General features: G+C 33.0%; 1 protein-coding gene and 1 long non-coding RNA gene across 2 annotated transcripts; both read right to left on the reverse strand.

The window, feature by feature from the left end:
• Positions 1–20035: 20035 nt before the first annotated feature.
• On the reverse strand, positions 20036–22347 carry LOC143081711 (uncharacterized). Its single transcript, XR_012980045.1, has 2 exons — positions 22198–22347; positions 20036–21407 (listed from the first exon to the last, which is right to left on the reverse strand). It is a non-coding gene; the product is annotated as an uncharacterized LOC143081711 (long non-coding RNA).
• A 2363-nt stretch (positions 22348–24710) lies between these two features.
• Positions 24711–35160, reverse strand: LOC143083089 (L-fucose dehydrogenase-like). Its single transcript, XM_076259299.1, has 9 exons — positions 35019–35160; positions 30372–30410; positions 29947–30047; positions 29567–29633; positions 28584–28675; positions 26767–26871; positions 25988–26055; positions 25478–25574; positions 24711–24981 (listed from the first exon to the last, which is right to left on the reverse strand). The coding sequence occupies exons 1-9, from the start codon at positions 35140–35142 to the stop codon at positions 24820–24822; spliced, it is 855 nt and encodes a 284-aa protein (XP_076115414.1). The 5' UTR covers positions 35143–35160; the 3' UTR covers positions 24711–24819.
• Positions 35161–72089: the final 36929 nt, after the last annotated feature.

A 72089-nucleotide genomic window follows, 5' to 3' on the forward strand; every position in this document is an offset into this window, starting at 1 on the left:
ACTAGCTGTCAAATTCATGGTCACCGATTTGACTCAAATTCTCATATTTGATTTATAACAATGTAAAACATTTATCCAAACCATCAAAAGTCTAAAATAAACAGTTTACAGAGCATGGGGTAGATAGTATATAGGTTCGTTTCGTTTGTATTTTAGTCCAGACGCCATCTAATTACCTACCGATTTTACCTCAGATGACCATATAAGCGATGTTAACATAAATAAAGATATGAATAGATTAAACCGACACGTGCAATTGGATTTTTATAGGTCTGTTTGATTTTATTTTATAGATTAAAAATAGATGTTTCTCATTGTTTTTAACCGTAAAAAAATGATTTTATGTGCATCGAATTAGTAATCAAATTATTTACCGTAGTTTCACTTTCATTGTTGACATTCTTTTTCTTTAAATAACCAGTACACGTATAATGCATGCGTTGTCAATCTCTAGCTAGGGGTTAATGAATACGGATTTAAAGAGGTCGACTCATTCACTTGCAAGTGAATTACTAATTATCAATGTTTCTTAGCGTAATTTGACAAAATTGAACCTTTTTTGCTGCAAAAGGCGAATTGTTATTTCACTAAATTTCACTTTCATCATTGATTGAGCAGAAAAAAAGATTTTTTATGTATCTCGTAGCTAGTGCCCCTTTAAAGCAAAAACAAACAATATTATTTAACAACAACCAAAACCAACGAAATCATCCTACCTGCAACAATAACAACAAAACAAAACCACAAAAATTAAAAACAAGAATATGTCCCAAGTACAAGGATGCCCCACTCGCACTATCATTTTCTATGACCAGTGGACCGTGAAATTGGGGTAAAAAAATTTAATTTGACATTTAAATTAGAAAGGTCATATCATATGGAACATGTGCAATAAGTTTCAAGGTGATTGAAAACTACCTTGACCAAAAACTTCAACCTGAAGAGGGACGAACGGACGGACGAACCAACGGATCCACAGACCAGAGAACATAATACCCCTCTACTATCGTAGTTGGGGCATAAAAAAAATATTACATTTATCAGCAACAAAACCCAATATACACAATTACTTACAACTACATAAAACTAATTACATGCACAACATTTCGAGAACAGTTACAATAGATAAAAACCAATAAAAACATTTAACAATTATGAAGCATTTACCTTCAATAAAAAACCCAAAAAACCTTATTCCACCAACAACAACCAACAAATGTCAATGACATTTGACACAATGACATTTAACACATTCATCATTTCCATTCACTATGTTATTAACAATTAAACCCAACAAAACATTTACCAAAAACAAAAACTCAACAAACTCATTCTCACCAACAACAACCACCAAAAACCAAATGATGATATTACAACAAAAAAAACACAAAAAGGTGTGTACACAACATATGTCAAAACTTGATGTTCAGTAGTTGTCGTTTGCTGTTGTGGTTCATAATTGTTTCTCGTTTTTCGTTTTTGGTATAGATTAAGCCGGTGTTTTTTCTGTTTGAATGGTTTTGCACTAGTTATTTTGGGGACCCTTATAGCTTGTTGTTCGGTGTGAGCCAAGGCTCCGTGTTGAAGGCCGTACCTTGACCTTTAATGGTTTGTTTTTACAAATTTTGACTTGGATGAGAGAGTTTTCTCATGAACACTCATACCACAACTTCTTAAATCTATCTACTAACATAAATCAATTAAGATTTTACCAACCACGCACACACACACACACACAAAACCCAAACACAAACATTTTCCACCAACAAAAAAAAAACAATGAGAAACTTAACAAATCAAACGACGACAAACGCCCACACGATGTTTTAGAAGTGTTGTCATCGAATCAGAACATTTCTGCAATTTCTATGCCTTTTACGTATAAAATGATTGAAGTTTTTTAAAAAAAAATTTTGAATAATAAATATAATTTCACTAATACAGATTTCCAAACAGCATAACATTAAGTAAAAAAGTAAAAACAATCTCCACATAAAAATGTAAAACTTATCGATTAATATCAAGCTAGCTTTTATATAATCATACATGCAATGTGTTCTTAAAACAACGATACACATGTCGGTTAAAGTACATTAAAATCAATTATTTTGTCTACGTGAAGAATTAAGTTAGACACTATCTCATTTATTAAGTCTTTTTTGATCAATTGCCACGAAATATGACAGCCGTCTGCATATAAATAACATTTATGACAAGAGATGGATTACACTAAAAAACCAATATGCACTAAGATATAAACATAATCACACTCACAACACAACACAAACTCAGAAACATGGATCGAAGCTCGTACACACGACAATCGTTGAACGCATAATTTTGAGGTGAATGTTTGGCGGACCGCCAACTTTGCTTCGAAAGAAACCAAAGATACCTCTACAAATTGTACTTCATGTTTCAACTGTGATGCTAGATGAAGATTATGTATAATAATCCAATTAATGTTCCCGAATTTTTAAAAGTGGTGCATATAATTCGAGAAACAATTACTGGTCAGCGCACACTGTACTTTTTTGAGTTTTCGTGTTACCCAATCTTTGATTTTCTTTGGTGTAAATATGTTTTGTGGACCATCGTTTGTCTTTCGTCTTTTCTCCTTTTTTCCTTCGACTTAAAGTTTTGGTTGTCCTTGCTATCGTCTCCATTTTCAGTGTTCATACTTAACCATTATTTGTTGAAAAGAATATTCTATAAGTTATATGGTTTGCTACTGAACCCCTACTGATCCACAGAGGGTTAGTATAACCCATAGTGGATGAGGCTCCTATGGATTTATTTACCAACCCTCTATGGATTCGTAGGGGATTAGTAGTGAATCGTATAACAAATTTATCGCATGCAGGACTTTTCCTGCTGCGATTTATAAAAATTACCCGCGGTGCGATAAACTCTTTTATCTTCCCTCCTATACATTTTTAGGAATATGATTGGTTAAAAGAGTCCGCGTGGAGACTGTGTATATTTCATATTAGGTTAGAAGGGAGGTGGGGCTTATTTCATACATGGTTAGTAGTGGTGTTACGTCCCTTTATATTCCATATTAGGTTAGAAGAGAGGCGGGGCTTATTTCATACACGGTAAGTAGTGGTGTTACTTCCCTTTATACAAATAAAACGGTACTGAGAAAAAATCTTAATGGTTTCAACAGACGAAGAAATTGATGATTAGGATTGAAATAAATTCATAAAACACATTTAAACCTAACAAATTGTTATTGTTGGCATCTGTTTTTGTAGGATCAATGGAAGAAGTTTCTTAATGCTACCAGTATTGAAGACTTGCTCATTTTGATAGGTCACTAGTCTAAATTTATTTCACACGTTAAGATAGTCGGTAAGACACATTCGTTGCATAGTGTGCTAGTGACGTAATACGGTATATATGGGGTCCGTAAATTCCATATGGGTATTCGAGCTTCGCTCTCAACCCATATATACCGTATTAGGTCACTAGCACACAAATGGCTTCATTATCATTTAGTAACATAATCATTATAAACACGACGAAGTTCTTGTATGTATAAGGGTTTAGTTCTATCTGTTTTTCTAAGTAAAGACATAAATATATTCGTTATAAGATATATATTCATATCATTTCCCCTAACTGCTTTAGTAAAATGTTTTATCAGCATTTTTGATATTTATGTAAAGATGTTGCGTTGGGATATATGTGTATATTTACAATGGCATCCATGACTGCAGTTTCTCCATATCCCTAGTAAATCATATCAAAACGATATATGTGTATATATTTGAATCACTGTTCTAAATTTAAGTATGATCAATAAAGAAAACATAATATCATAGTTATGTTTATTTCATATAAAATTGAGAATGTCTAGGAGAACTGGTTTTGTTAGTGGTACATGTATTTCAAATCAATAACATAGTCATCCACCCCAACCCCCACCCCAACACGAACAGAAATGTTGATTTCGGTACTTTTATATCCCCTGTCATTATTTATTGAACGTTAAAGAAAGTCTGTAACATAACTTAGTCCCGAAGATTTTGCATTGTAATACGTAGACTGATTGATCGATTGTTGCTCAGTTAACGTTCATGATGAGTAACTGTAGATGAGTAGATGATATAGAAATAAGGAAATAAGGCAATTATTCGCCATAGAATAAATAACCCAGGCAATTGTCAATTATTCGCCATAGAATAAATAACCCAGGCAATTATCAATTATTCGCCATAGAATAAATAACCCAGGCAATTATCAACTATTCGCCATAGAATGAATAACCCAGGCAATTATTCGCAATAGAATAAATACCGAGGAGGCAAACAATTAAAACTAAATGCCACCACACAAGCGTCAAGAGTAAGCAAAGCCCATACCGAAGTTAAAGTTTTCAATGAAAGACTAATGTAGAGACAAAATTACAGACACAGTTGAAAATGCTTGATTCAAGAGCTCTAATGTTTTTGGTGTTTAAAGCTTTTTTGAAAAGCATGTATTACGTGTTGCATGACTTTTTTTGTGTAGTTTAATTGAAAAGCCTCGATAGAGCCAACGTTTTGATCTCTTGAATTCGGATATCAAAACGGACTTCAAATTTGTAAATTGAGAACTTTTTGGTGCTTGCAGATATTCCACCTTGTATACAATAGTAAGTTGCTTTAACAACGACGATGATGGGTCAATTTTCATTTTTGGCATCAATTTAAAAAAAAAGATGTGGTATGATTACCAATGAGACAACTCTCAACAAGAGACTAAAATGACAGAAATTAACAATTTTAGGTCACCCTACGGCCTTCAACAATGAGCAAAGTCCATACCGCATAGTCAGCTATAAAAGGCCCCAAAATGACAATGTAAAACAATTCAAACGAGAAAACTAACGGCCCAATTTATGTAAAATTTTCCATATGAAGAAAATACAACACTAATGTACGTAAACTGCCATATTAAAAAAAAATGTGTGACAGTTTGCAACAGTGACATCATCATTGATATTTCTGTACTAACAAACGTGATCAAAGTATTGCATTCTATGCATTTAACATACATATCGTATATCGAGTTACATAAAACTGAGAATGGAAATGGGAACATATTAAATGTTACTTAGTTTGTGAACCTTACTTAAATAAGGGCGAGCAAACGGAACGTATCATCACTTTTATAACAAAGGCAAAACATTCACCGGACACATTCTTTTCAGCTTAATTTTTTTTTATAAATTTCTTATCTAAATATTTTCTAAATATATTGTTCAGGCTTTGGGTCATATGTAAAAATGTGTTTTTTTTTGTGTGTACCAAATTCATGAAAGCATTTTATGTTCTGCATAACATGTGATTTTAAAAGTCTTGAATGATAATTAAATTATTCTAGGTTTGAAAAAGCATTTTTAGACCTGAATGTAGACGTCTCAGAGAGCACTCCTTCCGCTATGAAAAGATAGATTGCAAATGTGAAGCGAATTAGTTATGTCCGCGTCACACTGTCCCGATTTTTATATACGATGGACACCCGAATGCGAAAATTGTAAGTTCGTACGAAGTTGGTCCCGATCTCGTTAAAATACAAAAAAGTGACCGAAGCAAGTACGATGAATAACGAAGTCTATACGTTGGTGCCGAAATTATATACGATAGCAAAAGATGGACATACGAAGGTTAACCGAAGACGGGTATTTAAGCTTCATATCTCAGCCGAAGGCTACACGATGGGTTACGAAGGCTACACGATGGATTACGATGTCTAAAAGACGTCGTGTACAGCTTACGATGCATTTAAATTATATGCCGAAGGCATCACGCGTTTTAAATTGTTTGATCAATATTGAATATATATTATATTGTACATTTAATTTCTGTTTAAATCATAAGACGGAAGATCGTGGGCTTGAAGGGTAAAACAGAATTTCGACAACATATCGTTTCTGTACAAGTCTGCCATGCATGGCGGGAAATCGATCTTTTTGTCTAATTCTTATAAAACTTAGTTTATTATCCCCTCGCCTACTACATGTAAGTTGCGTGTAGATAAAATTGTTATGGACACTCCTGAACCAAAATGCTCAAAACTTGGTATGCTGCTACTCGTTAATAATGTTTTAAGAGCTATTGACTTTAAAGTTCAAAGGTCAAGGTCACAGTGGCAGTTGTAATACAAGGCAATATCACTCTTGTGGACACTCTAAAACCAATATGCTTCAAAAGATTTTAACCACATTTGGTATATTGTTCCTCCTTGTAATGATCTGACCTTTTTTACGTTCAAGGCCAAAGGTCAAGGTCATGCAGATGGACTTGTTTTTTCTCCTTGAAATAGCATAATACACAGGAAATTGGTTGCTCATTTTTTTACCTGCTTGTTCTAAAGACAATATTAAAGGTATTTCCAGTTACTGAATGTTTTTGTTGATTTCTAAAAAAATAGTTTATGTATCAAATATGCATATTCAATTTACCATTTTCTGCATGTGTCATGCATATACCAATGTAGTGTCCATATTTGTCCCCAATATATTACATACGAGGGGATGCCACGCTCGGCATTGCCTTGTTTGAACTGTAAAAATGTATGCACTAGTCTGAATAATCACCCATAATTATGCCCATATTTACTGATCTATCTTAAAGGTAAGGTAATAGGTTCGTTGATCCCTTTTATTCAAAAAGAGCTCTTTCCAGGAGAATATCATAATAATATAGACAAAAGGAAGGATGTTGGGGAAAGCAACAAATGCGTCAAAATATGACATATAGAAAACAAAACGGTTATGGAGTAAACATTCGTGTGACGACAACTCAGACGATACATAAAAAATCAGAATAATGAAGAAAAAGTTGGTTTCCCTATATACGTGTACCTGTAGTGTTGGTGTACGATGCGCGTTTATGATTTTCATTATGTTACTTGATATGAAAAATTGACAAAAAATAATATTTTACTTGTAAAAGTAAATCCTGAGCCTGTAATAGCTGCTCTTCTTGTTCCATTTGAATAAATAGAAACAACGCTGTCGCCTTTCTTGTTCTCATAGAATCATATGATATGAGCTCCATGTTTTGTGAACGTCTTTCTTAACTGTCGTATTAGACTGACCAGTGCATATCGTGCATGGCACTTTAAATGTATTTTAGTGCGAAAATTAACTTACATTTAGCTGAAATCATTGCCGTCGTAGTTCCATCTTGTCGCCTTCGTACTTTTATTCGATGGCAACACGACGGGATTACGAGGTCTTTACGAAGTCGTGTTGCCATTGTAAGACCTTCGGGTAGCTTCGTGATTCATTCGTGTAGACATCGTAATGTCAAAACTGCCCGATGGAAACGATGGAAACACGAATGCAATACGATGTTCAAAGATGCATTCCCGGTGACATTACGATGGTGAGGATGGTGATACGAACTGAATACGAACCCTCAACATCGGACGCACCTTCGGGAATTTTTTAACATGTTAAAAAATTTAGAACCCTTCCCGAAGTTGTCCCCGAAGGCTAGAAAAAGTGGCCGATGGTTCTACGATGGTTAAAGATGGCACTACGAATAGCCCGATCTGGATACGATCAGTCCCGATTTTGAAAATTTCCATAATCGTGTTGCCATCGGCGTAAAAATCGGGACAGTGTGACGGGGGCATTAAGGAATGAAACGATTTCTAACCAAAGTGGTCGGATATATATCTAATAAAAAAAATCACCGAATAATTATTTTAAGCATTTAACCAATGTTTTCAAGTTCATTCATACTAGTTTTGAAGTTAGGAAATGCCGAAAAGATAACAACATTTAAAAAAAAAACGATGTGAAAGTTGCCATCATTGGAGACTTGTATATATTTATTATTAAAAGTCGTACCGTTACATTACACTTAAGACAGCAATTTTGCCAGAATATTCATATATAATTGAACACACAACCTTGAATGTTATGACCAGACAGATATAAAGTATATTTGTGCATTATTAAATGGATTGATAACTTATCTTTTATCTTGCGTCACACTTATCGTATGTCTTTTCTTTTTATTAGAAAAAAAATCAATCTTGGCTTAAATTAGAAAGACACATTAGTGGGATCCCGCTAACATGGTTAACCCCGCCACATTATTTATGTATGTGCCTGTCCCAAGTCAGGAGCCTGTAATTCAGTGGTTGTCGTTTGTTTATGTGTTACATATTTGTTTTTCGTTCTTTTTTTACATAAATAAGGCCGTTAGTTTTCTCGTTTGAATTGTTTTACATTGTCTTATCGGGGCCGTTTATAGCTGACTATGCGGTATGGGCTTTGCTCATTGTTGAAGGCCGTACGGTGACCTATAGTTGTTAATGTCTGTGTCATTTTGGTCTTTTGTGGATAGTTGTCTCATTGGCAATAATACCACATCTTCTTTTTTATATTACTTTTTTTTATAAATTTGGGCAAATGTCCTTTATTGTTGTAGATTATTTTTAATGCTGGCTTGTCTCAATTCTTACCAAAATAAAATACAGACTTATAGATCGTTCTTATGTTGTACTGTTACACCACTGTCCCAGGTTAGGAGAAATGGTATCCCGCTAACATATTTGACCCCGCCACATTCTGTTTGGATGTGCATGTCCCAAGTAAAGAGCCTGTAATTCAGTGGTTGTCGTTTGTTGCGGTGTTACATATTTGTTTTTTGTACATTAAATGCTACGTTCGTTTTCTCGTTTGACTTGTTTTACATTTGTACGTCTATAAATCGAGGACATTTGACCAAACTAGTTTGGATTGTTACTTGATCATTTTATTTTATTTACAGCAGATTGTATTGAGTGTGTAGGCAAAGGTAATATCTTTGGTTAGCTTGCTTGCTAGCTGAACCGTGAAGTCATTATTATGTTATGTATACTACCCTCCTTTCGAAGTAGACTTGTATAATCTTAAAGGAGGGTAGTTTACCGTAACTAATAATGGCTTCACAGTTAAGCTTACAAGCAAGCTTACAGTGGGGATCACTTCTTACCTCTCATTAAATCTGTCAAAATCTGTCAGGAGAACTGTTTTAGGACAGTACGTAGAACTGCCAGCCTGACACCTTTTAGTCAGTTCTAGCTACAACAGTCCTAACCTAGAACTGATTTGGTCAGTTCTCACCTAGAACTGATTTGGACAGTTCTACCTAGAACTGATTTGGTCAGTTCTACGTAGAACTGATGTGAACAGTTCTACCTAGAACTGATCCTGACAGTTCTACCCTAGAACAGTTTTAGACAGTTCTAGCTAGAAATGACCATATATATACTTATAGAACAGTTCTACGGTAGGAATTGATTTAAAATTCTACGGCTAGAATTGATTTATAAATTCTACGGCTAGAATTGATTTATAAGTTTTAAGAACTCTTTGTCTAAATATAAAGGCTTCGGCAAAATAGCTATTAATATTATATAGAGTTTTGCTATTTTACCGGTTTTATTTCAAAAGTTAATAATCGGCAAGAGAACATGTTTCACCCCGCCATATTCTGCATGCATGTCATGGCCTGTTCCAAGTCAGGAGCCTGTAATTCAGTAATTTTCTTTTGTTGATGTGTTACATAAATTATTTGTTTTTCTTTCATTTTTAGGCCGTTGGTATTTAGGGTGGGGGTGGGGTGGGGTATTATTATTTGAATTGTTTTACACTTGTCATTCCGGGAGTCAGGATGGCTCGTTATCACATAACAAAATTATCTAACCTCATTAACCAAATGTAATAACTTGTTTCCCAATCCACAAATGTGATATATATCTGTTTACGAGTAGTTTTCATACCTCGGACGGACCTGTTAACAAAAATCTTTTGACGCCTCAATCTAAACTGACATTATTTGCTCTTTCTTTCTGCAAATCTATATAGCTGCGCAGTACTTCAGTTATAATTTTAGGTCAAGAGGGACTGTAAAATACAAGTTACAGCAATGTTTGAAATTGTGTTCGCATCAATTTATAGAGGGTGGATCCAGCCATTTTAAAAAGGGGGGTTCCAACTATACGCTCCCATTCAAATGCATTGATCATCCCCCAAAAAAGGGGGGTTTCACCCCTGGAACCCCCTCCCTTTGGATACGCCAATGAGCATGTCCTCTTTTTATTCAAAATATTGAATCGTAAACAATTTACAAATATCAGTAGTTTTCATACTTCAGACTGAGTCGTGTAATAAAATCTTTTGACCGCATCAACCAAAACTTACCATATTTGCTTTTTTTTTATGTAAATCTATATAACTGCACAGTAATTCAGTTATAATTTTAGGTCAAGAGGGACTGTAGTATATAAATAACTGCAATATTGGAAATCAATGACCACACATTTTTTTTTCGCATCACTTGAGAGTGCCAGCATTTCCTATTTTTATTCAAAATATCGCATTAGAAACATATATCTGTAGTTTTCATACCTCAGACTGACTCATGTAACAAAACTATTTGTCTGCATCAATCAAAAATGACCATATTTGACAGCATCAACCAAAACTTACCATATTTGACCGAATCAACCAACACTGACCATATTTGTTCTTTTTTATGTAACTCTTATAGTCGCAGAGTAAATCTGGAATACTTTTATGTAAGGATGGATTGTATAATCATTATAATACAAATGATAGAAATATTATAATACAAATGATAGAAATATTGGAACACAATGCTACCTAATTTCGTTTGCATCAACTTAGAGTGCCAGGATGCCCTCTTTTTATTTAAAATATTGCATCATAAACAACTTTCAGTAGTTTTCATACCTCAGACTGACTGGTATAACAAAATTACTTGTCCGCATCAACCAAAACTGACCATATTTGCACTTTATTATGTACATGATGCAGATCTTAATTACCACAAAGTAAATTACTTATATTTTTATATCAGGATGGATTGTTTAATATAAATGAAAGCAATATTGGAAAACAAAATTATGCTGCATCAGTTTATTATTCATAGTGCCAGCATGTCCTCTTGTTAATCAAAATTTTGAATGGTAAACTAATTTCAGTAGTTTTGATATCACAGACTGACTCATATATCAAAATTATTTGTCCGCATCAACCAAAACTGACCATATTTGACAGTATCAACCAAAACTGACCATATGCATGATATGTGACAGCATCAACCAAAACTGACCATATGTGAGAGCATCAACCAAAACTGACCATATTTACACTTTATTATGTAAATCTTAATATATATATAGCCGCATAGAAAATCACTTATAGTTACATATCATGATGGATTGTATAATTCAAATGACAGCAATATTGGAACACATTGGCTACAAAAAAATTTCCACATCAATTAAGAGTACCAGCAAGTCCTCTTTTTTTTCAAAATATTGAATTGTAAACAAATTTCAGTAGTTTCCATATATCAGACTGAGTCGTTTTAACAAAATTATATATATGGCCTCATTGTAAACCAATAATATTTCTATGTCAGGACGGATCGTATGATAAAAATGACACCAACTTTGGAACACAATACACCTTATCCCTAATCCCAGCTGACCGGCCGCTTGAAGTTTTGAAGCATACATGCACAACAATCACTTTTCCATTGTGGCGTCAGATATTTTGTTTTATGATGTCAAAATTTTACGGGAACCTGTGTGATATCCAGTAATGGCGGACAAATAGCGATAAGGTGTATTTATACCATATCTAAAATTTTAGCGTGCCGTTGTTTCCTCTCTGTATCCATAATTATGAACCATCACTAAAGTGACTTTTTAAGTTTGTGATGTTTTTTTTTTAAAACAAAACTAATTAACGACATCATCCAACACTCACATGACTGATTCATATACTTTATTTTAAAATAAAAAGTACATGACTGTATGGGAAGTTCTCTTCTTCGAATAGTATACTGTTAATATAATTCGAAGAAGGCAAATACAAATGCATGATTTTGTTTGTAGCCGAACGTCCAGGGGCACGTGTTTCATTCATGTTCAGATCGAGTTTATTTTCCTGACGTTCCAGACTCCCAGATATCATTTATAATCGTTATGGATAAGTCTGGCTAAATTGACGAGATGGTGCAAATGTATATATTTTTTTACGTTATACAACACGGTTTTGATTTATATCCCATACTTCATCCACTGTACAATTTTCGTCGGAACATTTTTCAAAACAGAATCTTAAATCATGATTGTAAATCCAAGGCAAACAATGTAAATTATGATTAAAGTTCCATGAAATAAATGCAGAGTTATATTTTGGAAGAGACTGTTAAAAACGGAGAACGAAGAAACGTAAACATTGATGTTTCATATGCAATCTTATAAAAATACTAGAACACACCCGTGATATCACGGGTCTGTGACTGAATTAAAGTATATAACTATGCGCAAGCCTTATTTTAGTATTAGTATTGTCATCTGATAAAGTCATGTCGATTATAAGATACACAGTTTTTCTCTGCTTTCAAGTCTTTCTGTTTGAACCCGTTGAACTGGAACTTATCAGTTATTGGTAATATTAATTATTTGGAAAACAAAAGGTCCTGGAATGGAGTATTTTTTAATCAACAGCATTGTCCTATATAAGTTATAAATAAAGTTGAATTCTTTGCTTTGCTGTTTTACGTCATGCCCACTAACAAATTGAAAACTGTACCTATATAAGTATACGTCTTATTTTTAGTCCAGAATTTTAGTATTCGTATTGTTATCTTAGAAAGTCTTACTGATTAAAATACTACAATAGGTAACAATTTGACAATTTAGTAGTGTCAACCCTGTGGTTATGACCCGTGTATATAGCATATTAGTCCTGAATACAACGTTTGGTGGTGCGCCTGTTAGATGTGGAACGTACAGATAAGGTAATGGCCACAGACCACAATTAATTCCTCTATCAGTTCTTTATAACCTTTTGCATCATTAAAAAAATTGCACCATGCACTTTTGTCCAATTTTTTGTGTGTGTAATGTTTTGTCCTAGTCCAAATATATATCCAAAATTCAGAAAGATTGAAGCAATCACTTTTACAAATTTAGCCAATACACATCCATACCCCTATTGACAAGTCAAGAGATGTTCCGAAAACTGTAAATATCACCTTTTTGCACTTGACCTAATCACTCATTCCATATCAAAATCAGTTAAAATACAACCTCCAAAAATTTATTTGACCTCTCTTCTTTCATTTCCACCCAAAAAGATTTAAGGAATGAGTGAGGAAAGGAAAGAAAAAAAATTAAGGAAAAATACACTCTAATTAAAAGGAACTATATTCGTGGACAACGAAAAGCGGGGTCATTAATTGTGGTCTTGGGCCTAATAGGTAACAGGTGAATACACTATTGGTATCGGTAGCGGACTCGACCCGGAACTTCTTAATTATTGGCAATATTAATTACGTGGAAAACAAAAGGGCCTGGAGTGGTGTAATTTTTAATCTACACCTTTGTACTATATTAGTTATATATAAAGTTGAATTCTGTGATTCGTCGTTTTTACGTGATGACGGCTGACAAATTGGACCTCGTAATTTTAGTATTATAGATTTCTCCGATGAGTTGGATAACCTCTCTATCCGCTTCGATATTTGTAGATGTAACGTTTGATCAGTAAAAAATGTAGAATATCTGCTATTATATAGCAAAGTAATTGGAAGTGATTTTTTTCTTCTAAATTTTAAAGTGCCCTTTCTGCAGTGACGTCATTTAGAACTGTTCTACAGTCCTGACTGATTTAGTCAGTTCTGCTGACAGTTCTACGGTAAGAAATAATTTGGACAGTTCTGTCTAGAACAGTTTTAGACACTTCTACCATAGAACTGATCCTGACAGTTCTACCATAGAACTGATCCTGACAGTTCTACCTAGAACTGATTCTGACAGTTCTACTTAGAACAGTTCTAGGGTAGAACAGTTCTAGGGTAGAACTGTTCTAGGTAGAACTGTTCTAGGACAGCTTAGAACAGTTCTATAACAGATTGTTCTGACAGTTCTAATGAGAGGTCAGAAGTGATCTCCGCTGTAGTATAGTATAAACATATTTTATTATAGTGGATTGGGAAACAAGTTTTGCAACTTATATTAATCCCTTTCCACTTTGCGGGTGCGAGTGCTGCCTTGTAGCGGCATTAGCCTGCTCTTTTTCGAAATCTACAAGGGTGTCTTTAACGTGCAAGAGATATGGCTCTCTCTTAACACGGGTCAGACATTTATCGTCCCCTTCCGACGGACTATCATCGTTTCCTCAAGACCATACTCGGAAATGGTGTCACGGGAGCGCCGAAAATTCAGTCCCTGACATTTTCATCCCAGACGGGAACTTACCAAAGATATTACCTTCACATACACACTCAATGCAATCGGCTGTTAAGGTTCATATTTTTATAGATTGTTCACGGTCGGCCGAATCAAATCAAACACTTGACAATATGTATTTGCTCCTACTCCTCTAACTATACAGCATATATAAGAGTAAAGATTGTTAGATTCGGAGTCAGAAGAATAATGTGCACGGGTGCGGTGTGTAAGCACATGTGTTCATATTAATATTACATTGATCGTGCTATCATTGTTACTAGATCACACCCGCGAAATCGTGGGCATATACAGCTTGTGAACTGTTGTAGGATATTTTTTTGTAAAAGATATTATATATGGAGAATTTCATAAAAGGTATCAAAAGCCCTCTCCCTTTTTTCAAAGTCCAATATTTGTTTCCTTTTTGTTAAATTCAATTATTTTCGTGTTTTTGGCCTCAGACCACAATTATTCTTCTCCTTTGCTACAATGCTTCTTTTGGTAAAAGTCAAATCAAATTAAAAATTTGCACCGTTTCAAACATGAAATAAATGTAACTGCTTATATATAGACCATTTTTAGTCTAATAAAATCTGCTTCTAGCACAATCCATCAGTGCTTTTCTTTTGAGAGCCTTATTAACATGCCAATGGTAGGATTTGAATCATGTATAAATGACTAAGACCGACTAAGGCTAATTTGAGGGGTGGTCGGAGGGGACCTGATCCCGAATTCCCGGATTTAAAACCATAAAATCCTGAGAAGCAGAATTTAAAGAAATTCATATCCCGAAATCCCGAAATCGAAAAATATATTTCCAAATCCCGTAAGGATCAATCCCAAAATCCCGATCCCGACGCCCCGAAAAAGGTCCTGCCTCCTTCTTATCTCAACCTTACTTTCATTTTTGCCAAATCACTATTTTCCCTTTCAACAATTAATTTGTATGCCCCATTTATGGACATCATGTTTTCTAGAGTTGTTGGAAGAATTTTGTAAAATATTGAATGACTGGAAAATTTCAGCAAAAGTATCATAAGTCATAGGTTATTGGGGACAGGAAAATGTTGTTTTTTTTATCCCTCCTCCTTTATTTCCAAAATTCCCAATTTTTGGTTTTCTATCAATTTCAATACGAACATACATTTAGTATGTTATGAACATTTAAGTAAAGAGCCTGTAATTCAGTGGTTGTCGTTTGTTTATGTGTTACATACTTGTTTTTCGTTCATTTTTTTAACATAGATAAGGCCGCTAGTTTTCACGTTTGAATTGTTTTACATTATAATTTCGGGGCCTTTTAAAGCTGAGTATGCAGTATGGGCTTTGCTCGTTGTTGAAGGCCGTACGGTGACCTATAGTTGTTAATTTCTGTGTCATTTTGGTCTCTTGTTGAGAGTTGTCAACATGGCAACCGGATTAACATAAATAAGCATTTATAACTAGACACAAAACCCCCAAAAATATTGAAATTTTGATAATAAATAAAATTCTTACCGTCATTTTTAAATATCAAAAGTAAAAGGTTCACAACAAGCACAAGACTTTTCATCTCTTTTTTTGATTATTTTTTCCTTTTCACTTGCATTGTTAAATTGACGATTTAAACATCTTACATCATTGTAGCATAATTGGTGTAATTAGTTTACTAAAATTCTTGTTTGTATAATAAGTACGAAACTATAAAGCGGCTTCCGTTTAAATTAGGTACTTTCCACTATCAAGAGGTTGGAGTCTTGACCTGTTTAGCATGTTAAAGGTCTAAGAGAACACGAAATGCATAAATATTGCCAATCGGATGTCATTTATTTGTTTCCACTTTAAAGTTAAGTATGAAATGCAACACGTCAGAAAATATAAATAATTTTTCACTATATGAATTGATTTTGTGTAAGGTATAACATATGTCTCCAAAGTAATTTGAATAACAAGAATAAGTAAATATTGAATTTGATCAGAACGATTGACTCATCTATTAGTATCTATTAGTCTTTTTTATTGTTCGATACTTTATAGTTTAAATACTAATTGGCTATAATTTACGAAGTGAATAATATGTGCGCTGACCATCAACGATAAAAACTATGGACAGGATGCCCTCAAACGTCAATTTGGCTTTCCGGCTTTTTTATTATTATTTGTCACGTTTGTTTACCCCCTTCCTTTTTGCACATGTAAGTTATTTCATGTCGGAGCGTATCTGGTGATGGTAACAATCCAGTCGTCGAATAGTCTTCCCCTGTCTGGGGTCCGTACAAAAAGCAACACATCACTCAGGTTGAGCAGGTACAGCGTAAAACAGTCAGGTTTGTCTTCAATGATTATAAAGACAGATCACCTGGAGCAGTTTTAAATTTAATTAAGTCATTGGAATGGGAAAATTTAGAAATAAGAAGGAAAAAGCTAGATTAACTATGCTATATAAAATAAATTGGGGGTTAGTTGAAGTTCCTAAGGACGATTTAACAATATCTGATAGACGTACTAGGGGGAAACATGAAATTCGGCAAATATCAACAAATAAAGATTTCTATAAATTTTCTTTTTATCCTCGCACTATTTCGGACTGGAACTCACTACCTGAAGTAATAGGTATGTCTGACACTCTGGAATCCTTCAAAAGTGGCATATCTATCCACTCTAACATTTGAAGGATCCACAACAACTTATTAAACTACAAAGCCACTGTACATAATGTATATATGTTATTGTTAATGATTTTTCTTTGTCATATTATTTTAAATTAAGTCCAGATGTACGTTCCTGGGAGTTTTACACTCCTACCTAGGAGTCTACTCCCGTATTCGGAAGAAGAAGAAGAAACAAAATATTCGGGATAAAACTGTTTTCATATGAGCACTAGGCAGTTCTAGGAATCTTATAAAATACAATAAGGAACTTTTCATAATCAAAAGTAAGCATGCATCTTTTGTTTGCGTCTCGTATTTGATTGAAAGAAGGGACAAACTCATTGCTGGTATACTATAAGGAAGCAACCACTGACAATTAAAGAAATATTCTGCTGGTAATTAAGCACGAGACATATATTATCGATCAGTCCCTTTGGAGAAATCCGTCTGCGCCTGAAATGCGTCCTTATGGGGTCACCACTCATTCTCGCCCGTGCTACACTTCAGCACCCGAGCTTATTCATGTAATGTGTTGTTTAGCAATTCCAAGAATTGTAAAACGCCTTTAACAAAAACAGAAAAAATAGTTATGCAACTGTTACAGTGAAATAAAAAACAAATAAATAAATGTAATCTAAAAAAAACATTGTTGCAGATAAGATTATCTTTTGTAATAATATGTTCTTTTTATCAATAATTAATTGTATTGTTGCAGATAACTACAAGCCGATGTTTCTTTTCAATCTTCATTGTGATTCATACATGTAATACATTGACCTGCGTATGTAACGACAAGGTGTTACGTTTGCCTAATAAGCAAAATATTCATATAATGACCGATAAATGGATCAGTGATATTCACCAATAAAGTATCGGAAAAGAAGGAGTAAAAAGTGTATACTAGTTATATGTATAGTTCCAAATAAATAACATATTAACATTACAATTACAGAGTGAGAACAACTGAAAGTAAATGTGACCTTGTCAGATGTGTTTAAGAGTACTACAGCAGAATGCAATGAGTGTGTAGCTAGGTAAAGGTAGAATCTTTGATTGCCTGCATGCTAGCTGAACCGTGAAGTCATTATTAGGTGAAGTATACTACTCTCCTATCGGAGTTGTCTATTCCTACAGACAGATAAATTGGTTATCTGTCGGACTAGTCTACTCTTAAAGAAGGATGGTTTAATAATGACTTCACGATTCAGCTCGCAAGCAAGCTAACGAAAGATATTACCTTTACCTACACACTCACTGCAATCAGCTGTTAAATGTTCTGTATAAATAATATAACTAGCAACATTACCGAATGAAACTTAAAGACGATTTTGTACTTAACACGATCAGCACGACGGGTGCTAGATGTGGAGCAGAATATGTCTACCCTTCGGAGACACATGATATAACACACGGATATTTTTTTGTGATGTGAGGGGAATTCTTGTTGATCAGTTTTAAGTTTTTGTATTTATTATTCTGCGAATTGGTATTTTTCGGATTGTGTCGCCAAGATATTGCCGGTCATTTCTTTATTTGTGAGTTTAGATGCTCTCGCTAGTATCTTCAGACTCTCTCCTATAGAAGGAAATAAGTTCAAAATTTACAAATTACTGCAACGCACTCTAATTTTACTGAAGCAATGTCGGCCATTCATTGTTTCCGTATTTTGCTAATAGTGTTGTCAGGTTGTTTTGGCTTTAACTCGAATAATTCAAGCCCTTACCGTTTCCGATTCTCTCCACCTTTCGAGGTAGTGATCGATAGGAAGCGTTATATAACGACTGGATTATTCGGGTTATTTTGGCTTATGAGTTTGAACATGCCTTTGGCATTGTTTTTTTTTCATTTTTTGGGATTTATCTATAATTATACAAAACATGAAATAATCAAATTAAACAAGATATGGCTGATCTTGTGTCTTATTATGACTGTTTTCAGGAGCATATTTAGAAGACTGAACACTTAAAACAAATGTGCTAATGAAAATGAGAAAACAGTAGTTTTGAACATGATTACACCTTTGGAAGTAAAGAACTTTTTTTATATTTTCTGAAAAAGTACAAATTTTACATAGACATAATTGTGATATAACTTTTGACAAAAATAACTGCTTTTCGGCACATCTCATTCTAAATACAAGGAGCCTTGACTTTGCATCATTTGAGTGGTATAGTCAGTTTTGGTACAAATTCACAATATTTCTTAACAGTTGTTAGTTTAACTTAGCAGCTCCTGTCTGAACCAGGAAATCAATATTGAATATGGAAACATTTTGTTACAGAACATTCTGGAACGTAGGTTTCGGACTACGCATTTTTACAAATTTTCTGTTCCAAAAATTCACAAACTCATCGTAGTTGACAATATCTCCAAAATGTGCTGACTTTGCAGCTTATAAAGGTACTCAAATGAAGATATTTGTTTTACCCTTAATTAAGGCCTTTGAAACAGATCAATTTAATAGTCAAAATGCGACCTTTTAGATATTTTTTAATAAAGTTGAAATGCACGGAAATATTTAGCCAAAAGTGACCTGTATCCTTCAATCATTCTTTGTATTCCAAAATACATGTTCCTAATTTTGAAAACAAATTTGCTCCCACATGTTAATTGATAAATATCGGGCCTAATTATTCTCAACTATTTTGTATTATAGAAATACTTTTTTTATGAAATCATATTTTGTCCAGTGATATAGGATGAAATGTGACAGCAGTGTATACATATATGATATTTAATGTTCTTAATATAGTATGCATGAAAAGTATAAATCATGTGCTTGACCGGCTTCATAAATATCAAGTTATACAAGTTGATATTAGTCAATGAGAAAATCTGTCGCCAGTCGTCATTTTTCACAAATACACTATTATACATTCATTGGTAAAAACAAATTGTGAAAGGTGGAATCCTTTAAAATCTAACTACACAGGATCGTAAAAATGATACATGTATGTTTTTGGTAAAAAGAATGAAATGGGTATTTTTCCTGTAAACGCTCTCTTTTAAACATACGAACTTCATCCACCACAAAACAGATATATGCGTATTTTCCTGTAAACGCTTTTTTTTATAATTAAATACGAACTTCATCCACCAAAAAAAGATATACTGACAACAACAAAAAACAAGCAACATAGACATTCAAATTTTAAAATAATTTTATTATAAAACAATAAAAAAGATTTACATTAAATATGGCTCACTATCAATATTTTGAAAAGTCTGGATTTCTGTAAGAACTAAGCACTACTTTATCATTTTTGGTAAAATTTACAGGTTACACGCCACCAACTGAGTTTACAGCTTTGGTGTTTAAAGCTTCGGGTGTATTCGCATCATATACTTTACTGTTTAAACTGTCGATGGTTTGAACGAATGGTAATTCATTATATAGTGGATTGGTAAATCCAAGATTTTCGCTAGTTTTTATGAGAACAGGAGCTGATTCAACTAATTTCCCAATTTGATCACTTTCTTTTCGAATCGGGACCGATTTCACGTCTTTTCCTGTAAGTTGAATAGGTAGACCAGATATCGGTGTCCCTATCTGTTGATTGTTTCTGAAAACAGGCAAAGAACTACCTGACGGGTTCTGATTGAACTGTGGGATAGCTTGATTTGGTGATTGGAAAGATCCACGTACCAATGGAGTGTTTTGAGACGGTCCACCTTGTGCTAAAGTTCCTAGTACAGTAAGTGTGTTGGGTTGCTGTCTAAAAACAGGTGCACTTTGCCATTGATTATTAACAGGAAATTGCATGTTATTTTGATTGATCGGCAATGTGTTCTGCAATTGACCATTCGATTGAGTGTTTTGCCATTGTGTATTCACTGTTCCTGTATTTTGCCAGAGACTGTTGCCAGCTCCATTGTTTTGCAATACACTGTTTCCAGCTCCATTATTTTGCCATAAACTGTTACCAGCTCCATTATTCTGCCACTGGTTGTTCATTGGTTTTATATTTTGCCATTGAGAGTTGATTGGTACATTGTCTTGCCATTGGGTATTTGCTGGAACATTATTCTGCCATTGTGGATTCAGGGGCCCATTATTTGTCCACTGTGTGTTCAAATTATTTTGCCAGACCGGAACATTATTTGTCACTGGGATGTTGTTATTGTTTTGGAATTGATTATTTGGTATATAAACAGGCTTTGGATTAAGATTTGCATCGAGCCAATTTCCGGTAAGTTTACCGGTCATTTGATTTACAAACTTTGGAACTTTTGGAATGTCACCTCTACTTGGTCCACTGTCCGGTTGAATTTTTGTAATGTCTGAAACTATTTTATTATTTACGCATATATTTTTGTTACATCCTCTGCAAAGTACTCCATACACATTAGTATATATTTCCTTTCGACATTCGTTTGGAATATCAATCAATGGACAAACAAGCGGTGGACATATATTTACAGGAGGATTTACCGGAAGTCGCAACCCTTCCGGTTTAATAGGTCGATGTTTCACGTGATGCCTCCCATATCTGCGGTAGTTGTGATATTTATGACCTAAAATTAAAATGAAAAATGAATTAAACAAATTAAAAAGTTTTTGAGATAAAATTTTATATTTCATGAAAATAAAAAGAGATATGGAGATCAACATTAAAGGGTCAAATTGGTCATCAAAACAAGTTAACAAGTTCTGCACTACATCCCCCTTTCAAGATGTTGCATTTTGTTTTATAGAATAAAATTGACTTATATCGAACCAATTAAAAATTTCGTCTTTAAATGAATATAGTTTTAGTTATTTCCCTTTCTGTAAAATCGCTGTACCTGACTCTTTTGATCATATAGACCTTTAAATTGTTCTATATATTGCTGATGTAGATTTTGAACTAATTATTGAACCACAAAGTGCTCGTCGAAAGTTTTGTGACTGACACATTCTTCCATGGTTTATTGCCATCTTATATGTTAAATCCACTGCGACCGGACTCGAAGCACCCGCGCCAGAGAACATATTTTTTGTAAAAAGTTACTGTATTCAAAGTTTTGGCAATGTTTATGTTTGAAATTATCCAGCAATCGAAGCAAAATCACAACGTAACATGTGTGTTTTCATTATTTTTTAAAAATTCATATAAGTAAGAGGTAGTTCAATTTAGATAAGCTGTCCTATTAACAATATATTTAATTTTTTTTTAAGGCATGAACGTTCCTGATGAAGGAGAATCCAGAAAAGCGCAACAAATAGATAAATGTTATTTTCATTAGAACTTTAAATTACTTTTTTTTTAGAGAATAATCAAATTATAACTAACGTGATACTAATTAACTTTAAATGTTAACTTACCATTTGCGCAATATAGAAATAACACTCCAAATACGAATGAAAGAATTCTTGTCTTCATTGCTGTTATCGTTCCAAAATCTTTAAACAGTTGTCTTATTCTCAAAGAAATTTCCTTTAATATATATACATTTTTTTCTCAATTACGCACGCTAAAACTACGTTTTTACAAATTTTGCACGCGTCATTTTACTACAAGACATTTGATTGGTTGATATAATGAAGGTGTCACGTTATATAATGGCCGAATGATGACTGTCATTTGTTTACCTTGTTAGTAACAGGATAGATGTCATTTTGACAGTTTAGTCACTAGACTTCTTGACGCAGATTTTATTGGAAATTGCGATGTTCTTAGTACCACCTACAAGATATATTCATCTGAACATGACGGTTATCATTGAACTTGATTGAATCCAGGGTAGATATGAAAAGCAGGATCAAACGAATGTGATATACCATATATTTTGATAAAAAAATATTCATTCTATTTTCCACATACGTTACACAGTCATTATTTAAAAAAGATATTTTAATAGAATTTCGTTTCATATTATTAAAAAGATTTGTTAATTGATACATCATTTTTTTTTATTAAAGACAATGCCACACTGTATTAAAATAAGTAGGCGTCATTCATAAAAGAAATATTTTTCAAACAACATAATACAGGGTCTTAATGTATTGATGACATTATGATTTTAAGGACATTTTTCTCCATTCTCTTTTTCTTTTTTTTTATCTCTTTTTTTTTCTCCATTCTCTAAAAAGAATGCTACACTCATCATGAAAATGAAAATATTATGCTATTTTTTATCCTTAAACGGCATTTAGATCCTTTATCATTTGTATTTTTCACGTTTTCTGAAGTTATTGAGCTTAAAAAAAGTACTAATAAAAATAACGTTTGTGACAGAGGGTATAAATATATTCACATGTTAGTGACGAAATAAACAAAATTATAGGTAATATCTATCAGAACTTTATTCAACTTTTGACTACTTATTTATCTTTTATTGATGTTGCAATTCTTACTGTTTATTTACCTTAAACTGTGCACTATAAAACAAGATCTTTATTCGAGCGATTAGTGATCGATTAGAAATTGATTAAGTAGGTGATTAACAACATTAAGTTTACTTTTAAGCATTATCATCATTTATTTTCCATTATTTTTTCTTCACATAAATGGACACCTGAGAACAACAACATTTGTCATTTCACAAGTATTTCGTTATGTATGTTTTGAAAGGATTGTAACAGTGTAATATATGTCGATAAACCATGATTGATCTCATCAATGAAGTAATACACAATTTGACCACAGGCGATTCCATATATTAACATGTGAAAAAAAGCTGGAATGTTCATTGACTTGGAAATGAATTGATCATCATATACATCTGTTGTTGTTTGTAGAGAAGACACAGAATAAATGATGACTTCTTTAGAATGCATCAGTAAATAAATGAAAGAGGTAGGGTTATTTCCCCTTGATTTATTTCACAGTAGGTGGATTTTCGAAAAGTGCATCATATCAATCTTTGCTAAAATTCACATCACATCACCATATATTATTATATAGACATCAAAACGCTTTACCAATATATTTGGCGTATATCAGAATAATTTATCAAATCATAATACATAGAGATTCATTTTGCCCAAAACCAGCAAATTGATTTTTTGAAAGTTTGATTATGCATTTGAAAAGAGGTGTAGGAATATTATTAAACATAAACAAAGTTTTATTTGAAGTAATTCGATTTGTTAACTTTCAGATACACAATAATAGTGTACGGTTAAAAGAAGTCCTCAAATGGAAAGTTATGTTGTATGTATAACCCGAACCCAAAATAACTCAAACTTTATATGATTATTGTTTTTCCAAAAATAAAAATGCATTAGCATTTCGATTTGATGTAAGTGTTTTTTCTGATGATTTTTTTTATTTTTGAATACTCAAATTCAAGATAGTTTACTACGAATTATGAGAAAATACAAACAAAACAAGAAAATTGAAATTTACCCTTAATTCTTATTTCCAAGAGTTAATTTGTCATGTTCAAATAATATCAACAAACAGGAACTATATTAGTGACGACAATAAAAAAAATCAATGAAGGATAAAGAATTTAATTCAAATAGTTTGGGGTGGGGGTTCAAAATTGCTGAAAGTTTTTTTAATTGACATCGAATTTATATATATCCTTATTGGTCAATCAATTTTTCCCAAATTAAGTTAAGAGGGGGGTAAGGGGGTCAGTGAAAAAAACTATATAAAAAAAGTTTTTTTTTATCCTTCATTGAACTTTTGATGTCGTCCCTTAAATATATAAATAAAGACATTTGTTTTCCTTTTTATTCCTTTGTACTTCTTATAGTGTTATATGTCCACGTTTGATAAAAATTGAATTTGTAATCTTATACTATATACTTGACACCAAGTACAACGGCATATCTCATTATACAACTATAAATAGTACGAATTCAAATGAAGTAGAAGAAAACGTATGATTTGATCATATATTCATTTTTATTTTTTATTTTTTTTTACATTATCTTAAAAGTGCAAAACTCGTTAGACTTATCAATCAATCGTTAATCGTTTGTCTAACAAAACAATTAAATAAACAGTGTCTTATCCTTCCTCATATTTTTATCAGCATAGTTCAATGGTGTTCCTCCGGACACTTGAATGTCAATTCCAGTACAAAAAGTGGCATCAGCAGACAAATATAAAGCTGTCATTCCCATCTCTTCAGGCTGTCCAATCCTTCCTAGCACCTTTAAAATATATATTATTGCAAGTTGCAAGATAAATGGCTACACAGTCTGACAAAAAATATGAGGTGTTTTCATAAGACCTATTTCATATAAAGAAAAATAATTTGAAGGAGGAAACATTTTACGAACCAAATTTTATTATATCTACCAAAACATTTCAATGACCTTTTTATTATTTTTTTCATGTTTTGTCTTGTTGTTCATTATTTTCATTTTTTATGAACTTTATTTATCGTCTTATCCGTTTTCAGATTCATAATTTGATGCAAAATCGTATAGTTGACCTTGTTCCAAGTAAATTATTTTAAAATTTGGTATTTATGATTCATTTGTAAAAGTCATCCAATGTAGTCAATGAAAATACTATTTGTGCTTTGAATTGATGTATAAGAAAAAACCGAAAGACGAAGTGAACTTTTGGAACTTCACTTTTTGTGTTACATGAATTTAAAATTTTCCAATTTTATTAAATATAGAATGTATAAAATATATATACAGAAACATCCTTGTACCGCTGCATTTGTTGTTCAGGATCTGGAGATATATCGACCATTTTTAAGAGGAGAGGAGAACTTGTTGCTCCTGGTGAAATTCTACAACAAACATTGAAAAACAAAATGAAACCATGGAAATTTAAAAGTTATGAAATAATAACATAAATGTAGTAGTTTGAACTGAGTCATGATATCAGAATTGCATTGAATAAAAACTTGAAAAAAATGAGTGTATATTCTTGGCATTGCTATTCCTCTAATTGATGTTTGCTTCAAAAACTGACGGAGGTTTAGTTTATCAAATCAGCATGAATTTTTCGATGTTAAATATCGCTGATTTTGAAAATTGCACAGAAAGAAACTCGAGCTTTTGTATCATACTGTTACGCAGAGATACTATACCGATATATGTACATTTTTTTCCAACTTGATAAATGGGAAAGTTGTCTTGATAAGGGAACACTTGTACAAGAAAACGAACAAATAATTATCTGACATATATAATAACTTACGAGTTTACTCTTACATTGTACTTCGCTTCGTCAATGGCTAGTGCTCTTGTCATGGCTAGGACAGCACCCTTTCAACAAAAAAGAGTTAAAGAGTTGACAAATATTCACCTTTATCGATATTTCACAAAGAAAATACAATACCACTATTTATACACTTTCAGAAACACAATGGCAAATGCTATTGACATCACAAAAACACGACAGCAAGAGATAAACAAAAAAAAAACGAATAAGAAAAATATGTATATAGATAAAGGAAGAAGTGGTATAAGTGCCAATGATACAACTCTCCATCCAAGTCAAAATTTATAAAAGTAAACCATTATAGGTAAAGATACGATCTTAAACACGGAGTCACGAAGCTCACACCGAACAGCATGCTATCTATAAAAGGCCTCAAGAATTAATAGTTTAAAACCATTCAAATGCATCTTTCAAATTATTTATTAATTGAATGATTTTGGCTTATAAGATATATATATATATATATATAGGAAACGATACAATTTAAGATTAATAGTAATTCGAAAAGGAAAAATAAAAAAATAAATATCTATGAAACTAAAGCTTTCGGTGTATATCGTGCAAAATTCCAAATTCAACCTGTATGACTCGAATTACGGAATTTCTTTTGTGCAATCTTTAGTAAGTCTTCTTATAGTCTGAGATTGCTCTGCAATCCGTCAACACTTGTACCTCACCATGAAATTACAACAACAAGTATTCAGTTTTAAGATGTTCTATCGTGTCACTACTCCAGAATCCTCAAATCTACTCACTTTCGTGGCAACATAACTAGTTGATCCTCCAGCAGCATGATGACCGTCCATACTTGCAATGTTTATAATATTGCCTTCTGTTTTACGTAGATGTGGTAACGCATACTACAATGAGATACACAGCTTAAAATTATCCAATGTAAGTTTGTTAGATGCTAACTATGTCACTATAGCATAATAACACAGAGGGGTACACGTGACTTTTAACCTATCATAAAACAAAAGATAAAGAAACTAGAGGCTCTAAAGAGCCTGTGTCGCTCACCTTGGTCATTGTGCATATTAAACAAAGGACACAGATGGATTAATGACTAAATTGTGTTTTGGTGATGATGATGTGTTTTTAGATCTTATTTTACTGAACATTCTTGCTGCTTATAATTATCTCTATCTATAATGAACTCGGCCCAGTAGTTACAGTGGAAAATATTTTGTAAAAATTTACAAAAATTTACAAAATTTATGAAAATTGTTAAATGTTTACTATAAAGGGCAATAACTCCTTAAGGGGTCAATTGACCATTTTGACCATTCTGACTTATTTGTAGGTCTTACTTTGCTGTACATTATTGCTGTTTACAGTTTATCTCTATCTATAATAATATTCAAGATAATAACCAAAAGCTGCCAAATTTTCTTTAAATTACCAATTCAGGGGCAGCAACCCAACAACGGGTTGCCTGGTTGGTCTGAAAATTTCAGGGCAGATAGATCTTGACCTAATAAACAATGTTATCCTATAAGATTTGCTCTAAATGCTTTGGTTTCAGAAATATGAGCCAAAAACTGCATTTTACCCTATGTACTATTTTAAGCCATGTCGGCCATCTTGGTCTGTGGGCAGGGTCATCGGACACATTTTTAAAACAAAATACCCTAATGATGATTGTGGACAAGTTTGGTTAAATTTGTCTTTATAGTTTCAAAGGAGAAGATTTTTGTAAAAGTTAACGAAAATTTACGAAAAATTGTTAAAGGACAATAACTCCTTAAGGGGCAACTGACCATTTTGTTAATGTTGACTTATTTGTAGATCTTACTTTGCTGAACATAATTGCTGTTTACAGTTTATCTCTATCTATTTTAATATTCAAGATAATAACCAAAAACGGCAAAATTTCCTTAAAATTACCAATTCAGGGGCAGCAACACAACAACGGGTTGTTCGATTCATCTGAAAATTTTAGGGCAGATAGATCTTGACATGATAAACATTTTTACCCCCATGTCAGATTTGCTCTAAATGCTTTGGTTTCAGAGATATAATCCAAAATCTACATTTTACCCCTATGTTCTATTTTAAGCCATGGCGGCCATCTTGGTTGGTTGGCCGGGTCCCCGGACACATTTTTTAAACTAGATATCCTAATGATGATTGTGGCTAGTTTCAGAGAAGAAGATTTTTGTAAAAGTTAACAGACGACGACGACGACGACGGACGACGGACGACGGACGCAAAGTGATGAGAAAAGCTCACTTGGACTTTTAAGGTCGTAATGTTTGTATGCAAACTCCGAAACTGGTGATATCTGGCTACGATTCTTTGTAGAGAAAGAGAAGTATAACCCGAACGATAACGCTGTATGGAGTTTGGTTTGTATGCTCTTAAAGTTATCCTTCATTTATACTAAAAATATTAATTTGATAAGAAACTAATTGTTGAAGCATCTTTAGACTGTGATAACAAGCTGGTTGTGCTTGTTTTTAGTTGTAAGATTGTATAGGTTTAGAAAAAGACGGCAGTAAAATGTTACTCCGGAAAAAAACCCAATCTGTTTTGGTTTGTATCATATAGCAGACAAAATCACAAAACTAACCTTAGAGATCAGAAAATATCCAACAACATTTAAATCAAATAGTTTGGTAAAATCCTCCTTGGTTATATCATCTATTGTTTGATATTGCGGATCTGCAACAACAAAAATTAAAATGCTTAAGTCGAAAACGGAATTCTCAAATTTTGATAGCAGCATATCCATATTCGTCTTTTTCTACGAATAAACCAAAAGAGAAAGTTAGGTGAACATAATATTTCCATAGAATTCTTCTTCGAATAAACAAGTAGAGAAAGTTTGGCGAACATAATATTTTAATACATCGAAACGAATAAATGACAAAATTTCTACCCAAAATCTTTTTTTCTAATCTAATGGATGATGAATAAAAAGATAATTCTTTTGCAATTTGGTTAATTTCTGGTGTATGAAGTATCGTAAGACAAAGCTCTTTGCAGATTGACCACAGTCTTTAAAAAAAAAAGGTAGAAATTGTTTATTTTGAATTCTGTGACATTATTAGACTTTTTCATTTCATTTCTAAAGGAGCAACCGGAAATATGTGGATTGTTGGTTGCTTAACGTCCAGTGGCAAATATTTCATAAAAAATGAAAGAAAAATGCTATACTACATTTATTTACTTGTATCACAATTTGTTCTATTTGTGTTTATCATAAAACTAACATATAAAAAAGAAATATTTGCACAAGGGTTTTTAAATTGATAAGATCATTATAAGATGTCGTATGCTTGTCAAGTACAAAGATGTAAATATTTATGATAAAAAAAAAACGGTTTTATATCGAACTTAACCTGTATTTTCGCTATCAAATTGTCAATCGATGATAATTTCCAAGACTCGGTACGCACATTTCATATAGAAATTCAGCTTATATCTAACGACGAATAAACTTTTTTATGAAGGTAGCAAGTATTTTGAAAGGTCTAGATCAACCACACACCACTCCCGCCTAAGACAAAACATGAAATCCCCACAAAACAGACGCATATACAAGTTACTCACGATATCCGGCATTGTTGATGACGCAGTTCAGTAAACCATATTTGTTTATTGTTTCTTGTACCAAATGCTGAAAAAGTAAATAAACAAAGCCTTTAGAATACAAATTATCATGGAATAAATAAATTTTACAAGAGCACAGTTGAAGTATATTGTGTAATTCAACAGTGATCAATTTTGCGTCTGTCTAAATACTTTGCTCAGATAAAAAGTGTTACGGAAATACCCGTACCAAGTAAGAAATACGACTTTTGTTTTCCATTCGTTAGATGTGTTTGAGCTTTTGATTTTTCCATTTTCTATTTTTGTCTTTTTACTTTTTACAATAACCAGTGACGTTGGTATATTCAATTTCAAAATATAAAATTAACCTTTGAACCTACCTTCACGTCTGATTCCTTAGTGACATCTGCAAATACAAATGTTGCTTCGCCGCCATAGCCTGCCTCGTTTATTTTCTTCTCAACAGCTTTACCTTGTTTTTCTAATAAAATTATTGGCTCAATAAAACACTATATTTTAATGAAACAATGTGAAGTCTACATATATATTATCTGCTTAAATTATATACTTGTAAAACCGTCAATATATTATTGTATAGTTTTTATCTTAATAAAAGGGGATGTGTGTTATACGTCAATGACGACAAATGTATAAATGCATGTGCACTAGACAATATTTGAAAATACAAAACACATAATATGTTATTACGACAACAAAATATCATAATGAATTTAGATAAACGTTTTCAACAAATGAACAGAATTAATATTTTTCGTTACCTATTGCTTACATTTATTTGACTTACCGTCATTAGAACAAAATACTACTTTAGATCCATGTCGAACTGTAAAAGAAAAAACATCTAGTAAGCAGTCAATACTAATTATTGTGGTATATGAATTAAAAAAATAATGTTTTGATTTCCAGTTATTTTAATATTTAACCATTATTGCAGATATCAATGACTATTTATATTTGATGATAACTACATGTATACCTCTCTTTGAAACTCCGATTGCATATTCATTCTTGGTTTAATTCATCATTTGTTTAGAAATACTTTACTGCATGTGGAAAATAATATCCAATGACCCTATGTAGCGTAAGGGGTATCTATGATGTAATGATGAGAAAAATGCATATTAACTGGATATTTAAAAAAAACAGATATGGGACAATGACACGAATGCATATAACCTAACCACAAACACGCCACGCACAAAAAGACATCCACATGATTTTCATCGGAACAAGAACTACCCAACAACAGGCAGTAGGCTATGGATGGACACTAACACAATAAGAGCAATAAAATCCAAGATCTCAGAAAAATATCAAAATATCTAATCAAAACAAAGATTCAACAAGACACATCAATAACAAACATGTAAATTTACTTCAACTTAAATATGACCTTAGAGTGGTCATTTTCCCCCGTTGGACATTAGGAGATACAGCGGTATTTTTCAAAATTATCCTTTTCAAGTCACCAACTGCACGAAGGAAAATAAATTAAAGACCCCTTGACCAAGGCACAAAAATTTCAAATAAAATTGAGAATGGAAATGGGGAATGTGTCAAAGAGACAACAACCCGACCATAGAAAAAACAACAACAGAAGGTCACCAACAGGTCTTCAATGTAGCGAGAAATTCCCGCACCCGGAGGCGTCCTTCAGCTGGCCCCTAAACAAATATATACTAGTTCAGTGATAATGAACGCCATACTAATTTCCAAATTGTACACAAGAAACTAAAATTAAAATAATACAAGACTAACAAAGGCCAGATGCTCCTGACTTGGGACAGGCGCAAAAATGCGGCGGGGTTAAACATGTTTATGAGATCTCAACCCTCCCCCTATACCTCTAGCCAATGTAGAAAAGTAAACGCATAACAATACGTACATTTAAAATTCAGTTCAAGAGCAGTCCGAGTCTGATGTCAGAAGATGAAACCAAAGAAAATAAACAAAATGACAATAATACATAAATAACAACAGACTACTAGCAGTTAACTGACATGCCAGCTCCAGACTTCAATTAAATTGATTGAAAGATTATGATTTCATCATATGAATATCAGGCACAATCGATATCCTTCCCGTTAGGGGTTTGGTATCATACCATCATAACATATATGAGAAGAACATAACCCGTGTCATGCCAACAACTGGTTTTTGAATAAATGTGTTTAGTTCCGATGCAAAGACCCTATAAGTGAATCAATATTAACGCCAAAATATGCAATCTTTAATGACCTGACAACAGTATCGTAACTATATCCCTTCTTAATAAGTCTATTTAAAGGTTTTGTTAGTTTCTGAGGTAAATACTGACATTTTTGTGCTTTATAAAGAATATTTCCATAAAAAATTGGATGCGAAATACCTGAACGTATAAGAAGTTTGCATGTTGAGCTATATATACGAATGATGTCCTTATACCGATGATAAAATTTAGTAAATGTTTTGACTAGTTTGTGATATCGAAAACCCTGGTGTAATAATTTTTCAGTAATACATAAATTTCTCTCGTTAAAATCTAAAACGTTGTTACATACACGAGAGAATCGTACAAGTTGAGATATATAAACACCGTAAGATGGTGACAAGGGAACGTCACCATCTAAAAATTGGATAATTAACGATAGGAAATGAAAAATCATCTCTTTTATCATAAATTTTAGTATTAAGCTTTCCGTTAGTGATATAGATATCAAGATCGAGGAAAGGGCAGTGGTCATTGTTAGTATTAGCTTTATTTAAAGTAAGTTCAACAGGATAAATTTCTTTAGTAAACATACTGAAGTCGTCATTATTGAGAGCCAAAATTTCATCCAAATATCTAAAAGTATTATTAAATTTGTTTATCAGATGTTGTTTCGATGGGTCTTTGTTGATTTTTGTCATAAATTGTAACTCATAGCAATACAAAAACAGGTCCGCAATAAGTGGTGCACAGTTAGTCCCCATTGGAATTCCGATAACCTGACGATATACGGAATCTCCAAAGCGAACAAAAATGTTATCTAGTAAAAATTCAAGGGCATATATAGTATCAAAGCATGTCAAATTGACATAGTTTTTTTGTTTATTGCTACTAAAAAATAACCTAAAAGAGTTTGAACATATATAATCACATTCTGACTTTTTAAATGCCCATTTAATTAGGTGTGTGAATTTTTTCTTAATGAGAATGTGAGGCAATGTGGTATACAGGGTAGAAAAATCAAAACTTTGAACAGATTCAAAATCACCAATATAAGCATGCAATTTATCAAGTACTTCCAACGAGTTCTTGACACTCCAAAAGTAATTAATTCCACTATTTTCGAAGGCCTTATTTGAACAATTTATTATCAGGTTTTTGATTGTACCAAGTGTACTAGTAAGAAGAATAGACAATTTAGTAGTGGAACAATGGCTTGAAGACGAAATAAATCTATATTTGTAAGGTGTTTTGTGTAGCTTCGGAAGCCAATACATAGTTGGGACTTTCATTGTATTTGGTTCTGCTTGTAAAGCGGTAGCTAAAAGTTTATGTTTGTTACATATGTCTTTTTCTGAAAATGGAGTCAGTTGGAATGTTGGTGAATTGGTAATTTCTTTTTTTCAGAACCTCAATGTAAAATTTACGTCAAACAATAATAATATTATTAGTAGCTTTATCGGTCGGGACAAAAACAAATTCCTTGGCTAGTTCTTTTAGTTTATGTTTGATACGAGAAATAGGTTTATTGTGGTTAGTAAAATGTTCTTTAAAATGTTGAATACGTATATCAACTATGTTCGTTACTGAATTAAAAAAAGAGTCCAAAGATTTTTTGTCAGCTTTTTCCCGTTTTATCCATTTCACAAACTTTGAATGAGATTCACCAGGCTGCTTATTTACTACTTCTAAAGGTTGAACTGCTAAATATTTAATAGGATGATTTTACATTTCTCAATACTTTCGTTCTTTATAACAAAAATACATGCAGACATAACATTTCTATTTCTATTATTATTGAAAAATAAAACTGATATTGCATCAGTAGTGGATCTAGAGTTTATAGTAGGGAAATTGTTTGGGACTACAGGGAACTTGACTTGGGTATGCCTGTTATAGTCTCATTGATATTTACTACACCTTCATCCAATTTCAGCACATTATTCATATCATCCTTAATCATCCTTAATTAAGGTTCCACTAAAGTTAAAATAAAGGACACTTCATAAACAGCTAAAATTTGCGCGTATTTTTCAACCTCTAATGAATAAAGTCCTAAACTATATGAACATATCTTCATTTTAACATAATCACACTGTGTAAATTTTAAATACATTTGAAAGTGTTATGTTGTGGCCAAACCGGTTCTTGGGTGAACACTAAATTTTCCAAAAAACCTGGAGGCCTACGAGACGACTAAATTTGATTAAAATTGGTATGGACGAATACTGTTACATGTAATGAAGTACAAGCTAGTGTTGTTTTATCACATAAATATGTTTCAATGGCATATTTGTCCAATTTCTGTATTGTACCTTCGATATTCGTTCACTTAGATACATGAAATTAACTCAAACTCGTAAATGAATACATTTTCTGAAAAAATCAACATTAGCTTGTACTGCATGACAAGGAACAATATTCGTTTGTTTCATTCTTTTAATGTAGGATAAAGAGCACCTTTGCTTGCCAAGGGAAACAATCAAAGTCCCCACCTCCCCACCCTTTGCGAATTAAGATAGACTTTTGGATCCACCATGTAATGAGTTCCGTTAGTCGCAGTTGTAACTGGCGGCATCCAATCTAAAAGAGCCTTCTAGACGATAACGTGTAAATGAAGAACATGCTTATAAACATTACACGTGCAAAAAGTCTTTCTTCTCAAAACATAAAGCGATATTGAAAAATCAAAACCAAATTAAAGAGGACATAAAGAAAAGCCAAATTCTGACAAGGAATCAGATTCGAAGCAAATAAGATTAAAACAACATAAAACTTATTTAAGCGTTTTACTACATTTTTTAAATGTTCTTAACTTTGAATGAAAAATGAATTTTATGTTCCTGTTTTTATGCTATATTATAGTTTATTTATCGCAAATGAATTTCGTAAATGTGCAACATTTTATTCTATGAGATTATATGAAATTTTATACTTGTTAGATACACCAGGAAAAGCGACATAACTGTTACATAAATAATACTTCACATATATCAGACGTATAATGTATAATATCGACTGCATTTAAATGAAAATCTCTCGTTTACCAAAAACAAAATATTAATTTGAAATTTTTTGAATAAATGTACATTGTATTTAAGATAAGTTTGACACGTAAGTAAATATATGTGGTACTTGTGCAGCTAATTATATCTTACACATATCATATGATTCATGTATTATTGTTTTACTGTATCACATGATCTATGTATAATTGATTTGTTTACCCCGACGTAGACTTACCGAATACTTCTAATAAACCTTTGCCGATCCCACTCGACCCTCCAGTAATCAACGTTACTTTGTCTTTATACCGCTGACAACTTTCCGCCATTTTGTATGAGGGTATGGATGGAGGATAATTCATTTCTGTGTTCTTTTATTGATTTGCCCTATATTCTTTATTCTTTATAACATAGCACCCCATTATTTTCTATTCTTTATGTTTATGGTCCATTTTTCTCATTATTCAAATTTGTAGTATCTTATTTTCTATTCTAGCTGAAAACCCCCATTCTAACCCTCGTGTATCAAATAAATGTTCATGTGCATATCTTATCCACATTGCTATCTTATTTATCTTAAATAAGCCTGTTGATGTGATGGTTAAGTTAATATTTTGCCGAAATTTATTATTTATCAGTTATGTTTACCTACTATTGATGTGATGGTTGGGTCAATTCGATCATATTTGATTATCCATTTTATAATGGGCTCCTAATTTAATGCTCGTAGCAGTCTCATTTAAATAAAATTTGAGATTTTTTTGCTAAAACAACCGACTCAAACTTTTACAAACATAGAAGATATTTTTCTTTTTATATCAAACAATTTTGCTAAATTGTGAACTGATCTATTGTACACATTACATGAGCTTCATATTTTGCTGTTGCTTTGGTTGATTGTGCTCAAATGGTTTGTTTAAAACAAGAATTTATCAGGCGCACATGTCGAAGTTATACTGTGGTCATTCTAGTACACCCATTGCATTTAAACAACCTTTTCCTTGTGAACAGAACAAAACTTGCGGTGACAAAAGTATTAATTCCTTCCTCAATTTTAAATGCATATTTTTATTAAGTCAATTCGAATTATCCCTTATTAGACATCTTCGCTAGCCAAGGGTTACGATCCACTCCCGCTCTCTTCACCCATGGCGGATTGAGCCAACATTTGTGATAACAATGTTGCGCCATCTATCGGAAGATAAAAATCACGCCAATTCCGAATACATTATTCTTGACCAATGGCAGCACTTGAACTCTTCAATTTGGAGGTAAAAACACGGTAGCCATGGTAGCGTCTAGATTCTACACACTTGGTAAAGCCGGAAATGAAAATATACGTCAACATTCATCCATTTGTGCATGAAATATACACAGGAACTTCTATTGGTTGATTAAAAACATTCAAGTTGTCACTAAATATAGTCGTATGTTTAGGGATGTAAAGACTTGTTGCACAATAAACACGTGGTAATTGTTTACAAACACTTTCTACATTTACACGTGATCATGTAATAGGTGCTTTTTGACTGCAGCCAATAAAAATCCTTACCTTGTGTCTCCTAAATTTTATCTCAATCCGCCAAGGGTGAAGAGAGCGGGAGTGAATCGTAACCCTTGGCTAGCGAAGATGTTATTACAAGGGTGCGCAATCAACAAATTTGATCGATTTGCCTTAACGGAAAAAGCAAAAATTCCAGAAAAATGCAGTCCAATTTAGATAGCTTGTATGTGACTGGAGCAAAATAAAAACAACTTATTTATAGAAAAATATATTTTCTATCTACATTAAGAACTTATTTTATATTTTTGTCGCCAAAAAAGACTTTAGAATGACTTTTTTCAGGAAGGGTGCAAATTTTAAATTTTCAAACAGCTGTTAAATAAAAGTGACCTTGACCTATTTCAATTTCTAAATTTGAAAGTTTTGTATTCAATTCATTACAAGTAAGATATAAAGATGTTTTTTTAGATTTTAACCTTAATAATTTGTCGAAAACAAAATGTGTTTTCACGTCTTTTGATAATAAGTTGTTTCTGTAATTGGGTGTGAAAGAGTATATGTAAATGATTTGTTTCGAAATTTGTACAACATTAACGTCGAACTTGGTTGAATATAAAACTATGTGTATAGCTTTGCTTTATAGAAGTGAAAATTACCGCAAACGGAGAAAAAGAGGGGTTAAAGTTATGACAACAAAACGTCTATTAGAAACAGGTAAAACACCCCATCCTACATATATACAGATGGCTAAATGAGCAACAATTGGCTATAATGTTTACAAGTATTCAAAAAATATAATAAGAGAGTTATGTACAGCACCGATGTATTTTACAAACATATGCAAACAAAAAAGGCATGAGAAACCAAAGGGACCTTAAAAACTTATAAAATGATGACAAACTGAAAACAGCATAGCAAAAAAAAAAGAAAAAAAAATGCAAAGAGAAAATTATGATCGAAGCTAGTATTACCTACTGCGTTGTATAGTCTCCTGTAGTTTAAGCCCATCACCCACGTCAAAGTCAGAGACCATACGGCAGTTTTTTGCGTTTATTTTTTAAATATCTTTCCATACTAGATATATTATTACTATATTTACCAATATTTCAAAATTGAGTAGATGTTTTATTTATTGTTTAGAAAATATTATGGACTGCTTATTTTTCATTAAATAGCTAACAATGATTCATAAGGTACACACAGAAAAATAAAATCTTATACTTATACATCTTCATCTCCGTCGTCATCCATGTTTCTAACTGCAACCAGACCCAGTATTTACATTTTGACATATGTCATTTGCCAGACATGGACATAAATCTGTACATGATAGATGTTGTTCGAATCAAATGCAACCCTTTAAAAACACAGATTTCCCCTTACAAGTACTATCTAAATCTTGCAGAAATTCATATGAAATCTAACCTCCGAGATAGACAGGAACAAGTCATTCTTCTTTTCCAATCCGAACTGAAGAGGAGAATGTTAGGGTAGTTTTGCTATATGGGAAGACATCAAATTTATGTCTTGAGTGAGGCTCTTATTACATATTGTTTAAAAGTAGATTCACAAGGAGGAAGTTTGACAAGGGAGACATTTTAAATTGTAGCCAATTTGTTAAGGTCACAATGATCTATTTTGAGTTTTGACTTGAGATCATTCAACCTTTCAAGATCTCGAGCTGCATCTATAGATTCATCGATGTCACAATCAGAAAGGTATTTTGACAAATCGGTGAAATCATCTGGATTGTCCTTCAAGACTAACAAACAGTGCGCTTACCGATCATAAACAGGGATGACGTTGTATCGCATCATATTACAGCATGTGCGGCTGGTAGAATGTTACAGATGGCAACCCGAGACTTTTACTTATTTCGTGGACATGTATATAGCGGCGCAAATCTTGTATGCAAATAAACTCATCATAGATACCAGGGCTAAATATTGTATATACGCCAGACGCGCATTTCGTCTACCAAAGACTCATCAGTGACGCTCGAATCCAAAAAAGTTAAAAAGGCCAAATAAAGTACTAAGTTGAAGAGCATTAAGGACCAAATTCCTAAAAGATTTGCCAAATACAGCTAAGGTAATCTATGCCTGAGGTAGAAAAGCCTTAGTATTTCAAAAATTCTAAATTTTATAAACAGTTATTTTATAAATATAACCATATCAATGATAATTCATGTCAGCACAAAAGTGCTGACTACTGGGCTGGTGATACCCTCGGGGAAATAAATCTCCACCAGCAGTGGCATCGACCCAGTGGTAGTAAATAAACTCACCATAGATACCAGGACTAAATTTTGTATATACGCCAGACGCTTGGTTCGTCTACAAAAGACTCATCAGTGACGCTCGAATCAAAAAAAGTTAAAAAGGCCAAATAAATTTCGAAGTTATAGTGCTTGTTTGAAACCATAGCTCATGCGTATGCTGCATGGAGGGGAAGTAATGAACTCATAAGACCAGAAAATCTGTATCTTGTGTCTTATTATTATCCTACCCTTGATTCCTTTCACATCGAACTATTTGTCTTCATGAATAGCAGGTAAAATCATGCGAGTATCTACTTCATCGGGCATACACAATAACTCTTAAAACCTGAATACTCCTGATGAGCAGATTAATGATCAATGGAAGTGCTAGCTAGATACACAAGGAAGTCAAATGACTTCCTCATTTATCAAAGTAACTGTTGACCTACTATGATGCTGAACAATCGAATCGCCAAGAAATTTAATTAAGGCCTGCTGGTTCTCACTGAGAAAGAAAATTTTTCGAGTCAGGAATATGACGACCTTCTATATATGACCTGCAACACTCTTACAGACGAACAAGAACTTGATTCAGCTTTAAAATAACTGTAGTTGTATCTGCTAGTATACTAGTAAGATTTATAGCAAGAATGGTAGTACAGTATTTTGTAATCATCAGTACGAAGATGATTTAGGTCTGAAGCATCATGCAATAAACTAAAATATACATGACCTTTTCGTGCTTCCATAGCCTCGATAAAGGTTTTGTTTGTGCTAAATCCTCGCATATTAATAAGCAATTCAGTAGAAGAAGAACCCTGACATATAACACACTTATTCCATTGTATTTCATTCCTGCTTTGTTTAGGGCTTGATGGGCTTAGTTTGAAAAGGACTGTGAATGTGTGCCACATTCCGGGTCTGGAACGTGACCGAATTATTAGATTTGTATATTACAATTATAACAAAACTATCAATTAAAAAAAAATATTTTAAGTTATAAAAACCAACAATACTTTTTTTCTAAAACAAAACAACGATCTACCACTAATTGGACTATTCAAAACATACAAATCGATCATTCAACAAGCAAAAAAGAGAAATGAAGTTGACAATTGTCCTAGTTAATGACCTGATAGTGTAAGCTTCAAAACGATAAACGGAACGAGAAAAGGCGTGTTTGAATCAAGGCAGAATTATCACTAAGTTTGTGTTTTAAATTGCTATTTTCTTCTCACCAATTAACATTACACGAAAGATATTTGGCACACATATGAACCATTTCTTATTGATGTGATCAGAGTAAAAAATCCCGTGAATGTAAAACGCAATACATTTTCTTTCGTTCAAAATGTGGTAAATTTCAGCTAAAAAAACAGTCTTACTAAAATCAAGAAATACTTATACCTCAATTATATGAATCTAATCAGCTTTCGTTATATGATAAATTCAATTTTTAACCTAAATGATAAGTACCATTTGAATACATAACACAGAAAGCAATAATTTTATTTTCCGTGTTGAAGATGGCCTGTATGATGAGGTATCGTTGGGTACCCTAAGAAACCACAAAATTTTAAAAAACGTGACCACGGGAGCTTACGACGACATTCATGATTCAAATATAAAATGATTTTCCAATAGTTTGCACATAAATATAGCTGTATGTTATCCGTTAACTTAAACTTGTAAACTAGACGTCTTTTTCGATACTGGGCACCCTACTATATACCAATTATTTAGGAATTGAAATTCCTTGCTTTGACCTAAACAAAATAAACAACAAAAAAATATATATAAAAACATGAGATATGTTGGATATATTTTAGATCCTGACTATGGAAATATATAAAAAAAGTGGTGTAAAAAAAAAAAAAAAAAAAAAACCAGGACAAATTCGTTACACAGTGTGCAATTGACCTCAAACGGAATTTATCATAGCAAAAGCAATACATAAGTGGTGTCCCGGATTTGTTTTCATTAATCGATTTAAACAGCGGTGTACTACGCTTTCCTTTATTTATAGTTTAAACCTCATAATTGCCCGAACCAACTGCAAGTGGAGAAGCAGAAACATAATCAGTAGGGACAAAAATTAACTCAAAATATCTTCCATAGCACTGGTCAACTGTCAATCATTAAATCGTTGTTTACAAGCAGCCATTGTTTTCGATGGTGAACACGCCCATTGATTAGACCGAATTACGTTGTAAGTACAAATATAAGGAGATGTGGTAAGATTGTCAATGAAACAAGTATTTAATACAGTTTAAACGAAGTAGATGTAAGCAATTTTGGGCATCCATACGGCCTTCAATAATGAAAAAACAACCATACCGTAAAGGCCCAAACATGCAAAGTGCATACCACATGAATTCAACAATAAATGTGGCGTTATCATTTTAACTTCAAACTTCAAACTGTATATGGGCGATGCGTTCATGAATGAAAACTTTGTTTACGATTGGAAAGTTGAAATTGAAAACCCACAAAACAATTGTCGAGTGTGCCAATTTTTAAAGTCTATTAGACTATATATATCTCAGACCCGTTTTAAGTTAACAAAACAAATAAAGAACATTACATTTAAAAATGTCAGTTGCGTTTCTAAAATATCACAAAAATTATTGAATATTCCTATTTCTGTCTTTTAAGGTAGCACAATACAAAGATTTTTCATCCCCAATCAGACATCTTTAAACTGATGTAATTCCACTCATCTTTCTTTAAATTTTATAAAGGAGGTACCAACAGAAAGAAGAAGGATTAATCTTTCAAATTGTGCTAATTTCATTATGACATAATTATTACATAATTAATTGTTATGTAATTAGTTGCCATATTGTGATGTCCATACTTGAATGAATTTAGTTTCTTTGTTATTCATAGCATCCCAAAATATTTTATAGATTCTTGCACAACACAGTTTGACCTCCAAAACTGTGTTGATAGATTTTAAACAGGCCTTGCCCTATGGAAAACACAAGTAAAAATAGATCTGAGAAAAGTAAATAATATCTTCCTTTTTTGTTACCTGATGTGATTTAATAATGCATTCAACAATAATTGCGTAAGATTTAAATATTAAACAAATAAAACAGACAAATAGAAATTAGAAAACTTAATAAACCAAAGAAGTAACCGCTTTCAACTTTATAGGGAAAACTGTCTTCATTTGAATTATAGGGGTATCACCGTCAGAATAGATAGGAATAGTACATTCAAATAAAAATATTTTAAAACCTTTTGCGACAAGTTTCTTGAAATTACTATTGCTTGGAAATTACTGAACCAATGCATGTATTTAATACTGAACAAAGTTCCCTAAAATAGCGTCACTGATGAGTCTTTTGTAGACGAAACCCGCGTCTGGCGTAAATTTAATCCTAGTATCTATGATGAGCTTAACTATACACTATTGTTTTTACATTTATTACCAATCCATAACGTTAAATCGACAAAAATATATTTCATTCAGTGAAAACTTTGCCTTTTTATCATTATCTGTGTTTTATTGACGAAGTTTACCGAATGTGACCTTGATAAACAATCAACACAGTATCTTAGAGAAAATCAAAGTGGAATTTAAGTCAGAATATACAATAGGTCAACGTTTTTTTTTATGTTTGAATGCGTATCTGTTTGAAAATTTGAAAGTAAAATAAAAATAACACCGAACTCCGATTTAAAAGTAAAATAATAACAATACCGAACTCCGAGGAAAATTCAAATCGGAAAGTTCCTAGTTAAAAAGCTCAAACCCATCAAACGAATGGATAACACCTGACTTGGTCATGGACATGTAGAAAATGGTAAAATAAATCTGGTGTTAACGGTAGCTTAACCTCTCTCTCGTATGACAATCGCATACAATTCCATTATATTGACAACACAAACAGAAATGAATGGTAAAATTGTCAAAAATAGGGGCACAACAGTCAACATTGTCTTATTATCATAATCACTACACACACAAACAAATATGTGAGCAAAGAAACACAAAAGAGGCATATAGACAAAGCACATCAGCAAAAATTAAAGACACGAATACATAAAATTACCATAGCTCAATAACACAATGATTGGATGTATAAGTACCGAGCCACGTGAAATGGATATTACAAAAAATAGACTATAAACAGTGAAAGAAATAATCACACAGAAAAATTAAAGAATATTGTAACACGTTATTAAGACGATAAACAATGTCAGTACCTAATAGCAATTCTTCAAGACCGTCGTATATTATTTGTAAAGTTGATACCAAATATTTACCAACCTTCCGATGAATCATTTTAGAAAAAGACGAGACTTTCTTTGACATACCCCTGGTTCATCAACTTTCTACTATGACACTAGTTACGTTTTATAGAGTCTGAGTAGTAGCTGCAAGCTCTTGAATGTCAAATAAGTTAGGGAATGTATATTCTATATGCAAGTAAAGTTGTTATATTGCTAATTAGTTTGGGGAAATTGATAATTTCTAAATTAAAATCGTCTAATTTGTCATAGACTCTTAGTCTTAACAGTAGTTAAATGATTTAACATTCCTCACAGTTAATTATCATTATCTTCTTTACTTTTATCACGGGGTTTCCGTCGCACTTAAATTGATGGTATGGGTATTCTATCTAGTCCTTCGCGTAACTCGGTGAATGTGATGAATATTTTCAACTCGACTCCTCGACGAAGACGCAGTCATGGTCATCGTCATTATACATCACCTCTCTGCATGATGTCTCTATTAATGACTTGCTGCCATTTATACAAAAGCCGTTAGGTATTCCTCACATTCGCACGAAACTTTATTCATTACCCCTTTCAAAACCCCATTCTCTGTTCAAGTTATCATGTTTGGAATCCACTGTTACAAACCCTCATTCAAACCAATACAAACTTACAGCTATAATTTCGGATATTGCAAGTCACAGACTTTTCAAGCCAGTCCGCATTGGAAAAGATGAAAAAGAAAAAAGATCTTTCCTTAATCTTTCCTTTGCGAACAAAGGTCTCGACGGCGTCAACTTAGGCAATATCCTTCTTCATAAATTAGTTCAATCGAAAATACCTCCTTATTTCAAAGGCCAGTCTGTACCAATCATTTCTTATACCTATACCAAACCTATTGCAACTAAAATATTCAATTACAAACACGTTTTGCAGGATCTCGATATTGACGACTTCAAGTCTAAACCTCCTGATTGCACTTGTGCTAGTTCCCACTTCACATATAATCCGGCTGGCCACGTTATTACTGGTGACCTCAACATTGTTAATAACACTTCTCTACGAAATGTGTTATCGAAAGGTCCGAAATATCGTGAGCCTAAATCCATCGATTGAAAATACAACTTTAAAATTTTGATGGATTCAGTCGAGTATTATGCCAGGCAATGGGCTAAGCGCGAGAAGGAAGACATAGACACTCTTTCCGAATGGATTAAGGCAGTGAGGTCGTTGATACAAATCAGAATTAAGAAACTGAATGGGTCAATCAATGCCCATGCTACGTCAATCTTTAAAGATCCAAATGTTGCAAAACACTTATCCTACCTCCATGACAAATATGTTGTTGTCCCCGCAGATAAAGCCCCAAACAACATCGTTATTGTGTGTAAAACTCATTACATTAACTGCTTGATAAACGAATTAGGTACATTGTATTAACAATTCACTTGGAAACTCAACATATACCCTCACGACACTTATCAAAGAGGAAATCCTGGATAATCATAGGTCTGTTCTATGTTCCTTTGAAATTTCAACCAAAGATGAAGAACTGGATCTTCCATCACTGTATTGGATACATAAACTACATAAGTGTCCTTACAAACAACGGTATATTGCTGGGTCTTCCAATTGCTCCACGAAACCACTTTCTAAATTATTAACATCTATTTTATCAGCAATCAAAGACGGGCTTCAAGTTTTGTGAAACTGCCTATTCTAGAGGTGGTGTGAATCATGTGTGGATACTTAAAAATTCCAAAGATCTTTTAGAGTACATACAATCTAACTCTCTTTCATCTTGTAACTGTATTAAAACATTTGACTTTTCTACTCTTCACACAAGTATTTCACATTCCATGATAAAAGACAAATTGAAAGAGTTGGTATTGCTTTGCTTCATTAAAAAGAATGGCCAAGGTAGATACAAGAATTAGGGAGGGATACATCCTACTTTGTAAAGGATCACTATGATTGAAACAAAAACTTCTCTGAAACTGATATTATCAAGATACTTGATTTTTTGATTGACAACATATTTGTTACGTTCGGAGGACGTGTCTTTCAACAGACTGTCGGCATTCCAATGGAAACAAATTGTGCCCCTCTACTTGCCGACTTGTTTCTTTATTATTACGAGACTGACTTCATGCAGGAACTTCTTAGGAAAAAAGATAAGAAGTTAGCGATATCCTTCAACTCTTCTTTCCGCTATATAGATGATGTTCTTTCACTGAATAACTCAAAATTTGGTGACTATGTGGAACGCATCGATCCCATCGAACTAGAGATACTACAGATACAGTTAAGTCGGCCTCGTATCTTGACTTACATCTAGAAATTGACAAAGAGGGTCGGTTGAAAACAAAATTTTATGACAAAAGAGATGATTTCAGCTTTCCAATTGTGAAGTTCCATTTCTAAGTAGCAACATTCCAGCAGCACCTGCATATGGGGTATATATCTCCCAATGGATACGATATTCCCGTACTAGCATTTCCTATCATGATTTTCTTGATAGAGGGTTGCTGCTCACAGAAAGCTATTAAACCAAGATTTCCAAATGGTGAAGTTGAAATCATCCCTTCGTAAATTTTACGGACGCCATCACGAGGTGGTTGACCGTTATGGAATAACCGTTTCACAAATGAATATGTTCCTTATGTCGTAACTACAATCCCCTTCCCTTTCATGAATGTGACCTACCGAATTAGACAATTTACCGGATTTGTTATCACAACAGCAACACGACAGGATCTGCTTACCCTTCCGGAGCATCTGAGATCACCCCTAGTTTTTGGTGGGGTTCGTGTTGTTTATTCTTTAGTTTTCTATGATGTGTCATGTGTTCTATTATTTGTCTGCTTGTCTTTTTCTTTTTAGCCATGGCGTTGTCAGTTTATTTTCGATTTATGAGTTTGACTGTCCCTTTGGTATCTTTCGTTCCTCTTTTAAATACGTTATGTGGTTGCCGAAGTACAAACAAAAGTGCCTAGGTTTAATTAACGCATACGGAAAAGCTAGCGGCCAACTAGAGTACAGGAAGAAAACAATTCATCAGTACATCTCTGATGATTTCGATGAGATAAGGATTTGTATTACTTTAACGCATACATATATATAGCTTTTCTTGGCTTTTGTTTACAGTTATGGTGCATTTATTCTTGAGATGACTTTTCTTATGTGTGCCAAATACTTCTCTTATTTTTAGGCCAGTTTTTGCACGTTCACCACCTATTTTTTTCCTTCATATATTCCTATATATCTATTTCACTTCTAAATTTTAATTGGGCGAGATCTACGAAACGTTATAAATACATCAGACCGTACTGGTTCCGAATATTGAATACTTTAAACCAGGTACTTCATATCTGAAAAACAGTCTATATATGCCTTCAGTTTTATAATTCATTCATACATTTTTTATCATTCAAAATTATCAGTCATTATGTTATCTACATGGATAACCAGTCCTTCAACTTTCTTCTGATTCAAATTTAAAACTATTTCGTTTAAAATATATACTTCTTTTTTGACTGGTCCGATTAGGCATTGTTGCATCTTACAAAGTCTATCCAAATTATATTTGCAAAAAAATCCGCTCAAACCGGTGATTGGGGCTGTCTTACACTGACAGTGAGGTGAGAGTTTTTTTAATTTATCTCAGTGTTTAAGGCTTCACTGTGACTGTGTACAACAGCAATAACAGCGCTGTTCCTTTGCAGTGTGTGGTTTTTTTTTTGCTGTATATGTAGGGATTTTGTGTCATGGACGGAAACATCATATACTCTGCTTTTCTAATATATACATATATTATATTTTAAAAATGAAAATGGTTCTTTTTTTCTTTTACAAAATGTAAAGTTGTAAACCAGAATATGCTAGCTACAATATTAATAATATTAGCACGTTAAGCTACACTTGCTGTCGCCTCCATTTAATACACAACTGATGTTGGTCATACATGTGGAAATTATTCGACTGCAGGATAGATTTCATACAGGACTGGGGAAATTACAAATAAAATATAAAAGATCTGAGAAAGGTTCATAATATATTCCTATTTCATTTCATAATGTGATTTTCTAATACATTTAACAATTAATGCGGAAGATTTAAATAAAAAATGCAATGAACTAAAAAATTGAAAAACTTTAGGGAAAATTGTCTTCTTTTGATTATTAGGGGTATCGCCTGTTTACGTTTATCAAATGAAAAACTAAACTGAACAAAAGAAATGTGAGCACACGGACCAGATAAAATGTATTTGATATCTCTGTCGAATATTTCCTCATCTCATATTTCCTGGAAAAATTACAGGTATGATAGGTATAAAATTATCTTGCTCTTATCATTCAACGAGAAATCAACGGAAACATTCGCTAAGACGTTTGGGGGTTTACAGAATACAGCAAAGTAAGTTTTTTATGCTTTTAAATCAAGTTGTTATGGGATAATGTAGTCTGTATAAAACTCTTCAGATTGATGACAATTCTAGAAATTACAATGCAAGCAATCATGAAAAATATCCGTGCGCTAGATTTCAATTCTTTAATATCGTCTTACATATTCGTTTGTTTATTTGTTGTTATCGCTTAATAAAGACAAATGTTTGAAAACCAAAGATAAATGTACTACAAACCATTGAGAAAATAAAATTAAACATAGGCACTTATTTCAATACGTTGTAATTTGCTTTTGGTGATTAAAGGGGCACTAGCTACGAGATATATAAAAAATCTAAAGTTTGATTTTTTTCTGTTCAATCAATAATGAAAGTGAAATAGTGAAATAACAATTCGCTTTTTGCAGCCAAAAAGGTTCAATTTTGTCAAATTACGCTAAGAAACATTGATAATTAGTTCTTCACTTTCAAGTGAATGAGTCGACCTCTTTAAATCCGTATTCATGTGAACTTCAATTTAACCCCTAGCTAGAGATTGACAACGCATGTATTGTACGTGTACTGGTTATTTAAAGAAAAGGAATGTCAACAATGAAAGTGAAACTACGGTAAATCATTTGTTACTTATTCGATGCACAAAAAATCATTCTTATACGGTTAAAAACAATGAGAAACATCTATTTTTAATCTATAAAATAAAATCAAACAGACCTATAAAAATCCAATTGCACGTGTTGGTTTAATCTATTCATATCTTTATTTATATTTACATCGCTTATATGGGCATCTGAGGTCAAATCGATAGTTAGTTAGATGGCGTCTGGACTAAAATACACACGAAACGAACCTATATATTATCTACCCCATGCTCTGTAAACTGTTTATTTTAGACTTTTGATAGTTTGGATAAATGTTTTACATTGTTATAAATCATATATGAGAATTTGAGTCAAATCGGTGACCATGAATTTGACAGCTAGTGCCCCTTTAAAAATGATATAAAATTCGTCACAAGGAATTATTAAAATAAATAGAGAAGTCTTAGGACTTTATAAAGCTTTGATTTTCAGAATATCACGGGTGCCACATGTGGAGCAGGATCTGCTTGCCCTTCCGGAGCACATGAGATAACCCCTAGTTTTTGGTTGGGTTCGTGTTGTTTATTCTTTAGTTTTCCATGTTGTGTCATGTGTACTATTGTTTGTCTGTTTGTCCTTTTCATTTTTAGCCATGGCGTTGTCAGTTTATTTTCGATTTATGAGTTTGACTTTCCCTCTAGTATCTTTCGTCACTCTTTTATCACTACTAGCACATAGTGAATACGCAACTTTTGTCCTTACAACAACGGTACTGTCAGACAAAATGTATCATCATGACCACGGGTACCTAAAGTTATAACGGCACATTTATAAAATTGGATTTCACATAGTCATTTGCTGGAAAGATTTACGACCGCACCCGCCCGTTAATATTGCCAACTAAGTCGCAGCTTATCTTTGCAGAAAGATTCGCGCCTAAAACATTGCTGGTGTACTGAAATTCAACAGTATGCACTTCATAAAACTTTATTACGTCTCAAATCTCATAATTGCCCGAACCAAATACAATTGGTCAGGCAGAAACATAACAAGCAGAACTGGACGATTTTCAACTTTTAAAGATAAGGTAACAATCAATCAGAAACACCCTTTAATAAGATAGAATTAAGTTTTCAGTACAAAAATAAAGAGATGTGGTACGAATGCCAATGCAACAACAAGTTAAAATGAGGTAGATTCTAACAATCATGGACAGCAGTACGGACCTCAATAACGAAAAAAAAAACTACCACAAAGGGATCAACATGAAAAGTGCATACCAAATGATACCAACAATAAACGTGACATATTCAATTCAACTTTCCAACTGTAAACTTTATTTAGTCGATGCGTAAATGTATGAAATTTATGTTTTCGATTGAAAAGTTGTAATTGAAAATCCACGAAAAAGTTATCGAGTGTTCTGGTTTGCAGAGTGGAACAGAATATATATCCCAGAACGGTGACCTATAGTTGTTAATTTTTTGTGTCATAATGTTCTCTTGTGGAGAGTTGTCTCATTGGCAATCATACCACATCTTCTTTTTTTAATGTTTTTTTACAGAAGCCATTATTACGAAATATAATCAAAGATTTTTTTTAAAATTATTAACTTTCATGCCTATATAAATGTAAACAATGATTTGTTTCTATTTTTTCTGAAAACTGTTAAGTATTGAAAAGGAATATAGTAGCTACGATATAAATTCTATTATTAATTTAAGTTGAATTTATCGACACCTACATCAATTACAAAACGTAGACAAAAAAATAATGTTGGTCACACATGGGGATGGAAGTTCGACTTTATGTATTTTTCATACAAGCCTATTAGTACTGCAACTGACATCGAAAAAGACGCTTAAATGGTCCGGAATAACACACGGCTGCAAATTGTTTTAAATGATAAAATAATATCTCTATTTTAATTTCCGTCTGGTCGTTAAAAGTTTCGATGGTCACATTTTTGTATATTATCCCTTTAATGAGGGTATCCCTCAGTTTACAGTTTTGGGTAGTTACCTTATAATCCAAAAATATCTTTTTTGGTTAAATTTCCCGCTATTTTCGTAAATATTTTCGATGCAAATATCATCAAGGATCATCGGAATGATGAAGACATAAATATAATACCATCCCTAGGTAAAACTTTCAAACTTAAAGTTGGCTGTATTTTTAGATACAAATTTAACGCGTTCTTCTTTGAAAACGAGAAAACATATGATTCAAAAACAGTATTTGACATTTGAGAGGACAAAACATATTATTGGGATACTGCATGCAAATTGTGTTGGGCAAATTCCAAACAATTTTGTCAAAAACTCAAAAAAAAAAAACATCATTTGTACCTCTTTTAATTACGGAAATTTCCTATCCGTCAATTAGCTCCACCATTTATTTTTTCCTTCACAATGAATTTGATAGTTTCGATGTGATTATGTAGATTTTGTAGGATAAGTTAATTTATTTTTGAGTGATTTGAATATATATAGTAGTTCTTTCGTGTATTTTCTGTAAATAAGTTATATTTTTGTTAATAAAATTTTGACTTTTTATAAAAGTTAACCAAATCCTTCGGATAAGAGATTTTCCCGGATAATGACTATAGTTGATATTGTGTGAAAATACAGTGTATGTCAATGTTAACCTCAGAGCAATTAATATGCATGCAAGTGGTCGGGGGGAAAGTACTATTGAAGTTTCGCAGAGATTCGGTGTGTGACAAGGTGATGCTACAACCAACTTCTCTTGATATTCTGCTTTCCTTGGGCGAATCATCAGTGATGTTATGAGACTTGCACTAGAAGGCAAAATGGTTGCGTCTTTAAATTAAATTGGTTGATTGATTGTTGGTTGGATAATGTCCAATGGCAAATATTTCATGCATGTTCAGGACGAGAACAAGTTAACAATAAAAACAATGTGTAAGTCTTGTCATAATAGAGGCCATTCGGGATTATGGTCGGGAAAATTTGGACTGTCACTGGAAAATGATGGTATATTGGATTGGGACAGAAATTTTGCATTGCAACAGGCCACCTACGGACCCCTAAAATAGTTGTTGCAAGGATTCTTAACGTGCAAAGAACGTGGTACTCTCTTTACACGAGGCATTGAATTTAACGTCCCCATTCTGATCGGACGTGACTGCGAACTTGATACATCCCGCACAGCCAATTGGACGCCCCACTTCATTTTACTGCCGGTCGAGACCATGTGACCATATTTCGTTTCCCCAGTCACCCTTGGGGAACTTTAAATGAGAAAAAACAGAAATCCATATATGTGATCAAACTGATCCATAATGTATCCTCACAGCCTGACACTTTTTATTCGATCTCGCGTTCAGTTTCTTTCTTGTAGTTTAGATATGAAAACAAGTTTTTTTGTGTAAAAGCAAAACCTTTAAAAAAAACCCCAGAAAACTACACAAAACTGAGTCCTTTTAAACGTGTTGACAGTCTTTCAAGTTGGGCGAATTTATGTGAGTAATCATTGATCTATGCATTACCAAGAATTTATTGAAGTCAACACTTGTGCAATTAGGTAAAACAGTTACTGAAAAATAAGAATTTGAACTTGCTGTCAGTTCATTGATAACGATTGTTAGTGATGATCTGTTCTTCCATAAGAAAAAGCCTTTCTCATGTAACACATCCTCGACATATACCGATCACTTTTACCCAAGATTGTCTCTGATGCTTACCAAACTCCAGAACAAACTAGATATTGTGACACCTTACAATTCAGACACAGTGGGGCCAAGGGATATGAAATATAGAGTTTATCTCTGACCTCAATATCTGCTGCAGGAAAATTGAAGTCTATTGTAAGACTTTCAGAATAACTCCAAGGTGTGTCTGAAAATATCAAGGATACTTTAAAAGAAGAACAATTACTTCACCCTGCCGCCAGTGCTCTTATGAGCTATATCCTCGTTTGGGTATTTCTATGGAAAAGATGCCCACATTGCTTCTTAATATATATAGGAAGATGTGTTATGAGTGCCAATGATACAACACACAATCCAAGTCACAATTTATAAAAGTAAACCATTATAGGTCACGGTACGGTCTTGAACACGGATCCTAGGCTCTTAAGTTCATTTGTTAGTTAATTGATGAAAAATAACACAAAGGCGCTTCTGCACCGTATATTGTCCCTAAAGATAGCAAAAATTCATAAATATATGGCTATTACAAAATCAATCGTTTCTGTAGCAACATTCGCCTCATTACATTTGGGATTGGCCGTGCAGATATATCATGAATATGCATATGGGAATATGGGTCACGAACATTGATCGAAACATTGTACTCACATGGCTTTTGTGTTTCCTATGCAGAGGTAAGACTATACCTGACGAGTTTGACCGAATCAAGACGGTATTTACGCTCCAGATGGCATTTGTACTCAAAAACTGTGTTTGCTTTGAACAAACTCTGTCCTGCGCCGAACTTGTTCTTATAAAAAAAGGGAAATGTGTTGTAATGCTAATACGCATACTGAATCCGCATATGATGACTAAGAGATTGATTGCTGTCCCTATTTAATGAAGACTTCAGCTATTGTGTGTGGCTTTAAAAAGTTATACAAGGGTCATGACTGATTTTGAATTACAACATTAGCAAATTGGAATTACATTGTATAATTTTTCATCCTTCCCTTAAGAATTTGATGAGTGAATTTTTTTACCAGGATTATCCCACTAAGACAATGTTCATGCACCAAACTGACTTTGTTTTACACTCAACCAAACCCCTAATCAAGGCAAGTAACACTTATGATTTTTTTAAACCTCGCAGTCGCCTCGGGTGACTATGGTATTTTTTGTGTTATAACTGATCTGTCCAGACTTATACAAATATGCAAATACACAATACGTATTTATCTAATACTAGATACTAATTTTCACAAAATACACAACCTTTCAGATGCAAAATTAAAAACACTGTTTCAGCGCTTGAATTTTGTTTTTTTCAAAGATAGAAAAAATATTGAAATAGATTGATAAACTGGTGTTTTATAGTTTAGAAAATAATTCTGTAACATACTGTAGTGAAACACTATACACAATATGAAAGTTTAATGATGTGAAAAGGTCAAGGTCATTTCTTCTTTTGATGTCATAAATGGAAAAAAATCAGAAGGTTCCAAATCAACGCCATTTTGTAATGGCAGCTATTCAATTAAGTATTCAAATTTGTCTTTTTAACATCGTCTATAGCATATGGTTCTGATTGAATCGTTTTTGTAGCATTCTATTGAACAAATATCAGAAAATTTCTCCTTTTTGTCCTTGTGGTTGAAATATTAATATTTTCAGGTCTGACCTTTCACCTCAATTTCACAAAAATGTGACCACTCTGGATTTTTACGACTAAATTTTTCTTATTGTACACGTTTTCCTCTTTTCATCGATATATAATTTAGGTGTGTGTTCTTCCGGACCATTAAAGTTTTAAAAAATGAACTCTGGTTGCAGTTCTATATGGAAAACACAAATAAAGAATATGAAAGATCCGAGTAAGATTCATAGTTATCAATGCTACTATAATTATTTATCAAAGGTATCAGGATTATAATTTCATACGAGAGAAACGCGTTTCTTCTACATAAGACTCATCAGTGACGCTCAGATCAATATAGTATTAAAGCCAAACAAGTTCAAAGTTGAAGAGCATTAAGGACCCAAAATTATAAAAAAAAGTTTTGCCAAATGCGGCTAAGGAAATCTATTCCTGGGATAAAAAAAAATCCTTGTTTTTTCGAAAAATATAATGTTTGGTTCATAATATACTCCTGTATAATACTATGATTTCCCGGTGTAATTGAAAAATGCATTGAGCAATAGATGCGGAAGATTTAGATAACAAAAACAGACAAATAGAAAATAACAAATTTGATAAACAAAAAAAAGTAACTGGTTTCATTTTAGAGGAAATATTTTTCTTTGAACATTAGGAGTTTTACCGTAAGAATTGAAAGGAATGAGTCAATCAAAGGACAAATATATTAAAATCATATGCGACGAGTTTCTAGAAATTATTACAATGTATGGTTTGGAATTATCATAATGATGCATGTATATATGTAGGACTCTGTAGTGCGATGGGGACGCTAAAGTACGATGGTCACTTTAAAGTGCGATGGTATACGCTAAAGTGTGATGCTTCCATACGCTTAAGTGTGATGGTCCGCGAAAATATAGACGTTAAAAGCGTAGTTCGATAATGACGTTAACAGTCGGTTATATACAAACTAAAAATGAGTATGATAGATTAGAAATATTTGATTAACAATTTTTACACCAAATGTCCATGACTTACTAGTAATTGATTTAATTTAACCGTTCTTTGTCGGCTGAATCACAATGTTTATTTTTTTCAAGTGCTGGAAAAAGGGCTTGTATCTTACAGTCGACCATTTTACTATGTGGCTATAAATACAAAAGAGTATCCGCATACATATCCTGCTTCTATTTGAAGCGAACGGATAAATTTGAATCATTATTCATGTGACAGTTTACTTTGGGATCACCGTTAAAATGCTTTCAATGTAAATGAAAAGTAACGTCGGTAAAATAGAGATACAGGTTTTCATGCGTGAATTGTAAATTGTCTGCTTAAACATTAGTTTGTGCTGTACATTGTAGAAACATAAAACATGTATTTGTACTCGCTCTAGAAAGCTCGGCGAACACTGCTTTTCTCTGACATTTAAATTAAAGCTGTTACAAATAAATGTTGCATATGTGGACAATGAACGAATTTTGTATTTGTAATTTTCAATGACGACTGTAAGGGAGGTTTTCACATTAGTCTGAACGGCAAGCTACACCAATTATTCAAATATTCAATACGATCCGAATTGTTAAAAATTCATTTTCCATGAAATATAATATTTTGCGACACATAAATTACCTTTTTAACAATTATTACGTGGTCAGACTTCTAAATTTAGAAACAATCACTTAAGCCTACCGGTAAATTATAAAGCCTATCACATATGTTATACCTTAGCATACTAGCTTTTGCAAAAAGACTATTTTCTAATCTCAATGTTTTAATCCCTTGGATCTCATCCTTTTGGTCCATCGCACTTAAGCCGCATAACGTGATGTACCATCGTACTTTAGCGGACAAACAACCATCGCACTTTAGCGTGATACACCATCGTTCTTTAGCGAACAAACAAGCATCGCACTTTAGCGTGATGCACCATCGTACTTTAGCGAACAAACAACCATCGCACTTTAGCGTGAGACACCATCATACTTTAGCGAACAAACAACCATCGCACTTTAGCGTGAGACAACATCGCACCTTAGCGTAGACCATCGCACTTTAGCGTGACCATCGCACTTTAGAGTACCATCGCTCTTAAGAGTCCTACATATATACTATGTTTTATCCTCTACGCAAAATTGTATTTACATTTATTACCAAACTATAACGTTAAATTGACAAAAGATATTTCATTCAGTTAAAAGGTTTCTCATTTTATCATTTTCAGTGTTATATTGACGACGTTAACCGACTGCAATAACACAGCATCATCGATCAAGTAAACAAAGGACAAGGTACGATAAGCATCAGAGAACGGCCCCCTAATTTCGTTCAAATTAAAAGTGACTTGCTATTAAATATAATACATTATTTTTAAAGTTTAAAACCTATATTTTTGTAAACATTAATAGATTTTTCAACTTCCGTTGATATTATTCATGCCCTGTTGCTGTAAAGACCTCAAGATTCTGGAAAAGGGCAGAAAAATGGCAGTTTCCAAACCTTTTTCTGCATTTTAAGCTATGAGCGTACCTACGACCCACGATCATATTTATACCAGGCATTCCTTGAACATAAATGTTGATGTAGTTCAAATATTTTAGTGGGTCGTAAGTACGCTCATAGTTAAAAATTCAAAAAAGTGACAAAAAATCGTCGTTGTTTTCATTGAATCATCGAAATTTTTAACCGAACTGCGGACCGGAGATGATTTCCGGTATTTACTAGATCCGACGACGGAAATGTATTCTTGCTACGCTATAATAATGGCTAGTTTCTTTTGGAAGAAAAATAAACATATTTGAGACAGGAAAACAGGATATTCCTTTACTCATTATTCTTGAATTTAAAGTGACATTTTAGCAGACCGTCGAAATATGACCCAAAATTAGACGGAACTGTGATAAACTTCAGAGAAATACTGGGAACGTTATTGTGAATGAATATAAAAACTGGTTCATACTCAAAAAGTGCATATACGTATTTTGTTTCATAATTGACAAAATCGTCGCCCTGGAATGTTTTAATCTCCGTTGACACTTTTGTGAAAAGTGCTTTCTTTCACGTCCGCATTTCTACCAAGTATGGCATGCCAAGTTAACATTTTAGACAATCATTTAATAAAAATACAGATGGCGAAAATAAACTACAGAACTGTGAATAATAACATACATTGTTATTCATATCACATAAGTAGACACCATGTGACAATTTTAATTAGTTAATTGTGTAAGTGTAACAATAATCAAGATTAAACAAAACTATCCAACACTTTTATAATCTAAATTATGTATCTTGAGTTAATATTTTTTTGGTCATGGTGTTGAAATTATTGGACTTATTATTTGTAATTGTCACCTGCCTTCTCGTTGTTCTATCTTGACGACAACGCGTGCTACTTCGTATTCTAAAATAACAGTACATGTATAATGAATTTAAACATATTCAAAAGAATAAAAGCTTCTTTTATTTTTTAATCAGATATTTACAAGTCAAAGAAAATAAAATAAGTATTGAATATGAAAGGAATAAAACGCATCATAATTAAAGATATCTTGCTTGTAAGACGTGTGTTTCGTATACAAAAGACTCATCAGTGACGGTCGAATAAAAAATGTCAAATGACCATATTAAAAAGGCTCAAAATTTCGATTTTTTTTTTGTGAATAAAGGTTATTTATTCCTGAATATATTATCCGTAGTTTTTGCAAACAATATACAGTTTTGTTAACAGTTAATTCATAAAAGTTACTATTTCAATAATAATTCATGTTTACACAAAGTGCTAACTTTTGGACATCATGTTGCTACATGGGTTGTTTGTTTCATTAATTGTTATTGTGCTATACCTTAAAAGGTTACAGTCCGTTGGAAGACATATTACCCTAACTTGACACTCCGATCCAACTAGTTTTTGTTCTTACCCCTTAATGCAAATTGATTAACGGAAATCAGCAAATACCAATTTTTAAGTCTTAAGTTTGACCAGGCCGGTGTCAGAACCCACGATATCAGGCGTTTTAATTCATTTATTATATTTATTAAATTGTACAATGAATTAATAAAAGGGTGCATACTGTAAGAATCCATCTTATATGAATCCGCGCTTAAACATACACATCCACCCAAAAGAAATAACTTTTGCAACATAGAGTGGGAGGCCCATATTCGCCGGGGACACAATTTCTCCGTTTTATGATTTTGAGGTATAAACACTTCAAAGGATGGCTGAAATGGAAGAAAATATGCCGATAAATTATAATTTTATAACAAATATGATTATTTTTTAAACTTTAACAAAATTACGGCACTAACTGCAAAAGATCGAAAAACGGACAACAATTTTCGGTCAATTTCCTGAATGAAAAACAGGATTTTCAAAGATTTTTTTCTTGGTAATTTTTTGACTGATGGGCCTAAATTTCTGTTTTTTACACCTTTGAAATGTCTGCTGTTCATCTATAATGAAATTTATTTGATAAATATTATAAAAAGCTGCATTTATTTGGTTTTAAATAGATGTGTAAAAACGGCGAATATGTGCCCCCCCATTGACAAAACTTCAGGAAATTTCAAGCACCCTTTAATCTAACTTTACAGATGATTATTTTCAAACAAACATGTTTTCAAGCTTAGGAATGTTTTGCATTTGAAGTTATCTTCATATAGAAATATTAGTATACTTCAAAAACATAACTATTCTTCTTCTTTTTTGGAATTTTATTCTCATACACACTTGTCCCGGTCTACACTTATTTAGCTTTTATACATTGACTTATCAGTGGCGGATCCAGAATTTTTCATAAGGGGGGCCCTTTGGTTGACCTAAGGAGGGGCCGTTCCAGTCATGCTTCAGTGATTCCCTATATAATCAACCAAATTTTTCCCACGAAAGGGGGGGCCCGGGCCCCCCAGCCCCCCCCACCCCCTGTATCCGCCTATGCTTATGATATTTGGCATACAGTGTATAGCCATGACTCAAATATCATAACAGTCTAATTTTGTTTATTACATCTTCTGACATCAGACTCGGACTTCTATTGAATTGAATTTTAAATGTACGTATTGTTATGCGTTTACTTTTCTACATTGGCTAGAGGTATAGGGGGAGGGTTGATATCTCATAAACATGTTTAACCCCGCCGCATTTTCGCGCCTGTCCCAAGTCAGGAGCCTCTGGTCTTTGTATTATTTTAATTTTAGTTTCTTGTGTACAATTTGGAAATTAGGTATGGCGTTCATCATCACTGAACTAGTATATATTTGTTTAGGGGCCAGCTGAAGGACGACTCCGGGTGCGGGAATTTCTCGTTACATTGAAGACCTGTTGGTGACCTTCTGCTGTTGTTTTTTCTATGGTCGGGTTGTTGTCTCTTTGATACATTCCCCATTTCCATTCTCAATTTTAATATCATTATGACATTTACCGTTGATCTCAAGGTCCAATTAATTGACCTTTAACTTTCATGGTTAAATGATTGTCCAACCCTTAAACCATATATGTTCTTACAGGCTATGCCAGTTTCTTTACTGCACAATAGGCTTAATTTCTTATGTCAATTAATGCCTCGTTAATAACTCCAAAAATGAATTATACACCCCCCCTTTTTTTGCCTTGATAAGTCGTTTCTAATTCACCATAGGTTTTGTACCCATGCAGAGGATACATTCCAACCCCTACATCATATTAAATCGTAATTGCCTGGATTAGACATTTTATTCCACACAATGTCTGTAAGTGGTACAAGTCACGTCTCTTTCGTTCCATTAACTGTTAAGTATCTTTAAAAGCTGTTCAAACTCATCTCAAATTATTAAATCCTATATATTCTTGTTTTCATGAAAAGACTTTCACATTGAAACAAAGATTTTGTAGTGGTCTACAATTAAAAAAAATGTTTGATGTTGCTTAGCAAGATGTGGGATTCTATACTCGATATAGGATTCGTCCAAAAAATAATGATAATCTAGATGTTTATATTATAGTGTAACACCGTATTAGGAAGTATATTCTTAAAAAATAACTAAGCTCATACTTATAAAAATATAAAGAACCTATTATTGCATGGTTGATATGCACTTGTTATGTAACTTAGTTGTTGATCAGCGTGTAGTAACCTACAATTGAACTAAGTTTTCATTTCTAACTAAACATGTTCACAAACAGACAATCTGCATTGCGTTCAATTTAATTTGTTCAATAAAATGACTTATTGATTTGTAGTTGGCTTTAATTCAAACATGTTTTGCTGTTGCTAAACAACACTTGTGTTGCTATGCTCAATAGGGAATTTGTAAAGAATAAAAAAAGATGTATATGAAAAAATATTGGAATGAAACACCAAATGGAAAGAAAAATCTTCAAACAACAGCTTAATTCATACTTAAGAGGGGCAAGAACCAATTTTAAACCGTTGCTAGGCAACATTTCTGTTGCCAAGGTTGTTTTTAAGCATATAATAAACAAAATCAAAGGGTATTTTCATTTGTGACTTCAAGTTCCTCTTGGACAAACAATATCATGTGCAAATATTTAAATTTTTACTGATAAAGCAATTAATATGTGATAATTTTCATTCTTAACAAAAACCGTTGCTAGGCAACCTTCCTTTAACCGGAACACAATAAAATCATTATTTTTTCAAGTGTCTACACTAAGACCATCATTGATATCAATTTAAACTTATTTGGAGAGGGGGCCAAAAATAGCCCTTATCATACCTTGTCCAAATTTATATGATGCAATAGAGCAACGTTTTTGTTTTTGTTTTTTTTTATCTTTGAATGCGTTTCTGTTTGTTAAAAGTTATTTGCCATAACAGTTGTTAATTGATTCAACATGTTCTGTTTTAAATAACCATTATCTAACTGCCAGATTTTGATGAGATAAAGGATGTGTTTTAAAAGAAAATCAATGTACACGTGTGACTTGTTAAACTTACTTTTTTAAGTATTAAAAAGATATTTATATTTTGTGTTAAACTTGAAGTTTCAAGTGAATTGCGATAAACAATGTAAAACGTTTCTCTCATATAAATCGGTTATCTTACGTGTTTTGCCAATTCTCTTGGGTGAAAATAGGGGAATATTTTCAAAGATAATGCTCACCTAACTTGTTTATTGTTGATTCAAAAACAGTATTTGACATTTGAGAGGACAAAACATATTATTGGGATACTGCATGCAAACTGTGTTGGGCAAATTCCAAACAATTTTGTCAAAAACTCAAAAATAACAACATCATTTGTACCTCTTTTAATTACGGAAATTTCCTATCTGTCAATCAGCTCCACCATTTATTTTTTCCTTCACAATGAATTTGATAGTTTCGATGTGATTATGTAGATTTTGTAGGATAAGTTAATTTATTTTTGAGTGATTTGAATATATATAGTAGTTCTTTCGTGTATTATGTAAATAAGTTATATTTTTGTTAATAAAATTTTGACTTTTTATAAAAGTTAACCAAATCCTTCGGATAAGAGATTTTTCCGGATAATGACTATAGTTGATATTGTGTGAAAATATAGTGTATGTCAATGTTAACCTCAGAGCAATTAATATGCATGCAAGTGATCGGGGGGAAAGTACTATTGAGTTTCGCAGAGATTCGGTGTGTGACAAGGTGATGCTACAACCAACTTCTCTTGATATTCTGCTTTCCTTGGGCGAATCATCAGTGATGTTATGAGACTTGCACTAGAAGACAAAATGGTTGCGTCTTTAAATTAGATTGGTTGATTGATTGTTGGTTGGATAACGTCCAGTGGCAAATAGTTCATGCATGTTCAGGACGAGAACAAGTTAACCATAAAAACAATGTGTAAGTCTTGTCATAATAGAGGCCATTCGGGATTATGGTCGGGAAAATTTGGACTGTCACTGGAAAATGATGGCATATTGGATTGGGACAGAAATTTTGCATTGCAACAGGCCACCTACGGACCCCTAAATAGTTGTTGCAAGGATTCTTAACGTGCAAAGAACGTGGTACTCTCTTTACACGAGGCATTGAATTTAACGTCCCCATTCTGATCGGACGTGACTGCGAACTTGATACATCCCGCACAGCCAATTGGACGCCCCACTTCATTTTACTGCCGGTCGAGACCATGTGACCATATTTCGTTTCCCCAGTCACCCTTGGGGAACTTTAAATTAGAAAAAACAGAAATCCATATATGTGATCAAACTGATCCACAATGTATCCTCACAACCTGACACTTTTTATTCGATCTCGCGCTCAGTTTCTTTCTTGTAGTTTAGATATGAAAACAAGTTTTTTTGTGTAAAAGCAAAACCTTTAGAATAAAACCCAGAAAACTATACAAAACTGAGTCCTTTTAAACGTGTTGACAGTCTTTCAAGTTGGGCGAATTTATGTGAGTAATCATTTATCTATGCATTACCAAAAATTTATTGAAGTCAACACTTGTGCAATTAGGTAAAACAGTTACTGAAAAATAAGAATTTGAACTTGCTGTCAGTTCATTGATAACGATTGTTAGTGATGATCTGTTCTTCCATAAGAAAAAGCCTTTCTCATGTAACACATCCTCGACATATACCGATCACTTTTACCCAAGATTGTCTCTGATGCTTACCAAACTGCCAAACTCCAGAACAAACTAGATATTGTGACACCTTACAATTCAGACACAGTGGGGCCAAGGGATATGAAATATAGAGTTTATCTCTGACCTCAATATCTGCTGCAGGAAAATTGAAGTCTATTGTAAGACTTTCAGAATAACTCCAAGGTGTGTCTGAAAATATCAAGGATACTTTAAAAAAAAGAACAATTACTTCACCCTGCCGCCAGTGCTCTTATGAGCTATATCCTCGTTTGGGTATTTCTATGGAAAAGATGCCCACATTGCTTCTTAATATATATAGGAAGATGTGTTATGAGTGCCAATGATACAACACACCATCCAAGTCACAATTTATAAAAGTAAACCATTATAGGTCACGGTACGGTCTTGAACACGGAGCCTAGGCTCTTAAGTTTATTTGTTAGTTAATTGATGAAAAATAACACAAAGGCGCTTCTGCACCGTATATTGTCCCTAAAGATAGCAAAAATTCGTAAATATATGGCTATTACAAAATCAATCGTTTCTGTAGCAACATTCGCCTCATTACATTTGGGATTGGCCGTGCAGCTATATCATGAATATGCATATGGGAATATGGGTCACGAACATTGATCGAAACATTGTACTCACATGGCTTTTGTGTTTCCTATGCAGAGGTAAGACTATACCTGACGAGTTTGACCGAATCAAGACGGTATTTACGCTCCAGATGGCATTTGTACTCAAAAACTGTGTTTGCTTTGAACAAACTCTGTCCTGCGCCGAACTTGTTCTTATAAAAAAAGGGAAATGTGTTGTAATGCTAATACGCATACTGAATCCGCATATGATGACTAAGAGATTGATTGCTGTCCCTATTTAATGAAGACTTGAGCTATTGTGTGTGGCTTTAAAAAGTTATACAAAGGTCATGACTGATTTTGAATTACAACATTAGCAAATTGGAATTACATTGTATAATTTTTCATCCTTCCCTTAAAAATTTGATGAGTGAACTTTTTTACCAGGATTATCCCACTAAGACAATGTTCATGCACCAAACTGACTTTGTTTTACACTCAACCAAACCCCTAATCAAGGCAAGTAACACTTATGATTTTTTTAAACCTCGCAGTCGCCTCGGGTGACTATGGTATTTTTTGTGTTATAACTGATCTGTCCAGACTTTGCAAATACACAATACGTATTTATCTAATACTAGATACTAATTTTCACAAAATACACAACCTTTTAGATGCAAAATTAAAAACACTGTTTCAGCGCTTGAATTTTGTTTTTTTCTAAGATAGAAAACATATTGAAATAATTTGATAAAATGGTGTTTTATAGTTTAGAAAATAATTCTGTAACATACTGTAGTGAAACACTATACACAATATGAAAGTTTAATGATGTGAAAAGGTCAAGGCCATTTCTTCTTTTGCTGTCATAAATGAAAAAAAATCAGAAGGTTCCAAATCAACGCCATTTTATAATGGCAACTATTCATATAAGTATTCAAATTTGTCTTTTTAACATCGTCTATAGCATATGGTTCTGATTGAATCGTTTTTGTAGCATTCTATTGAACAAATATCAGAAAATTTCTCCTTTTTGTCCTTGTGGTTGAAATATTGATATTTTTAGGTCTGACCTTTCACCTCAATTTCACAAAAATGTGACCATTCTGGATTTTTACGACTAAATTTTTCTTATTGTACACGTTTTCCTCTTTCCATCGATATATAATTTAGGTGTGTGTTCTTCCGGACCATTAAAGTTTTAAAAAATGAACTCTGGTTGCAGTTCTATATGGAAAACACAAATAAAGAATATGAAAGATCCGAGTAAGATTCATAGTTATCAATGCTACTATAATTATTTATCAAAGGTATCAGGATTATAATTTTATACGAGAGAAACGCGTTTCTTCTACATAAGACTCATCAGTGACGCTCAGATCAATATAATATTAAAGCCAAACAAGTTCAAAGTTGAAGAGCATTAAGGACCCAAAATTATAAAAAATGTTTTGCCAAATACGGCTAAGGAAATCTATTCCTGGGATAAAAAAGAAATCCTTGTTTTTTTCGAAAAATATAATGTTTGGTTCATAATATACTCCTGTATAATACTATGATTTCCCGGTGTAATTGAAAAATGCATTGAGCAATAGATGCGGAAGATTTAGATAACAAAAACAGACAAATAGAAAATAACAAATTTGATAAACAAAACAAAGTAACTGGTTTCATTTTAGAGGAAATATTTTTCTTTGAACATAGGAGTTTTACCGTAAGAATTAAAAGGAATGAGTCAATCAAAGGACAAATATATTAAAATCATATGCGACGAGTTTCTAGAAATTATTAAAATGTATGGTTTGGAATTATCATAATGATGCATGTACTAGTATATATGTAGGACTCTGTAGTGCGATGGGGACGCTAAAATACGATGGTCACGTTAAAGTGCGATGGTATACGCTAAAGTGCGATGCTTCCATACGCTAAAGTGTGATGGTCCGCGAAAATATAGACGTTAAAAGCGTAGTTCGATAATGATTAGGAATATTTGATTAACAATTTTTACACCAAATGTCCATGACTTACTAGTAATTGATTTAATTTAACCGTTCTTTGTCGGCTGAATCACAATGTTTAATTTTTTTCAAGTGCTGGAAAAAGGGCTTGTATCTTACAGTCGACCATTTTACTATGTGGCTAAAAATACAAAAGAGTATCCGCATACTTATCCTGCTTCTATTTGAAGCGAACGGATACATTTGAATCATTATTTATGTGACAGTTTACTTTGGGATCACCGTTAAAATGCTTTCAATGTAAATGAAAAGTAACGTCGGTAAAATAGAGATACAGGTTTTCATGCGTGAATTGTAAATTGTCTGCTTAAACATTAGTTTGTGCTGTACATTGTAGAAACATAAAACATGTATTTGTACTCGCTCTAGAAAGCTCGGCGAACACTGCTTTTCTCTGACATTTAAATTAAAGCTGTTACAAATAAATGTTGCATATGTGGACAATGAACGAATTTTGTATTTGTAATTTTCAATGACGAGTGTAAGGGAGGTTTTCACATTAGTGTGAACGGCAAGCTACACCAATTATTCAAATATTCAATACGATCCGAATTGTTAAAAATTCATTTTCCATGAAATATAATTTTTTGCGACACATAAATTACCTTTTTAACAATTATTACGTGGTCAGACTTCTAAATTTAGAAACAATCACTTAAGCCTACCGGTAAATTATAAAGCCTATCACATATGTTATACCTTAGCATACTAGCTTTTGCAAAAAGACTATTTTCTAATCTCAATGTTTTAATCCCTTGGATCTCATCCTTTTGGTCCATCGCACTTAAGCCGCATAACGTGATGTACCATCGTACTTTAGCGGACAAACAACCATCGCACTTTAGCGTGATACACCATCGTTCTTTAGCGAACAAACAAGCATCGCACTTTAGCGTGATGCACCATCGTACTTTAGCGAACAAACAACCATCGCACTTTAGCGTGAGACACCATCGTACTTTAGCGAACAAACAACCATCGCACTTTAGCGTGAGACACCATCGCTTCTTAGCGTAGACCATCGCACTTTAGCGTGACCATCGCACTTTAGAGTACCATCGCTCTTTAGAGTCCTACATATATACTATGTTTTATCCTCTACGCACAATTGTATTTACATTTATTACCAAACTATAACGTTAAATTGACAAAAGATATTTCATTCAGTTAAAAAGTTTCTCATTTTATCATTTTCAGTGTTATATTGACGACGTTAACCGACTGCAATAACACAGCATCATCGATCAAGTAAACAAATTTATATGATGCAATAGAGCAACGTTTTTGGTTTTTTTTTTATCTTTGAATGCGTTTCTGTTTGTTAAAAGTTATTTGCCATAACAGTTGTTAATTGATTCAACATGTTCTGTTTTAAATAACCATTATCTAACTGCCAGATTTTGATGAGATAAAGGATGTGTTTTAAAAGAAAATCAATGTACACGTGTGACTTGTTAAACTTACTTTTTTAAGTATTAAAAAGATATTTATATTTTGTGTTAAACTTGAAGTTTCAAGTGAATTACGATAAACAATGTAAAACGTTTCTCTCATATAAATCGGTTATCTTACGTGTTTTGCCAATTCTCTTGGGTGAAAATAGGGGAATATAAGATAATGCTCACCTAACTTGTTTATTTTTTGCATGTAAGTATGCTTACTGTTCTTGTTAATGGAAAATAAACGGCTTTATTATAGTTAATTGTATTCATGAAATCAGATATGAGCTTTAATCTAATTGTATTTTAACATTTTCAGGCATGGATGAAAGCGAACAAAAGAGTTTGTGTTTACAGTTTTACAATTATCTTTGCGAAAAGATGGGCACAGAAGAGTTAGTTCTACTACGCCAAAAATTTTATCTGCTTTATGATTTGCTACGTCTAAGTAGAACTGAAATTATTATTAACAGTGGTAGTAAATCAGAGGGATTGGAACTTGAAGGAAGTGATATAGATATTATGATACTGCAGCTGGATAACACAGTTCTTGAAAACGAAAACGAGGCTCAATGCAAAAATAATCAGCCTAACGTGTTTTTTATGAGCACAGAAGACACAAAACCAGGATTTACTATGTTGAAATTGAGCAAATCTTCATTCATACCATATGATAGTCAAGTATATTATTATTGGAATACATGGAGAAACAACATTGTACTATCAAGTGAGAAAGCAAAGCAATGGATGTCATCGAAATGGGAAAATTCTGCTTTAGTACATGGACCATGTATTACTGATGAGGACTACGAAAGTGATATAGCATTTTGCTTGAGGTGTCAAATCTGGATAAAACAAGCCAGAAAACTAAGAGAAAAAAGTCGATTATGGCCCTGTCCAAGCGTGGTTGAAATTATAGAAAAATGCGGGATATTATTTGTTCCTATTGGTTGCAAAACATCTGCAACAGAAGAGTTTGAATGGCGGATTTCCTTTTCCATCGCTGAAAAGCTTCTTATATATACTTTCAGTCATACGCAAATTCTCTGTTATGCGTTGTTAAAAATCATGTTAAAAGAAATAATTGAAACACATAGTGACTCGAAGGGAATTTTATGTTCCTATTTCTTAAAAACTGTTGTCTTTTGGGTTTCAGAAGAATTCCAAAGAGACAAATGGCGACCGGATATGATTATCCCGTGTTTTATGGCGTGCCTAGCAAGACTTGCATATTGTGTGGAACATTCAAATCTTCCTCATTATTTTATACCAGAGATAAATTTATTAGAAGATAAATTAGTTTCCCATAATACGACTGATCTGAAGAATTTGTTAAACGAGTTTTTTCGAAAAGGTCCAAATTTTTTAAGATATTCCAAAACACTTTCGCAGCGTGCAGTGCTTCGACTCTCTTCGTTTAATATTATTAACCTCTTCAATACGGTATACCGTTATGATAAACGATGTATAAGTGGATCCCACAACTCTAAATCTAGTTGTGAAAGCTGTTTTAATTATTTGAGCAGTAAGATTTCAAAACTCTCATTCAAAAGGCATAATCCATTGAATATGAATGTTTATATTTTTCGAATATGTCAGACAATTGGAAGTTCGATTGAAAATACAAGACTAATTTTATTGTCGAACAAAGACCTTTACAAAAACCACAAACAACGTTTGCCTTATTTGATACTTGCTTTGAATGCAGATGCTATCGTTGGATGGCTATACCTTGCCACATACACATTCTCTCTCCAACACTTCCCGGTGTGTCTGAGAATTGTCGATTATGCCTTATCTAAATGTACTCCAGACAAACTGTATTACTTTTCGGACGTCCTACATTATGACCAACTGGATTTTACAGAACAGCAAACATTGAAATATGGCTATCTTGATATCAGTAGTATTTTTAGAAGACATGTAATTAAAGCGGTTTGCCTTGAGGAATATTCGATTCTTCCACTTGATATAAAAGACATATTTACAAAGAGACAAATATTTACTAAAGCTTCATTACCACCAGTTGTGTACGCACATTATTTACGATTTTTGTGTTTTTACAGACTAAATGACTGTGACAATTTTCGAATGTCCTTGCAAGATATACAATTAATAATTGAAAATGAATACTTTGTATGTACATTTCAAAAAAGGAGCTCATACAAATTGCTAGCAACAGCATATTTAAAGATAGGTGACAGAAATGGGGCCAATAAATGGTTTGCTGTCGCTGATAGTGTAAAGGTCAAACGCCATTTATGTGAATTTTGTAAAAAGTATTGTAGAAAACTGTAATAATTTCGATATCAAAACATCAAAGATAGTAAATAAAGTTTCTTTAGTATAAATCAAAACAGTAAGGAAACGTCGTTTAAAATATATTCCCTTCGTGTAAAGCTCTGATTTTCTTGTCCAGATTTAGGCAATATTTTATGTTCCTTTTACCTTAGTAAGCTCTTTTTGAAGTCAGCTTAAATTAAGATATATATCTCCCTTATACTAAGCTCGGATTCACTGTCCGGATTTGGTTTCTTTTTCGATCAGCTCTTACACGTTAACGAGTTCAGACTTTTAAATAGTTTGGCCTCGACCATCAATTAAGAGACATCTATTGTCAAAACGCGCCTCTGATGCAGTAAAATTGGTACCATTAATGTTATTAAAGCACTTATATTTATTTTTACATTGCAATTTGTGGAAACATTTTATACATAAATAGCTTAATATTTGTCTAGGTTTTGCTACCACTAAATATTTACAAAAAGTTTTAAACTACATTTGCAATTGAAAAAATCTCGTGAGTCGACTGCACCGTAGAAAGTGTATTTGAATAAGTCCATATGTGTACTAGTTTACAACTAAGATCCATATTTTATAACGTGTACCAATCTTTTGAGGTAAGTAAATTGCTACCGATTTTTACAGTTTGTTCTGCTGTTGTGCTGTTATACCACTTTTCAAGTTAAAGGGTAGAATTGAACACTCACAAACATGATTAGCCCCCTATTCTGTAAGTGCTTGTCTCAAGTCAAGAGACTGTATTATGCGAAGTAATGGTCGTTGGTTCTGGTATGTCAAAGTTGTTTTTATAAATTGTTTAGCTATTAATTAAGCCGTTATTTTTTTCGTTTAAATTGTTACTTTCACACTCTACATGTCGGGCCTTTTTAGAACGGACTATACAGTATAGATGTTTTTCATTTTTCAAGGCGATACGGTTGCCTATATTTGAGTAAGTGCAATCACGTAAACTCCGAAAGATATTTGTATTCTTGACCATCATACTTCATCTCCTTATTTATGTTTTGGTTTATGAAAGGGATACAGTTTTAATCGATCGATCGATTTAACATCGAGTTGTGAAATATAAGACTACAACATGTACAAGGGACACGCTGATGACTTTTTAAAAAAATGAAATAATTTGGCAATTGAATTATAAAAGGGATACATAATCATTATTTCTAAAAAAGAAAAAAATAGAAGCAATTTCTTGACAAGTAAATACAAAAATAGAGCAATGTAGTGTAGTAAAAAAAATTTCAATCACAATTTAAGGCGGCTTCACTAGAAACAGTATACAAAATGTTATGTTTCATTTAACAATTTGATCTGTCTGTCCAAAAATAAATATCAATATTGGTCAATAATATCAGGTAATGCTTTACTGTAAATGTAACAGCAGGTGTCAGAAATAGTTATGTAAAATAGTTTATTTATAAGCGAGGAACTGACCAAACAAATATAAATGCATAATTGAATAGTGAAAAAAAAAAGAAACACCAAAAGCAAATGAAACGATAGCTATCGATCTAGGACATGTACTCGGTTGTTACAAATCAACACTACATTTTATTCAGGTAGGTGTGATTTTAAGGGAAGTTTATGTAATAAATTTGAAATCATTACGCATTGTTTTGTGTTTGAAATTTTACAACCTTTGTTAATATTTTAAACAACTCCTGTGTTTGTCTTTCATTTTCGCTTATATGCTTTGTCTATATATAGAGTGTATAAATGACTTTTTATTCTTTTTGACGTAGTTGTTTGTTTTATATAATGATTTAGAGTGTAACACAATGATGACTACACCAATTTTTGACATTATCTTTGAAGCCTAATATCTGATAAAAAGATCCTTTCCATCATCTAAATCTATTATCAGAAATAATATCCCTGAGGCCATTATACGGCATTGGAATCCTAAAACTCCTTTTTTTCGAGTGGGAATCCCCAAAACAATTATGTCTGAAAACGACGTCGTCTGCCATTTTGAATTCTTTTTTGAAATACAAATAAGACATATTAAAATGTCCTGTATCAAGTCAGGATTATGGCAGTTGTTATAGCCCGTTTCTATGTATGTTTATTTTGCATTTAAGTGTTCCTCTTATAATTAAAGTGCTTCCCTCGGTTTTAGTTTGTAACCCGGATTTGTCTTTTCTCAATCGATTTATGACTTTTAAAAAGCGGTATACCACTGTTGATCACTGTTGCCTTTAGTCATCGTTGGATTATGCTTTCTATAAAAGTTTTTGCTTATACATGTATATCTGTTTATCAATCTTTTGAATTGTTTTAAAATAGATATAGGAAGATGTGGTGTGAGTGCCAATGAGACAACTCTCCATACAAATAACAATTTAAAAAGTAAACCATTATAGGTTAAAGTACGGCCTTCAACACGGAGCTTTGGCTCACACCGAACAACAAGCTATAAAGGGCCCCAAAATTACTAGTGTAAAACCATTCAAACGGGAAAACCAACGGTCTAATCTATATAAACAAAACGAGAAACGAGAAACACGTATATATTACATAAACAAACGACAACTACTGTACATCAGATTCCTGACTTAGGACAGGTGCAAACATTTGCAGCGTTTTCATAGTGGGCACTTTCGAAAATAATTTTAGTCCGCAGGACTAAATATAATTAATAATATTATTATTCATTACTTACTATGTTAGAATTTAAAAAAAATTACTGTATACTCATTAAACGTTGTTTTTTTTAAACGATACCTTCTGTGTACATTACATCCTTTTCATACGTTTTGTTATCACATAATGAAACTTGATTTATCTCCTGACTCGATATTTTTAAATGAAGCAAATAATTTGTATTTTTGCATTTCCATTGTGTCGTCTGTTTGAATATGTTATTTAAGTGTTTTCCGCTTTCTTTTACAATATTCCGAAAATGTTTATATATCAAAAGGTGACTTTGGAGATAACTGTCATACATTTGTGTTGAAATACAATCAATTAGTACGTACGACTTGATGCCGTACGATGACGTTTATTGTTTTAAACTTCGTCATTTGAACTCTGGTAGTTATCTGTCTCGTAGGCAATCTTACCCCATCTCCTTGGTTGAGTTCTGGTCATAAACTTCAACCGGTTTTTTCATTTGACCCAATCACAATATTTACCTTCATTTGTCTGGTATCTAACTGTTAAAAGTTTGAGACTACAAAGCATTTGTTAAATTCGATTTATATGTCTATTAATATATTTTAATATCCTTAATTCTAATCGTTCGCATTCAAAAACCACACTAGGCAGTGTATAAAACTGTCTCGTTCGATGGAGAATGATTCAAATTGGATTACTTCCCATTTATCAGAATAGTGTATTATATGTACCTAGTAAGTAAACTGTAAGTTCTGTCGAAAGACCGGACGCCTTTATTAAGTACAATGGACGACTTTCGAATTCATGCACATTCGCGTAAACTTTCTACGTCATGATCCTTGTGTTGTTACGTCACAGTAAGAACTGATTGCTCGATGACGTCATAAATTAGTTCAATCGAAAATACCTCCTTATTTCAAAGACCAGCCTGTACCAATAATTTATTATACCTATACCAAACCTATTGCAACTAAAATTTTCAATTACAAACGCGTTTTGCAGAATCTCGATATTGACGACTTCAAGTCTAAACCTCCTGATTGCACTTGTTCTAGTTCCCAATTCATATATAATCCTGCTGGCCACGTTACTACCGGTGACCTTAACATTGTTAATAACACTTCTCTACGAAATGTGTTATCGAAAGGTCCGAAATATCGTGAGCCTAAATCCATCAATTGGAAATACAACTTTAAAATTTTGATGAACTCAGTCGAGGATTATGCCAGGCAACGGGCTAAACGTGAAAAGGAAGATGTAGACACTCTATCCGAATGGATTAAGGCAGTGAGGTCGTTAATACAAATCAGAATCAAGAAACTGAATGGGTCCATCAATGCCCATGCTACGTCAATCTTTAAAGACCCAAATGTTGCTAAACACTTATCCGACCTCTATGATAAATATGTTGTTGTCCCCGCAGACAAAGCCCCAAATAACATCGTTTTTGTCTGTAAAAGTCACTACATTAATTGCTTGATAAACGAATTAGATATAGACAATTCACTTG

The sequence above is a fragment of the Mytilus galloprovincialis genome, chromosome 7 (assembly GCF_965363235.1).
Source record: "Mytilus galloprovincialis chromosome 7, xbMytGall1.hap1.1, whole genome shotgun sequence".
In the NCBI taxonomy this organism is placed as follows: domain Eukaryota; kingdom Metazoa; phylum Mollusca; class Bivalvia; order Mytilida; family Mytilidae; genus Mytilus; species Mytilus galloprovincialis.

Coding starts and splice junctions, on each gene's coding strand:
- LOC143083089 (XM_076259299.1), bottom strand. CDS start 35,142: ATGAATTATCCTCCATCCATACCCTCATACAAAATGGCGGAAAGTTGT. Junction 30,411..35,018: donor AGGTTTATTAGAAGTATTCG/GTAAGTCTACGT, acceptor TTTCTTTTACAG/TTCGACATGGATCTAAAGTA. Junction 26,872..28,583: donor GATATTTTCTGATCTCTAAG/GTTAGTTTTGTG, acceptor ATCTCATTGTAG/TATGCGTTACCACATCTACG.